Raw genomic sequence first — 72,089 nt, forward strand, 5'->3', positions numbered from 1 at the left:
TTTGTTGACTTATACTTGGCTCAGGCGTGAAAACCCTGCCTTGAGGTTCAGGGTAATTACTGCTGCATAGCAAAGACATGTGGGGCTGATTAGTTCCAGGCTGGATAGGGGGAGAGGACAGACGGTTCCCAGGTAGAAATGGAGCTGGGATGGATGTTTGCTGCTGGGAAGTGGGAGTTTAGGGGGAGGGCTAGTTGCACACAAGGATTTAGGTACCCAAAGCAGGACAAAGTTAAAACTGGGTACTGCAGGCCAAAACTGTAATGTAAATCAGCTGCTGCCTAACCCTGGGAGTACCTGGGTTTGGTATCTGTCTATCTTATTTGAACTCAGAGGTCTATAAATATTTGGAGCAGCATGTCTGTGCGCCCAGAACTGCCCCATCTGATTGGGATCCAGGGACTTGACCTGAAAGCACACTGAACATGGCTCCAAACCCCCTCTTGATGTGCACAGGTGACTACTTCAGTTAGCTGAGAAGGGACAAAGGCCTTCTGGTATTGGTTACATCCAAGGGAAGGCAGTGGGAAGGATACTTTCAGGCCTGCATCTCTGAACTTTGGTAACTAAACTCTGCCTGCCTCCTGCTTTGGTACCCGATCTTGTTTCTGGATCTGCTTTTCACTCTACAGATGAGGAACAGCTGTCTGCGCTGGGAGTGGGAGACTAAGGAGAGGCCAGTAGCTACAAAATGTTATTCCTGTCGAAAGGTAGGGAAACTTTTCAGTGATAACAAGGGTGCTGGTTAGGTTCTTTGGAGATGCTGTCTAGGCACTAGGCTGCAGCTCTAGCTGTGCATTGATAAAACACTAACAAAGTTGAAACTGAGTCTCACCCCAGAAGAGCTGGTTAACCAGCTGTTTTGTCATTGGCCTCTCTTTTTATTTTTCTTCTTTTCTGTTTCTAAGTCTTTGCTTTTACACTTTTCCATTACACAATTACATGTAGTTACTGCAGATGAATTAATTTCATGAGAATGGTGTTGGCTGCCCTTTACTGATGGGGGAGGAGGGCAGGAGGAATGATTTCTTTTAATTACCAATCTCATTAATTACCCTCCAAACCAAGCAGGTTTTGCTCAGAGCTGTTTCCACAAGCCAGAATGTCCTTCTGGAACTGGTTACACCTGAGAGAGTAATTGCTTCCTGACTACCTGCTTGCGTATTTCCAAAACCCAACAGCATCTCATCCAGCTTCATCACACACCTCCTTTCTCTGCAAAACTGGGCTTGCCCCACTTAAGAAAATTTCTTATTTAGCACCATCTTAAGATACTTGCCTGATAACAGCATAGGCATAACCTGTAGCTGGAATTGCTTCATCCTATCCTCTGCATCCCCAGTATGGTCAAGCTGTTTGGTGTTATATCTTGAAATAACTAGGCCTGGCAAAATCCATGCAGGCAGGCACAAAATGGACAGTGCTGTGCATGAGTACCTGCGCAGCAAGCAGTCACGCGTGAGCTGCTCCTGCTGAAACTGCAGAGTGCTGTGTCTAGGCCCCCAGGATATGCTGGTACTGTGCCAAAAGAGCAGGAGAGAAGAAAAAACCCAGCCCACCAGAACACAATTTTAAAACCACTTTCCTCTGGTGGTCCTCAAGCAAATGTGGTCCTGGCAAGGAAGGAAGACAAAAACGATCCCCTGCTTGTGGGTGCGCTGCATTGGCTCCGTTCTGCCGCTGTGGTGTTGCTGCTCCACAGGCACTTTGAGTGATGTGACAGCTTCCCTGACTGAAGTAATTCCAAGTACTGTAACATGAGGTGTCAAGGCAGACAGTAGAAAACATTTCAATCCTTTTCATTAGAACAAAGCGCTATTCTCTTGACGGCTTTCAAATGCATATTGTTTAGCTATTATGTGCTAACCTTGACTATTATATTCTAAGCACAATAGCAGTGGGAGCTTTCTGCTTTTTTTTGTTGGTTAGTGATCATGGTAAGAGGATTTCTTTTTTGCTGGGTCAGTAAAATATTCAGTTATAACAGCAAAAAAAAAAAAAAAAATAATGTTGCAGTAGCAGTGAGAGGGAAGTCTGAGGTCTCCTCATGTCTCTCAATTGTCAGGTGGCTCAGAGAGTTCCAAGTGTGGATTTTTAGCCCAGTGCAGCTTGTACTCCTCTTGACAGAAATCAAAGAATGAGAGTGCATCCTGCCTAGACTACTTACATGACTGGTGACAAGCTGATGCTAAAGTGACTGTAATATTAGCTACTGAAAGCCTCAGGCAACATACAGCAGGTAAACGGTTAATTAAAATGATTCTTCAAGGAGGCCTTTAAGGGAACGTGAAGACATTCCAAACCTCTGTGGGGAGTTATGGATGGAAATTGCTGGTCTATGTTTTCTCTCAGGGACATACGGAGGGCTAGTTACCTTAACTGTTTCTGACATTTCTTCCATCTGACCATGAGGTTCCTGAGATGGGAAGATTAAATTGCTCCTGTAAGAATGAGATATGACACAGGTGAAGACCCAAAGATAAAGATACAGAGATGTGTAAGGAACACATGAAATCCCACGATAAAGCCTGGGCTCTCTCCTAAGACCCAGCTGGGCAACATGTTGAAGAGGGCAGTAGTTCTCCCCGTTCTCTCAAAGGGTGAGCTCTGCTTTGCAGCCTCTCTTTGCCCAAAGGCCTGATTGTCTCTCTCTCTCTTTTTTTTTTTTTCTCACCACTCTCCTGAGCTAACCTTTTCCAGTTTCCACCAGTTTCATTCCTCATCCATTGCCCAGCAATCTCATTTTCTCTCATCCTTTGATCCACTTCCTAAACACTCTTCTAAAGTATGCAATTTCCATCACCATCCAAATCCTTCTTGCTGAACTCATCATCTCCTCTGATCTTTTCCTGCCTTCTCCCTTGCACAACCATTTTTTTCCTACCCCAAACTCCAGCTCTAAGATTACCCTTCTCCCTCTGCCATCCCTTCCCCTTCAGTGGGTTCAGCTCTTCCCTCTCTGCAGTTTGATTTTTTTTCTCCTTCCTCTGTGCCAATGCCTGACAGAGAAGGAGTCACTGATTATATGTCTTCATTGTAATTAAACTGGGCCAGAGCCCATGCTCTGGCACTAAGAGCAAGTGGCATAGCCTGGCTCACATCCACGCAGCTAAACTCTCTTCCTCCCATAACAGGATGGCTTTATCCTTTCCGCCTATTGGGAACAGCCCTTGGCAAGTGCTACTCCCTGAACCTTGCCCAGACATAGTTTTTGAGAGTACTCCCTAGGACAGGCCAAAACCGTGCCAGGGAGCATGCTAATAATTAAACACTATGGCCTGTGTTACAGGCCTTGGTGCTGTTCAGTTACTAGTAAAGATGCAGCTGAGAGAGCAGGAGAGGCAAAGCCCCTGCTTTCAGTTCAGTTATAGACGCCTACTGCACCCACAGGGGCCAGGTAAACCTGTCTCAAACCCAGTTTGGTCCATGCAAGGAAGGCAGACTCAGAAATCTTAAAGTGAGTCTCTGGGACTATTTTTCTTTCAAATTTAAACTTGGCTAAATACAGGCAAGGATTTTTTTTAATCTAGCGAGGGTGTGGGAAGCATGTCCTCGATTAAACTCCTGCCCTCCAGCTGCCACCCCCAAACATAAGCTTCCAAACAAGGATTTCTTCAGGATTTTTAAGTATGAGTAAAAAAACATTTTCCCCTACTTTTTCCCTGCTAGGTGAGGATCCCAAAGTTCAACACCCACATGTGAAATGTTAGCTCCTTTAGTTAACATTTAGCAAAATGTGCAGCAGCTGAACGCAGGATCTTAGTGTAGACAGTGTAAACCATTTAATGAATAAGTGATAACACCTCTTTCTACCATGTATACCATGGTATACCATGGTATACATGGGTATATATGCAGATTGGGAGGGGTTAGAGCTGGCCTAATTCCATTGACAAATCATATTTACCTGAGACCAAACTGATCTTGTATCAAGAGGAAAATCCTAATGTTTCAAGACTAGTTTGGGAGGGATGTTTTGAATCAAGTGGATGTGAGATAGTGCAAAGGGAGAGTTAGTGCTGGACTGCTGGCTGCGTGGCAGGATGTTGCACACCAGGGCCTGTGCTCTGCCCCGGAGGTAAAGGCGATGTGGTAGGAGGGAAATCCTCCATAACCAGTGACTCTGAGATACACCCATCATTTATTTATATAACCTGAAAGGATTTGAGATAATATGGTACATATGCATCCAGGTGTGCAGCACACCTGGTGCCTGTAGGTGTGCATACTTACAAATTATCAAAGTCTAACACCATTACATACTGAAATGATTAAAGTAGTAAGGTGGGTTATTGCCATTTGCACAGCTTTGGAAGTATTATATACAGGCAGTAGTAAAAACAATAAATAATGAACGTATTAGTTAAATCAAATGTTATTTCTGTAGTAACCATGCATATTTGCTGAAGATTTTGCTTGTCTTTTAAGTCTGAAATAACAGGCAAAAGTGTCCATAATTCACCAGCTTACTTTTTTCAAATATATGTATTTGCACTTCAGATCGCTGGTTCTGTGCAGTAACAATGAAGAAGTCATGAAAACAGCTTTTCAGTCAGTGTTACCTGGAATTTCTTTGGACAAAGATTTCAAATTTGGCCCTGCAGACAGTAATGTGTGTTGCAGCATTAATTATCTGATACTTCATGTAACCACTTCATTGTGTATAATGTGAGCAGGGATGACTGAAATATGGGGATGACCAAAGCCTTCAGCATGCCATTTTGTCCCCGGCTCCTCTTGTTTCCTTCTCCCAGGCTGCCACTCTGGGAGTTTATCCCTTCCTAATGCAATGATTGCTGTGTGGACAGAAGGAGTTGGGTTCCTCAGTCCCATGTCTGGTTGTGCGGCCCAAGGCAGAATGGATGTCTCCTGCAATATGCCCTTTTTGAGCCAGGCTGCACACCTTAGCCTGGAGCAGAGGTTATCCTCTGTCATACTGCCTTGTGCAAGGTTGCTTGCTTCTGCAGTCTCCTTTTTCTTCCCCAGTCAAAAACCTATTGTCTTTGTGTGAAACTAAAACAGATGTTCAAATTCCATGTGTATTAGCATGCAGTAAGCCCATCCAAGGCAATGGAAAAGCTCTGGTGGGCCTATCATAAGCATAAGTTAATACTGCCTGTGTGCAGTGTATGGGAACTGACAGGACTCACTTGCTGAGGAGATTGGCAGCAGAAGACCATTAATGTTCAGATAAAGAAAGAGTTATCTCCTGGTGTTGCTCAAATCAAACTGGCAGATTTCCCTTTGACTCCAGCAGAGATGGGAGTTGAGCTGAGATACTTGCCTTTTTATGGACAATTTTTTCTTTTCAACTTGGAGATAAAGATTTTTGGAGGAGGAAGCCAGTGATTGTCAACACAGAAAATGGCTCTGAAACCAGCAGTTGTGTTGGCAGATTTGAGTGCAGCGGGACCTGTACATAATAGCCTGAACAGAAAGAGGAAGAGGTTTCCAAGCTGGGATCCTATCTGGAGACGAATAGGGCAGAGCAGCCAAAGAGGGCAGCCAGGCCACCTGAGGACAGGTGTAAGCAGTGGGCCAGAGGCCTCAGCACGGTGTAAAGAGCACCCAAATCTGAGATCGTTGAGCTCTTCCTGATATGTCACTTAAATGGCTCAGCAGGCTCATAGAAATATGGTTATCAAAACAGTCAGCCTCACTGAAAGAGAGAGAAATCGGCAGCTGAAATAGAGACTCTATAATTAAAGACAGATTCAAATTGGCATCTAAAACTTGTTCAAATAAATCTAATGTCTGCCATTGGTTTGCTGCCCTTCACGCTTTCTCAAAGTCCCCCGTGTGAATACTGCAGCAATTTGCTTGTGAGAGACTCTATTTTCTCCAACTTGTGAACTGCTCTGGCTTTTGCAACTTCGCACTATTTTGGCAGGATCCCTCCCATTTTCTTTTTCCTCCTGCCCTGTGTGGGTGGAAGCTCTGTGGGGAGGACAGGAAGGTAAACAGAGCTGAGCAGAAGAGGTTCAGGGTGGCTTTCCACTAGGGAAATTGAGATCTTGCGCTTAAAGCCGAGTGTCCTCAGCTGGACCCAGTTTCAGCTCACTCTCCCCTCTCTACCACACTCAGGAAGGATTTAAATCTTTCCAGTACAAGCACAGGATAATAGTTGGAGGAGCTCTTGGCTTTCTATGGATTTTGGCTGAGACCTGACCTCTTCTTTTCACTCCACAAGGAAAGTACCCTGATAGCCTGATTTGCACACCTACCTTTTGGTTGGGCTTTAGGAATGTTTTCCTGACATAGAGCATTTCCATTAGTGCTGGCTGATCCCACTGTCTGGCAAAAGCATATGGCTACAGTGGTGATAAAAGGTGTTGTGAGAGGTGTCACTCTGTTCCCCCTCTTTCTTCTCCTCCCAATTCCTCCCATCTAGGCAATACTCTTCAGTGCTGGCTTGGGATCTCACATGGTTTTTCTGTGGACCAGAATTTCTTCTGAGTTTGTTCTTCCATTTTAGTGAGGTAAATGAGCTCATGGGGGGGATCTGATGAGTGTTGGAGTTAGCACAAGGCTGGGACCATGGTGGAGAAGGGGGAGGATTGTGTGTGTGGGTTCCCCCTTTTTGCTTACTGCTAAATCAGCTCACCATGTCAAAGGCAACTGTAGTCTCCCCTACACCTCTATTTAACTTTCAGATGGAGTGAGAGAAGAAACTGTAGCATTTTCTTGGGCTTTATTTTTTTTCCCCCAAGTATTTGTTCTCTTCTGAGGTGTTTGCTGAGAACTGAGTGTATGCATTTATAGATAACTATAGTGTAGAGCCTCAGTTGGAAAACCATTTATTATAGTGTTCTAATATTGTACTAAACTGTGCTAGTTTCCTTGTGCACACTTTGCTTATGTTAGTTCTGGGGAACCTGCTTTCTGCTGTGCCATGCTGGAAGGCTTGAATGGGTGCTTTTTGCTTGCGTGTCTAATTCTAAGTCTATTCAGAGCTGAGACAGATCCTATTTCCACAGGAGCACCAGGGAAACCCAGTATGCTGGGGTCTCCACGGCTGGCAGGAATGCTCATGATCTTAACATCCTGAAGTGTTCAGCCCTCTCTCCAAGCTGCATGCTATTCAAGGGCTTGTTGGACTAGGGTCCCTGTGGTCTCAGAAGTAAGTTGTGAACTGGTCTACTTAAGTGATGGGGCTGTTGTATAGTAAAGGGCTTAGCTGTAGTGGAGAACACTTTACCTCAGATATCCTCATCCAGTCAGCCCCATCCAATCAAGTGGAAATTCCCTTTGATTTTTAATTGTCTGCCTTCCAAATTCAGTATTTCTCTTTTACAAAGGGTATGAAGAAGGCAAAAGCCTAAAGAAACTTACTGAAGAGTTTTCTCTTGTCGAGACTTTAATTCTGTAGCAGAATACTACATGTGGGATTCTGAAAAGATACCCAAATTCTCTGAAAGGAGATCATCAGTCTTGCCTCTTTCACTCTAGATCCAGTATTCATGAAGGAATATGCAAAATCATGTCCCAGTATGCCAGAAGGATCTTCAAGCAATTAATAGTCATGGGAGCCAGTGTAGGGTGAAGGATGGGAGTGGTGGGAAAGAAGGGAATGCGCCCTGCTAACACATTCCTAGGGATACAGAAGGGAAGGAGCCAGTTCCACTGAGGCAGGAAAGTGGCTCATTATCAGGGAGCAGGGAGGGCTGGCTGCTCCTTAAGGAAGGTGAGCTAGGAGCTGAGGGTGACCCCACTGCAGGCAGTGTCCTCACCAACGGGGCACAGTCCCACAGGGTGGGCAGAGCTGGGTGCTGCTAACATGTTCATCAACAGTCCTGGACAAGGTAAGGCATGAATCAAGTCCAGGGTCCCACCAAAGAGTCCAGTCAGGAGCGAAGGAAACAGGAGTGGTGATGAGGTTACAGCTTGGGTCCAAAGTCTATCCAGGGGACAGGGCCAAAGACAGGCCTGGAGACCAGCTGCAGTGTACAGCCAGGTCCATCCAGGAGACAGCATAGGTCCAAGGACTGTTCAGAGGACAGGGTGGGAGACAGGTTCACTGGCAGCCTAGCGCAGGCAGGGACTGAAGGCCCAGGACTGAGCTGAAATGAGGCTCCAGTGCCCATGGGCATGTTGTCAGTGGGGGCCCAGGTGAGGCTGGTGAGGGCCATTAAGACCTATTAGGGCCCTCAGGGCCTTGACACTCTTTATGGATGACATTGTCTGCTATTCTCTCTTACAACATATGCATGTTATTGTTATATAGATAAGATTGTGAAAGCCTTCGTTTTTAACCAGCTTTGATTGTAGACACCAAAGAAACTGGACTTTCAGGAAAGACAGAGCAGGCATTAGGCTCTGATAACCAGGGCGGACTAAGACCTCTGTCTTCAGACATTGACCCCTGTGAATGGCCAACCTTGAAGAGGACATGTCCAGAGGGCAGCACTGTGTGGTGGGACGGGCTTGGTTCCTAGAGGTAATGAGCCTGTGTTCCCAAGGTGCTTCATAACAGCTAATTAGTCCCAGCCCTCACCTGAACTGATTAGCGCAACTGTCATTTTGGTGTTTCCAGTTTGGGAGATGGTGTGGCTGCAGATGGCCTGGGTGTATCAGGCTTGTTTTTTGGAAAGTTCAGGTACCAAAATCAGCCATCACATTTGACCCTTGGCAACTCAATCCTGGCAATTTCACATTGTTTTGCGTTGAAACACGTATCTGAGGCCAGCTGTTCTGGCAACAAGTAGTAGTATGCCTCTAACAGCCAAGAATTTGCACTCTGTTTCTTTTCTAATCAAGATGCCTTGTGATTCTTATCCTTCCAAGGTACTTCTGAGTCTTTGCTTTATAACCAAAATGCTTTGGATGATAGATGACAGGAGAATAATGTGAATTTAGGAGAATAGCATTAGTATCTTCCCTAAAATTCACTTATGATAAAAATAGCTTTTTTTTTTTTTTTTTTTTTTTTTTTTTTTTTTTTTTTTTTTAGTAAAATGTGCTGGATTGTCTTCTTTTCAAATGGAATTTCATAGGATTTTTGAATTTCTCTGACCTAATTTAAAATAATCCACAAACATGCTTAAAAGTAGTGGATTTTGGATTTCATTCTATGGAGTACCCAGGTCTTTGGGACAAAAAGAGATAAATTACTCTGAATGTCATTATTAGAACAAAATAGCTAACCAGGCAGAGATAGGATGTTTCAAGTATTATGCAATATTTATAAGATACAAGTGGATATTTTTATTGCCACGTGCATGTTCTTAAAAAACTCAGATTTATCCAACATAATAGATCATCATTCGTTGAACTGTCTCAAGGACTGAATTATGCATGTTATACTAATGTCATCTTTGTGATCTATTTTCTTATGTTTTTATGTCTGGTGTTCAGAGAAACAACATATGACATGTAGAATTTGAGGATATTATTGGATATAGCAAGCTCTGAAGAAGAATCAGCTATTGACAAAGCTCAACACATTACCGTTATCACAGGTAACATTCCTCATTTTGCAAAGCATTTAAAAGACTAGCTTTGTAAAAGCAAGTCATAGCTATTACTATTTATTCTTGTATTGTAGTCTCTGTTCCACACCAATGATCATGCTTTATTTATCAGTCAAATTTTGCATTATTAATGGAGAATAAAATTCAAGGCTTAATTTCAGAAGAACAAACCCTCTGCTCTTAGCACATTCATCAGGTAGTCCTTCTAATTGTCTTGTTCACCTTTCCCCTTTGCATGGTACATCATCTCTTTTAGTATGTCGAGGCTGGTGTTTTCCTCGGAAATGTTTTTGTTGTTGATGGTGGTTTTTTTCTTTTAATGGACAAAGTTACCTCAAAAGAGACTTAGTGTCATCTTTCCAGGGTGTGCAAGAGCAAGGAGAATGACTGCCTTCTGAAGTCAGCACCTGACAGGGATGGAGTTCCCCAGGTGAAAGGCTTGTAATGAAATTGCACTGCAAAGCAAAACTCACCTGAGAGTGGAAAGTAGGGCAGTTTTGTCAATACAAAGTTGGAATTCTCCACAGAGAGCCTCTGAGTTAATTAAAATGAAGCTTTGGGCTTTGCCTTCCGTCTCAGGGTCCTCTTGACCATCTCTTCCTTGCTTTCCATTCCTTGGCCTGTCAGGGCCCGCCCATGTGGACTTTCCTTGTCCTGCAGCTCCCTCAGCTTTCACCTATTTGCAGTCTGTATGTGTGGGGTGTGTGAGATGATGGCCTAGGTTTTGTGCTGTAACCATGTCAGTGCATGTGACTCCAGCTGGCAGTTCTCCCTTTCCTCATCTTCTCCTGTTGGCCTTCCACTTCTCATCCAGCAGCAGCATGTCTTGGTGACTCTCATTCCCCGCTGCCATGGGAGCAGGGCTGAGGGATTCAGTGCAGAGAGCCTTGATGGCTCTGCCTGAACGTGGGGCAGCGGGAGGAGCAGCCCTGTGCTGTGGTTTACACTAAATTAGCTTTCTTTCTCCCCCAGTCCTTGACCTTCCATTAGAGGGTAGCACAGAAAGTAGCACCTCTGGAGCTGAGGCAGGGAGCTCTGGCAGACATCTCTGGAAATGTCAGCCTAAAAACAGACTGGATTTTCAGAGTACGAGTGAAAAAACAGAAGTTTAATTTAGTGATCAGAATCTCTCCAGTGCTACGCAGATTCCCTGGCTGCTTTGGGAGTTTCAGGTTTGTGAAATCAGGGCATTTAACCAGATGCCAAGGACTGACTTTCAAAACAGGCTGGTGACTTCAGCTGCCTTAATGCTGCAGTGCCTGAAAATGCAGTAATGGGAATAAGAGAGATTATATATAGCAGTACATGGAAATTAAACAGCTTTGACATGTCTTTAGGCACCTGATGTGGGAGCAGCCAAAACGTCTAATTACCTGAAAGTTTGGCTCCACAAGTACATAGGGAAACTGAGCACTGGCCTTTCCTTTTAGAAGGAAGGAGTCTTAAATATGCAATGATTCAACTGTATTTATCTTAAAAAATGAGAACATTTTCATCTGCTTTTATTTTGCATACAGAGAAACTTTAAAGACTTCCTCAATATTTATTTTTATAACTGAATGTATAAAATACATATATATGATATTGAACAATGATGATGTATGTGTGTATACATATATATGTACACATATTTTGATGGATCCAAAACTACCTTTATACGTGCTAAACAAGCCCTACATTTCAGTCCTGAGCACAGGCACAGTCCTTGGAAAAAGCACCATTGTGCCAAGAAATCCCATTTCTGAACAAACAAGTCGGGGAACTTCACGTATTGGAAGGGCAGGAAAGGTTCCCTCCTGCTGCATTCACAGTGGCTAAACACATCTCTGGCCATGCTGGGAATATAACTATTGTCCTACTAACCTAACAGGGAACTGCAGAAATTGCTTGGTGTGTATTTGGATCAGTCTGCAGCGGTTTTCCTCTTCCAATTACCATATCACTTGCTGGCACACACATTTTCTTTGGCTGAAACCATCAGTGTCTTGGTGCCTGCATGAAAAAGCTGGTTAAACACTGGAACTTCTGCACGTGCTGCGTCTTGTGCACAGGATGAACCAAGGCAAATCCTAAATCATCTAGTTGCATTTGGAGTAGTGACAACTCCTCGACATGTGGAAAGGGGCCAGCTACCAGACCAGCTCAGTTTTCCCTATTTAATCTCTTAAGCATATTTTCAGGCTTAACTGCTTGAGTGGCAGGACCCCCATCAGCAATTTAAAAAAGCAATTATTTTGAATTTGTTCAGAAAATATTTCTATCTGCAATATTCTGCCCAGCTACTGCATATTAGAAGTGGTATGAATCACTCTGAAATATTAATTGATAAGATTTATGACCTTAAAAACATTAATAAGACCATGATGTAAGGCATGCACAGTTTCATTCTGGCCAGGGGGAAACAGTATTTTAATGAAAGAGTGCTAATTATCACGAAGATGGTGGAAAAATCTTTAGTGGAAAAGTTCTGAATATTATCAGTTGTGCATTATGCCCTTCATTTAGCACAAAAAAAGTACAAGATGAATTATAACTCTGTGCAAATCCCTATTGGAAGGGTCACACACTCTTTTTCATGTCACTATGCTCTTTTGAGCCACCATAGCAGTGGTATGAGTGACAGTTCTGTTTCCTCTAATCTTTCTGCTACTAACAGTTTATTTTTCATAAGAACAAACTATTCTGTCTGTAGTTACTGAATGACATTTAGGAAAATTTCCATCTGTATTTTATTGTGCATGCAGTGAGACTTCAAACATCCTCCAGTGGTTATCGTGGCGTCAGAGATCAGAAAGACCCACTGGCTCGCCTAATTCACTGCACCTACTTTTTTCTCCTGCTCAAGCTTGTCCTGTCTTCAGAAGTGTTTGCCTGAGTAACACATGCACTTCTTGATGTGTGCATAAGGCTCAGGTGAGGTTTTGGATGTTCTCTGAACCTTTCTTTCTAGATCAAAGCTCCTGGGTCCTCCTGCACCAGATCCTGCACCAGCTTCCTGCTGAAGCCAGTGTGACCAGGACTGTTAATGCCAGCCCATGGGTGCTCTGTGGGAGAGCAGAGTTAGGTGTGGGCTCCAGAGTTTTGCTGCATCAGGACCTTTCTTCGGAACAGAATCTGAACCTTCATGTTTTTACATTATCAGTCATTTGTGAATTCTTTATAATTTTTTTAATGACTTTTGCAGAGAGCAGTCAGATGCTATTAAAATTTTACTGAATTAAATTGGAGAAACTATTTTTGCTCTTAGTATTTTATTTCAGTCTGTAACTTGATTTTTAAGAAGCACTTTGTATTGCGTGGCCATTTGCATTTGCTTTATAAGCATAACATAAAGGTTTCCCTGGAGTCATGGAAAAATTACCTTCTATGTCCCCTATCTAATTAACACCATGTATGTTGCCTAACTCCTTATAATTCACTCTTGTGCACAGTATATAGGACATGATTGGAAAAATAATTTGAAGCAATGAGAAAAAAATGCCTTTGCCATATATATGATATAGCCAAATACACTTCCAATCGAATTAGATTAAAAAAGAAAGGACAGCAGCACTAGGATATCTGCTGTTTGAAAGAGACACTAAAGGCTTAATTAAAAAGCGTGCTTATGCTTTTATAGGGGACTGCATTTAAAGACTACAAGTGAAACCCTTCTTACTGAACAGCTCTGTGACCTGTCTGTGTTTGGGGCTAGAGCTGTCCAGTCCCCTGGTGAGAGCCCTGATCCTGTGTTTGATGGGTCACAGATGAGCTGCTAAGCCCCTGGTGCATTCTGGTGGTTCAGACAGTTCCAGGAGGGAAAGCAGCCAGTGCACAGTTAATTGCAGGACTGGGGTCTATCGTGAGGACACAGCCAGATGAGCCTCTGCAATTGAGTAAATCCAAGTATTGCCTCACAGCTGAGGGGGTTGTAAGTCTTTAAACCATTCTAACTAGATTGTAAGTGCTGTCTGACCAGGCTGTGGGATTTTTTTCATTCTTTTCTTTTTTTCTTTTTTCCCCTCCCTGTGGAGCCTGGAGGGCTAATATGATTTAGCGAGAGAGCATGTGTCAGTGGACTCAATTCTTACTTGTACATCAGCAATGGAGCAAAATTCCAAATGAAGAGGTTAACCCCTTACGCTCTGCAGATTCACTGAAGTTAATCAGATCACGTGTGTGTAAGCCAGGGCATTGCTGAAGGCAAGAGGCCTGATCTTGCACCCTGCATAAATCACACAGGGAGGTAGAGAGCTGGGGCACATGCAAAGAAATGTTCAGAAATGTCCAGTAGCAGCCAAAAGTAGCCTTAGCTCACACTGCAGAGTCGCTAGCCTTTCTACAACCTGTCACAGCAGAGCTCTGCCCTTACCTGCCACCCTTTGCTCCCTTCACGCGAGATGGACATCCCCTCCTTCACCTTCCCTCTGGAGCAGAAGGGTCAGCTCCTGTGGGAACCCATGAGCATCTCGCCATCACATACTGCTCACTGGTGTATGTCCTCTGGAGGGCTTGTCACTGCTGGTCATCTCTGGGTGTTTTAAGGTCATGTTGTGCTTCCTTACCACAGGAGAAGTAAAAACATAATATGTTATATAGAGAGTGATCTCTCCTATACTTGCACTTTAAAAACAAACATTCCCTTTTTATGCTTCTGAGAAGAAGTGGTGTCATTTCCTGAAGGAGAAGGAAAGGGGAAGAGGGCTGAGAAGAAAGGCCAGTGAGAAAACAAATGCTTTTGATTTAAAAAAATAAATAAATGTATGTATTTATTTTAACCAGAAAAATGAAAATTTCTATCCTTTTCAGAAACCACTGATTTTCTACTGGAAAGATGGAAGAAAAAAGCAAATGGAAGTTCCTTGCTTGCTGATTGTTTCAGAGAAAGTAAGTAAATATTATACAAAAATTCTTCCCTGTATTGTTCAGTACCAACCTGCTCTCTGTCCTTGCACAGAGGTTTGGGAACAGGGAGGGGGCCTTTCCACCCCCTGTCTCCTTCACCCCAGAGCAGGGAGCACAATTCACTTGTTTGCAGTTCAGTGATTTCTTTTCCCCTGAATCAAATGCACACGGGTCGTGGGTCCTTGTCTACTACTACCCCGCTGTGCCTGGCATGTGGGCCACCCAGTTGCGGTACTGCACCGCAGCCGGGCACTCTGCACCGCTCCTCCCAGTCTGGCTGGCACGGCGCATCGCAAATACCCCGGCTGCCTGCCCTGGTGTGTGACAGATTGCCACACTACGTCGCGCAGTGGAAAAGGTGAAAGCTGAGAGCTCTGTCAGTGGGTATTTCCCAATGTAACCTGTCTGCATGTCTTTATTCTCCCATTTCACTGCCGTGGAAACTGTAGTCTGTAGTCTACTGGTGTAACTTCACGCCCTTGCTGACTTCAGCTCAACGCATCAGATTTGTACCAATTGCTGATTTGGCCCTGGCCAGGGAAGGGCATGTCCATGCACACTGAAATGGCTGTAATTACTCCTGATTAAAGTGCATGAGAGCAGAGGCTGGCCTGCAGGACTTGAAAATCAAATCTGGGAAGAAACGCTAAGTCTGCTAGGCTTATAATTCCACTCGGAAAAGTGGACTTCAGAGGTGTCTGATAGATGCCTTTAAAACAGGGAAGGGAAGAAGAGACAGTATTTGACAAATTGGTTAGAGCTTCAAAAAGCAGGTGTAAAGAGTAAACTGGTGGCATAGTCATGATGGTCTGAGGGATGTAGCTCAGGCATTTGGGAGGAAGCATTTTGTATCAAAAAGACTAACTTGAGTTCAACAAAATGCAGCTAAAACAAGGATATCTGTTTAAACATAGCATGCCAAAATTAGCAAGGTTGTTCTCCCCTGGTGTAAAATACAGGCATCTTCTCTACAGTCCCAGATATTTTGCATGCACAGTCCAGGATGACCTCTTACTTAAGATCACGCTTAAAATAGTACTGTCCCCTGCCTCCCAGGGATTTTGAATTTCTTCCTTCAAGGGGAAAAACATCTTTCCTGAACCTCCATTTTTCTTTCCATTTTCTTTCCCTTCATATACAAAAGGCCCTGTCTCCCTTTTTCCTTTTGTATTTTCAGGTGCATAGGATTTAAGATCTCCCTGCTCCCTTTCCGTCTGACTCTCGCATTTCCTGCATGAGGCATCTGCCTTTGGCGGGTTTGTCACAGCACGATTCACTTGTGAGGTGCTGGATTCAGAAATGCTGCAGATACTTGACCCGCTGAAGAAGTCAAGTGAGTAGTATCAGATGTTTATTAATTAGGAAATGCATATCTCATACGCCGAAATGGAGTGGAGAGAGAAATTGATTCACTGGGCACTGAAACACAGGCATTGCTTGCTGAAGTACATTCATCTTTTAGTTTAAAAAAAAAAAGAAAAGGCTCAGTCTCAAGCACAATTCCTTCCTGCATTAGCCAAATTGCCTATTGCACTTGATACATCTCTTGTCAAATCAAATCTCTCCTGCGCTAAACTGCAACTGTCAGTTCTTGAATCGAATATATTGACTATTAAACTTGTCACCTGGGAAATTACATCAATATTGTATTTCAAATTTATAGCTGTTGTTTACCAATCTCTGAGCTAATAAATAAGATACAGAAAATACTACAATTTGGGATTACATGAAATGCACTGAACACCTTCCAAACTGAACTGAGATCCACTTCTTTGGTCACTGTAAATGGAGCTTTATTGTGTGCAAAGAAACTCTTCCTTTCAGCTTCTCTTTCAGGGACACTGGTAAATTATCTTCTACTGTGGTGCTAATACTGTTTAAATAAGCTTTCCTTATCAAGATGGTAATAATAGGCTGATGAACAGAACTCACTAGAAATTGAAATTTTGGATTGAAAACATGTATTATTATGAAATGCAACAAAAATTATGTTTCAAGATTTCCCACAGTGTGGGACTGGGAGGTAAATGAGAGGTGGACTAGTCAGTGTGAAAACTGAAAGAAATTTATATTTTCATCTTTCAAAGACCTTTTCTGGGTCCCATGCAGGCTGTGACTGTATTTATATTCTGGCTAAAAGCATCCCAAAGGCCTGGTTTCCTAATCTTCTATCTTAGGTATGTTTCTTGGCTGCGTGGCTGGATTTTCCTTTCATGGAAAAAAGCATCTTAACAGGGTGGTTGATGTGTGCCCAAGTCTCTCTTCAGGACAGGTTGAGGAGTTGGAAATTTGCACAGGCGTCCCTGAAGAGAAGTGTTGCCACATCACTTGCCCTATAAATAGCTTAAATTCCTTGGACTGCTGTCAGCTGAGGAGATTCAGAGATAGTTCAGGGATTTCCAGGCTCCCAGTGCCTTGCAGCCTAGTCAGCTAGAGAAGAGACTGAGAAAGCCTGGAAGGTAAATTGCCAAGCAGGAAAAATGGGCAGAATGCTGTAATACTGGAAACGTTTTAGGGCTGGCTTCTCCCTGACTGTGCATACTCTACAGCATGGTTGCGTGGTACTCCACGATAACAAGTTCACACTGGTTTCGTTCTCCCTTTTCAAGGTCATGGACAGCTGACCAGGACAGTGGTGATTTAGGACTTCTCATTTTAAAATATATTACCTTGAAAGATTCCCTGAAGAGTTTAGAAAATAATCTAATTCATTTCTAATGTATTGAGGCATTCTGACAATGCTTCAGCTCCTGCAGGGCTGTGAGGAGTATAAAGCAGCCCTATGGAGCTGCTATATTCAAAGGCAGGGGAGGAAGAGGGAGGTCTCTAGGGCTCTGTTACCATTTCTGTTTTGCACAGCTGTAAAGCTGGTCATGTGCATGGGGTGGCTCTTTGGCCTGTTTCACAGAGCAATCAGGCTGGCTAACCTAAATCCTGTGAACACTGTAAAAGTAAAAAGCAAGGCAATGAGCAGATCTATTCACCAGCCCCCTGGCTTCTAGCACCCTGAGTTTTGGTGGGGAAGTTTTGATTTCTGACAATAACTTCTATTTTTTTGAGGGGCCTCTGTTTTTATATGGATGATTTAAAAAACAAATGCCTAAACTCAGGAAACCAGGATTTTGGAATACTGGAGAGCCAGTTGCAAATACTATATTTGGGATCTTTCTAATACAGATCCATGGACAGCTGCTCAGCTGTGTGCAGTCAGCAAGGGCCCTTGCTGCAGTCAGGAGCTGGGCTCAAGCACGCAGTTGGGCAGGGGCTCAGTGGAGTGGGGTTTAATTCCTCGAGCTGACATGGCTTTCCTGTGTGATTCTTGGCGGGTCACCAGATCTCCCTGGGCCTCATTCCCTGTCTGCAAAATCACACCTCTCTGACCTACTGCCTCTTGAGAGAGCTGGGAAGAGGCCATCCATTACTATGTGTTTATAAATTGGGGGCTCTCCTTTTGGACAAGACCCCCAGACAGTCTCATAACACCAATCGCGAGATAAAGCAGGCGGATTATCTTAAATAGTCTGGCAGATGTTGGAAAGACTCCAGCCACGAAGCGGTTGGGAGGTATAATGCAAGCTGCTTATTCAACGCTGAAAAGACTCACTGTCCTTTTGTAGCTCACCCCTTGTGAACAATCCGTGATTTATTTATTGAGGCGCAGTTTCTGAGTCACCTTCTTCTCCACATTATGAAAACACTGAGAAAGTGAGTCATTTTGAGGAACGCAGCCCACAGCTCTCGATTCTCACCCTGTTTCCTGGAACAGGAGGGGAAGAGAGAGCCCAGCAGGTGGGCTTGGAAGAGAGAGAGAGCAAGAGATTCAGTTTTCTTCTCTCCAAGACTTTTTATCCAACCTTGGGAAAGCCACATAGCCTCTTTAGGATTTAGTCCATAAATTGGGGAAAATGAATGGCCCAGCCTTGCTCAGAAGGGTGTTTGTTATAGGATAAGGCCATAGAGATGTGAGACTGTCAGCTTCTCTGATAACAGGATCCTTTCAGGAGCCTTGGACAGGGAGAGCATGAAAAGTGCAGATGCAGTAACTAACTCCAGATATGTAAAAAGTGGCTGCAAAGGCAGACGGAGTAATCTGCTTTCCATGTCTGCAGTGGATAGGAAATAAAGGAACGTACTTGAATTATAGCAAGGGAGGACATAGGTTAAGTATTAGGAAAAACCTGCTAGAAGTAAAGTGTAAAATGCTGGAGTGGATTCTCTAGGGGGAGGGTGGACTCTCCAGCCCTGGGATTTTAACTCTGGTTAGATGCACATCTGTTTGGGATGGTTCAGGTGGAGCTGCTTCAGGCTGCTTTTTTCTGGCTCTGTGCAGAAAGGAGTTGACTGCACTCCCTGACCAAGCTGGCCTTTAGCAGGTCCCTCTGCTACTGACGGTCTCAGCATATCAGAATGCAAAGAAGAAAAATATTGAATTTGCCTAATTATTTGATTCATTCAGTTCTGTCCTACAGTTCTTTGATATCTTTCCTTCTACCAGTGTCACTGACAAGAAAGCCTGATAGCCTCACCCATGTCTGTAAAATCTGCCTCTGCCTCCATCCATTCATCAAAAGCCTCCTTTGATGCTGATGTTTTTCCTTGCTGCCTTCTGGTCCATCTCCAGTTGTAGGATTACCTCCACCCTTCAGACGTCACGTAGCTGTTCTCGGCTGCACACATTTGCTAATCAAGGTATTTGATAATGCTTGGCCTTTAGTCTTCTCTTGTAGCTGTTGGATTGTTCATTGAAGTATTCTGGCTTTCCAGCTGCTGCTGCTCAGCTGCCTAGAGTCTGGAAGAGGCATTAGCAAGGCTGGGATCCTGGAGTTTTTCTGAAGCTTTAATCTAGGAGATGGGAGCTCTCTGTTAATGAATGAACAGAGAACACAGCACGGAGATGAAAGTCCACCTCTGTGGCTTTCTTTCACTCTTCTCTTGGTTTGAGCCAGAACAAGTGCCTCCTCTGTGTCCGCCCTGGCAGAGCTGTCCCCGCCTATCTCCCCCCCTTGCCCTTCCCAGCAGAGTGTCCATGTAGGCAGTTCCTCTTTTCCCTTCTCTTACTCCTACTCTGTGTGATTTTAGGCTTGGGGTTTTGCTCTGGCCAGGCACTGAACCTCCCACTGCCATGGCCATCACTCCCTGTCCAGCCCTCTGTGGCAGACCCATCCATCCCCTCCCTGTTAGCCCCAGTAATGGGGGTCTGCATCTCCCAATGGACCTGAGAGACACCAAGGGAGCAGTGTGCACAGCAACCCTGCTTCTGTGAGGTCTTCTCTGGGGACTTTGGCTCTCCTGTCCTTGCCTGAAACTGTGAGGCGATACCTCTAATCTGCCTTTTGCCTTATGAAGTTCTATAAACCTCTAACTTCCCTGTGAGGAGAGTGAGGGCTGTATACCCATCTTTTCTTCCTGACTGACTTTACAGGAGGGCCACTGGAGCATTAGAAGTTAGGGTATCAGTGAGCTAAAACCACTCTGAAGCTACCAATCTTTCAAGAGGAAAAGAGGTAAAGTCTCTGCACCTAGAGCACTGCTTATGCTAGAAAACATTCATCCACAGTGCCCTCTTGCTCTTAGGAACACAGCTCAACAAATGGGTTCTGGTCAGCACCACCAGTGTTACCATGTTGCTTGAGTCCCCAGGAGATGAAGGTGCCATCTACGTTGTGTCTATGCCACTGATACAAGTTGGAGCATCAGTCTAAGTCTGCTTCTCTTTAGGGTTTGGATCTGAAGAGAAGTGGTAAATTTGAGTACAAAATATTTGCTCTCTCTGGTGCACAGTCAGCCATCGCTGTACAGGAAAAGGCTTGTGGAAGACTATGTGGTATGATAGTTCCTGCACACTGGGCAAGATCTCTTAGGAGAGCAAATAAACCTCAAGGATGTATAAAGAATGGGGTAGAAAACAGCCCTTGGGATACAACCTTGAGAGTGTTTCACCATTTCACACATCAGCGGTACTGAAATTTCTACTTCAGCAAGGGCATGTAGGAAAGTATCTTTCAGGAGGAGGGGAGAAGAACATCTCTTTTTCAGTCTGAGTAAGATGGTGTGAGGGATGTTCACTGCCCTCTGTCACCGCGTCAGCTACGTACAGAGCTGGTGGGTGGAAAAACCTCTTGGATGATGACAGGGATAAAATGGTATAAGCTGGCCCATAGGCAAAGTTGGTCTCAACATTAGCAGGTAGTGGTTTCCAGCCATCAGAGCTGTCAGCTTCTGAAACAATGAGAGGCTGCAAACTAGTTTTAAGATGGAGCTTGATGGATTTTGAATAACCTCTTACCAGACCTACATTTCTAAAAAGATACTGGAGGAAAAGAAGAACGAGAGAGTGGATAACAGAAATGCTGAGACACAGCAAGTTGCCTTTGAAAAGAAACTGAGAATTGGTAGAAGTGTGGGAAGACAGAAATGGGAGGCAGCCTGATAAAAGTTAAAAAAAAAAAAAGTAAATACAGCAAAAAAAAATCCCTCCTCCCCTTTATCAAATGGCACAGAGAATGTAAATTGGGCTTTGCTACTCCTGCTTCTTGGCAGACAAGAACATCCAGCAACACTGAAAGGCAATACATGGCAAGCGTCTCTGTTCAGACCCTTGGCGATGCAGTGCACAAGTAACCTGTGGGAAATTGCTGCCATCAGGCATCACCGAGTCAGAGAGTCTGGCAGGAAGGATTAGAACTGGATAGGGCCAGTGAGAGCATCTGTGGTTATATATGAACAGATAAAAATAAGCATCATAAACTCACAGGCTTCCAGGCACAGACAACCTCAAACTCCTCAGGGCTAAGAAACTTCCCTTATAAATAGGTTATTCCATAACTCTCTGTGGCATTAGCTACTGTCAGAGACAGGATACTGGACTAGATGGGCCCCTGGCAATTCCTCTGGAGAAACTATATTTCCAAAATAAAGACCCTAAAAAAATCCCTGTAACAAAGAAGAAATTATTGAGTTGTTTATTAAATAAATTAATTTGAATAGGGAGAACAGCAGCTCCTTTGTTTCTCACTCGGTTTGAACAGTGGGTCTCGGAAGGGAAAATGAAACCACTGCTCTGAGTAGCAGAATAGCATCCTCAGCGCTTGCTTCTTCCAGAATAAAAGGCCTATATTTAGAGGATTCCAAGTTTTAGAGATATACAAAGCTGGCAACTGTTTTGGGCAAATTTCCAGCCCCATCTGATTTTCCGCGTAAGTTAGGCATTTCAGTAACATAAGAAGTATCAAGAGAATCTAAAATAGTGTTTTGCTATCTTTACAGCCCAGCATGTCTTATTTAATACAGTTTTGAGAAGAAGCATTTGATAGAATTTGATGCAATTAATACTAAACTGCATCTGATTTTAGAATGGGTGTGTTTTCATGCATATACTCATGTACATATGGACATACACATTCTGAATGTGTATGTGTATGTATGTATGGGTACATACAGAGGGAGATTTCCAGGCTTTTCTATTAGGTTCAACTGTGCATTTACTCATTGTCTCTTGACATCTGTCTGTCTGTCTACCTATTTATCAAGGGACTGCAGGAGTGTATTAGAGTAGAAGTTAGGCTTTAAATTTGGACTCAATTTAGTGCCTTTGATTTGATAGCTCTAATAACTCTATTTTAAAGGAGAAATACAGATGTGTGAGACAATATGATAAAGATGGCAAATGCTATGCCACAGTGAATCACTGCAACAGTCAAAGAGTCAATAATTTGCAGATACCTCAGGCTGGTCTGACAACTATGCTAGGTACAAATTGCATCTTGCTTTAAGAGAGGCAAGTGTGTTTTATAGCTACCTTCCAGAGTATTATAGTGGAAATAACAGCAATTGCTGTTATAGCGTTCCATCGCCCATTGTAATCCTCTCTCCTTCCCTCCTTTTTTGATTGATCACACATTTTGCATAGGCCCTTTGGGATGGTGATTCCTATGCTTGTTCTCAATCCAAAAGTCAGTCTTTTCACAGAAGAAAATTACAGGTGAAGTTTTTGAGTTCTCTGTTGGCCTCGTGTTGTCCGAAGTCTGTCCTTGTCTGTCTTCTCCAGTTCTTTTTAGGGGTACCTTAATTATGAAGTGATCTTCCAGGTGAGGATTGAAGTTAGATTCATATTTCAGTCTTCGTGTGGCTTGTGTTTCATAGAAGCTAGACACAACTGAAGGCTTCAAATCAGCAATAGAAAACTTTAAGCAAAGAAACTTAAGTGGAATTTAGACGGTATGAATCTGGGCTGCAGTATTTTCAATCTGTAATACACACAAGTCAGTGTACCTGAGATACTCCAGCATATTAATAAGGACATGTGGATTTAAGATTAGAAAAAGAGAATCCAAATATGCCCATAATCACAAACCTATTAGTGCAGCTCAAAATGTATCAAGGTGCTTCATGTAAAATTCATTGGCTTGCTCGGTAGATTGCAAATTTTTTTGGTCATGTTGGAGTTCTCCTGTTTGCACACTTCTGTCCTGTGTCCACCCCACGTACATACTGATGCATGTGTGAGCTGCCTTTACTGCAAACTCCCTGCAAGATGTAGGCAGAGAAAGATAAGGGTAAGTCAGGCAATTTATCGTCATGAGTGCCTGAAGGTCATTCATTCCGGAGTGACCGGACTTCCTCTCAGGGTCCTTGCCTAATGTGTTGGCTCAGAGTGCGTGCATGCACAATATATTTTGGGACAGGTCCCTCTAAACAGCAACTCCAGGAGCTGCTTGGAGAGGAGCTGGCCTATCAGATCTGGGAAAATTCAGAAAATCCAGCAATGCTGACAAGTCCAGGACATCACAAAGTCAAAAGAGAGAGACCAGTGATGCATTTGAGAGATGGATTTTTTCCTGTGTGACTCATGAAAACCAGGGCATTTAGGATCTACTTCGAAGGGGCTTTGAAAAAGAAACTCCCTGAAAAGCAAGTCTATTACCAGTGGCATATATGTAATGCAGCTATTATTTTTAATGCATATGTGACAAAGATTTTACCCTTTCATTAGTTAGGAACTATTACGGGGTCATCATTAGCTAAATATTATCTCCATTTTATCATCCTCTAGGATATACGGGTTGACATTTCTAAACCATTCATTAATTTTAGTGCAGTGTATGAGCAGTGTAGGAAAAACAGAAATATTTTTTTCTCCAAGCATTAGTAAAAAGACCGATTTCAAAATATTTTTAAATATTTTAGTATTTTAAATATTTAAATATTAAATTAAAATATTTTAAAATTTTAAATAGGTTTGTAAAATATCGTATGTAAAAAACTAGTGAGCTGCTAGAAGTAGCAACTTGGATCTAATCTGTATTGCTAATACGTGATTTGAGCAAAAGTATAAATGAAAGCTTCTCTTTTAGATAAATCCGAGATTAGGATGTGACCTCCAGCACTATTCAGTGGCAAGTAGTTTGACAGACTCAGATTGCCTAAGCCAGGCAATTGCCTGTACATTAACTCCTATCTACAGGGGACAGATAGAAGCCAAGATAACTCCATCTTCTAGAAATCCCTTCCTTGTGAATTCCTTGTCCTATTCATCCTTGTTAACGTTTGTCTCATCCTGCACATCTTTCTGGAATCCACCTTTTAGACTTGTGAAAAAATCTCCTAATACAGGCATCTGCAACTTGTAACTGTTTTAGCATCTTTCACTCTGCTTCATTTTCCTAATTCCTCCTTCATTATCTTTTATTTTTGTTCCTTGTGTTTTTCTTAGGAAGGAATATATTCTGAGTCTAATGACATAAAACTTTTTAAATAATATGAGCATTTATTTAAAGGTTGGTTCTGTTCTCTGAAGTGATTCTGTGAAAACAGTGTTCTTGGCTGTCCTGTTTGCTGCTGAAAAATATCTTAAGCAGATCTTACTGGCCACTGAATGAAGCTTTTTTCCTAATCCCTGAAATACCAGCCTCACAGATAAATCTGGGCTCAGAAAACTGATCTGTGTTCTTTCTTTCTCCTGCTATTAATTAAGAAATCTGCCATTGTGAAAATACTATTGATGAGACATGAGTTGAAGCAGAATGGTGCTTCCTCTCTCATAGCAGAGCTAGGTGGAGTAAACATTTACTAGGGACCGTAAGCTGAACAGACGCCATGCAGAACATGTGCTAGGTCCCGATTCTGGGCTTATGGCTGCTACAACTTGACTGTTATTAAACTCAGAAGGAGGATCCCATCATGTGCTCCACATAGTGTTACCGTTGGTGGAAGTCAGTATAAATAAAACAAAAATTAAGCTTAGGAAACAGCTCGGTCAGGTCAGAAAGTGTCATTTTTCGTAGGCAGTTTTTTAATTTGGTTTAACATAACACCTCAGAGACCTGAAAAAACTATGTTCCTTTTGAGATCCTGCCTAGCTCTGTCTGGCTTATGACAGGTGGGATTTTGGGGGAGGCAGGAACCCCAGAGTAAATAACGTGTGGTAAAACACATACTGCTCCGGCTTCTCTGCTGAAAGGGCTTTCTGTGTTTTTGCAAGGCCGAACACTAATAACATCCAAAGAAACCACAGAGTAGCATGGAAAAAGGGGTCAGAGTAATTGCACAGGATGCTGTCTGGGTGAAAGTTATATCTTCAAAGTGCATGCCTGCCTGTTCAGTGTGACTGTGCGGACAGACCCATTTGTGCACGTGTACCGATTTCTGTACGCAGGCACCTCCTGAAGAGGACTGCCAGGAATGATTCTTCTCCTTCACTAGTTTTGCCCATCTGGTCTCAGATCCTTGCACATAAAACTGATGCTGAGGCATATTGCAGCTCTCAGCCCAGCAAGTGTGTGCCTCGGCACGGCTTTGCACTTCTGGTGGTTCAGTGGTGTGTATTGCTCGCTGTGTTATGCTCAAATGGCTGTGATTTGATCTCTGATAGCCCTGCTCGGACTTGAAATGGCATCCACGGTTTAACGAAAGCACTTTCTGTGTAATAAAGCAACAGGCCAGGGAGTTGTTTCACAGCAGAATTTCCCACAGGAAGGGAGGTATCCGCGCTGACCTTGTGCTGATGAAATCCTTGGCTGATCCCGACAAGGTTCAGCTCTTGAACTATTAGCAGCAAAGTCGACATCCTCCGGACTCTGTGGAGCATGACTGGGAACAGCACGAGCTGTGGAGCTCAGGAGAAGGAAACGCAACTAAATAAATACCCCCTTTTCTTGCACACAAAGAGAGAATTGATACCCCAGTCAAAAAGCCAAATGCTGTTACAGCAATTCTTGGTTATAGGCATGTGTTTATTGGCTTTAATATAGTGTCAGAGAGGACGCCTATGCAGATTTGTGGAACAGATATTAAAACATCCTTAAAGTGATTTGTTATGTATGGTTGATGTAGCATGAGGAGTCCAGTGTCTTAAATAACAAATGGGAGCAAAAATGCAAAATGTCTTGCTTTGAGGTTTTATATCACAGCTGATAACTTTACTGCCTATAAAGGATGGTATAATCACTGAGTGGATCTGAGAGATAAGGCACCATAATCTGTGCCCTTAAGGGAGGTGGGCTGTTTCATATGGATACATTTAACCCTTTGGTTTGATGAGGACTCAAACCTTCATCTATCTTGGTCTAAGATCTCCAAAGGAAACTGCAGGGTCTGGTTGGTAAATGTGCAGTTGCACAGATGTAGCCTGAATTTGATCAGAGCATGTGAGCTTGTGATCTCTCAATGAGAGCGGTAGCATCAGCCTTTCTCCAAGCTGATTATGGGAATAGTCTTCCCATGATGAAGCAAGAAGCACAAGCCCTTGTGACTGCTACACGAGCATGCTTGAATTCGCTCAGAATAAAAAAGAAAAGGAGTGATAGAAAACATCTCCTGCATTGCTGTACTGACCTAGCTGCTCTTCTCGATCATATTTGATGGGCCAATCATTATGGTGCTGCTACAAAGATTAGTCGAAATGGCAAGTGTGGAAAATAATTTCTGTAGACAATTCAGCTAAGCTAATTTAACAGTTGAATTCTTACCTCTTGCATTTTCTGACTGCTGGAGTATCAGCCATATTTCTCATGTTATTGTTTCTAGTAGCTTGTGACTCAATGTGTATTTGACGAACAGGGCCAAATTGGGCCCTGTGAGCAGGAGTCCTGCCCAGCCTGAATGCTGGAGAAGTCAATGCTTCCGGAGCACAGCTCCTTCTTGTGAAATTGGCTGGACTTACCTGGGAAGCCTGTAATCTCCTGGGGCGTTGAGTACACTACCTGTAGGCTACACATAGTGCCTGGACATCTAGCATGGGTGAAATCTTTCCTGTCTGGTTAAAGTCAACCTAAGTTTGCACAGCTGCTGAAAGGCTAATCCCACCCCATCCCTTCACACTCATCCGCCCTTCAGCCATGTGTTCACACCACCTAACTAGCTAGCCCTACCACAACAATAATGTGTTTGGTTTCAGATGGCTCAGGTCCGTGAGCCAGCTCACCATCTGCTGAGTGCAAGGGAGGAGGCAGGAATGTGCAGCTGGAGTTGGAGGGGAAGGCAGAACCGCCCTCATGGCAGCTGTGCAGATTAGATCATTTTAAGGCCATCCATGAGCATCCTAAATGAATGCTGTGAACCGGGGTGTACTGAAGGTGGTCAGTATCTCCCGGCGCAAGTTCAGTGCTCTGTGACACGGGGCTAAGGGCTTCTGCTTGTTCTTGAGCCAGCAAATGCTGACTAGTACATTCCCTGTTTAAAAACAGCATTTTGCTGCACAAGCCATCATTTCAGCTTTAGAGTCATGGTAATTTCTCCACGGCAAGCAAAGGAACTAGCCCTCAGTGAGGGATGTGGTCACGCCATGCTTCGAACATAAGCTGATTTTGCTCTGGAAGTGAGATCCTGCATTCCCCGGCACCCACACACTGAGCCTCTTCTCCTCCAAGCACATATACAGCCAGTTTTCTGTTTTGAATCTGCTGTATTGAGAACAGCAGTAGTCTAGTCATTTTTTTTCCCCTAGATTTGTTCTCTGTGGGGAATCAGTCATTTCCACCTTCTTCAGAGACAAAAACCTTTCTTTCCTTTAATCCTTTTGCACTGCAGAAGTGACAAAGCAGTGGAAGATGGGAGTGAAATTGTGTTCCAGCTTTTGTGTAATTATTAAGTCCTAGTTCCAGAAGCTTTACCCCAAAATGTACAGGCAATGCACAAATGGCGTTTCACTACAAATTATCCATCCCACCTGGGTCGCGACAAGAGGTCGTGATGTACATGCTGAAAAAAGAGATGATTTGATTTTGAGCCAGCCTGGAGTTTCAGAGTTGGCAAATGAAATCTCGTTTCACCACAGGTGGGAGAACGTTACACGGAAAGAGAGGAGACCCAGTGCACACCAAATGTGAATGTTCATTTCACAGTCACTTACAGAATTACAGATGTCCTCTAAAATTACAGCAAAAATATTTGTTTGCATTACCCAAGCAGACATCATTTTCAGAGTAGAGGCCTCTTATACAGTAGTGGGCACAGGCTAAAAAGGTGACTGCTTCAGGAAGTTGCTGTTGTGTGAAGCAAAGCGACAGTAATGAAAATTGCTTTGCCTTTAATTAGAGCAGTCACTATTGGCAACCACTCCAGTCTTATCTAAGGAATTTTCAGCCAGTAACTACATCTTGGTGAAAAGCAGATCTTCGCTTTCAGTAGCTCTCCTTTTGAGCTATTTTGAGTGTAATTGCTTTGCTCCCAATTGCGAGAGGTGGGGGAGATCCAGCCAAACCACTGCTCAAGCCCCAGCTGACTGGAAGGCTTTTCGGTAAACTATTTCCACCATGATTTGTGCTGCATCAAGCTGAGATGTTTTACTGTGATGGACTGGTTTTGGCAGGCATTGACTGGAAAGGCCAGAGCATGGTGAAAAGAGAAGGCATGGCTTTGGTGCTTACGGTAGCTGTTGGGACAAAGAGACCCTAGGTATCTGATCCTTCGCAGGGAGTGCAGAATAGAGGTACCTATGATAATTCAGCTCTGTAGTAGCCATCCTGTTCAGGCTAATTTACCAGCTCTGTTATAGGTAGGCAGTGTCTGGGAACATATGGAACATATGGTAGATATGAACAGTAGTGTGGCATATATATACCTTACGGTAAAAAAATCGTGCTTTGTCTCAGGCATAACAAGTGACGACCTTGGGTTTCCCACATCGTAGGCCCATACAGTATCTGCGCACAAAACTAAAAGCAAAAGCTGTTCTCTGCAAGAAGTTAAATGCTTAAAGACATCCCCTGGTCAGCAATCATCCTAAATCAATATTGGATGAGAGAAGTAATTCATTGAAAACATCATTCATTAATTACAGTGTGGTCTGGACCACAACAGCATTGTCTCTGAACACACTGGTTTATTTATATTTGGTTATTTAAGGATATGGGAAACGGCTAGTGACAATTGTCAAGGATAGATCATAAGGAAGGCTGCTTGCTGGTGTAAATGCATTAATTATTGAGACAAATTTAGCTGTCTGGAACACTGCATAGAACAGCAAATGGTCTGCAACTTTTATGGAATTAATCCCATTTGCATTTGCAGATTTCAGCTTTCTGAACACCAGCTCCTTGGAGCTGGCATGAAGGCCCTAAGAAGACCTGACTGCTTTCAGGTTCCTGCTTAGCCAGATAGCAGTCAGAGAATTAATTTCTCCTGCAAAAAGTAAAGTTCAATTGGGTGGCACTGTTACAATTGCATTTCCTATCTGTTACTCTTCTGTGAAGATGTATTACATATACTCGTGGAACCAGAACAATCAAGTTTGTGCTAACCCAGGCTGCATGACCAGCTTCCCAAGAACTTGAAATCATTGTGTGATGTCTAATAAAAAGAAGTTGGGCATAATTTTTACCACTGCAAAGTGGCTGCAGCTCCCACGGTCTCTCACCCTTCACCTTTGTCAGAGTCAAAGGAGAGCATTGCATGCCATTCTGGGAAGTTTTCTGACTCTGTGGTGAAGTTTTCTGGCTTTGTGGTATTGGAGATGAAGCCTACCATGATTCTTTTATATAAAACTCTGCATTGCATTTGGTGATGTCCCTCCTTGTAAAATAGTGACCAGGAAGTGGAAACAAAAGGAGGGTTAACGTATGGTCTGACTCTAACCTGGAAGAAGCAGCCAAATTGCTGATGTGAAAGCCCCATCTTTTTGAATTGCTGCAAAGATGACATTGGACCCTTTTGTGATAATGCTGTATTTGCACTTACCCTCATAGAGATGTAGGAAATTAGACATCCCACTAACTTCCTCTCAGAATTACTTCCAAAAATAGCAGTCCTGGGAGGGGCAGTACCTTTTGGATACTGTTTGGGAATGCGATCTCTATCTTGGACTCCTCAGTGTGATGCCAAGAATGCCCCATTACTCACCTGGCACAGAAATCAAGCACAGGGATTAACTCTACCATTACTGCCAGTCTATTTAAGGTTTCCTGTGCTGTCCAAATCCTTTAACTAATGTGGCTTCAGCTGGTTAAGGAAGAGAAACATGGATATTTAGGCTCAATTCAGCAAAGTACTTTAGTGTTCGTCTAACAGCAAGCAAACAGGCAAGTTGCATTTCAAGGGTAATATCTAAACACCCTCCTGAACAGGAGATGGATAGCTCTGTACCGGTCTAAACAGCTCTTTTCTTCATAAATAGTTTTTAAATCAAACCCTTACTAAGTTAGTCACTTAGCGAGAATTTCTGAGATACCAGCTACAGAGATACCTGCATAACCCACTGGGAAATATGCCAGCTGGCAGAGGACATACAAAAGGCTGCCTCAGTTGGTGTAGAGTAGCTCTTTAGTAGAAACAAGCAGCTAATGCTTTGGCTCAGAAAGTTCTCAATAAAATCAAAATTGCTTGGGGAGGCAGGGGAGTCTGCCATTGGGAGTCCTTAAGAGTGATCTGCAGGAATGGTGTAGGTTGAGCTGATTCTGTCTCAGAGCAGGATGATGGACCGGATGACTGTCAGAGGTCCCTTCCAAGGGATTTCACTCTCCCAGAAGAGCTATTATCCCATGAATAAGAGGTCAGATGGTTTACACCTCAGTGTGCGTGTGTGTGCCCTGTAATGGAAGAGTAAAGGGCAACAGTTAAATCAGTTTTTATTGATAAATCACCAACTATCACTTAATATTTTAATCTGTAGGTATGGATTTCACAGTAAGGTGGAAACCACTGCAAATATATCACTTTTTCAAGCGTGCAATGGACAATTTTCATTCTTGTTTGTTTGTGACCTGAAGAATGTGGTATTTAGGGTCAGATTGTAAGAAGCAGCTTCTTATAATCATAGATTTTTTGATACACACAGATCTGACAGAGGAGCTTCTATTTCTTTGTTGGATTGACAGTGTACTCCCTCACACTGACTGGTATTTTCAGATTGATTGCTAGGAGCAGGTTATTCATTAAGGGGAGAAGAAAGAGAGAGAAGAGCCTGGGGAGACTGATACCACATATCACTTCACTGATACACAAGGTTGCAGTGCTAGGATAGACTGACCCATCAACTCAAGAATTTCTTTTTTCAGAATTAAATGCACTGAAGTAGATGTTTTTAACAATCAATCAGGGGTGATGTAACTTGAAAAGTAACTCTTTCCTTCTTTCTTGAAAAATTTGTGAATGACATGCATGTGATGCATGCTGACCAAGTGTAGTCATGCTTCTTATGGACAGGCAAATGACTGAGAAAACCCATCCTGCTACATAATTATTACTCAGCCTGCATTTACATGGGAAATAGGTCTGAGGATAATGACTACAGCTTTGCTTCATGGAGGGAATTTGAATGTCAGCTGCCAGTTGCAAAAGAAGCAAAACCCCCTGAAACATTCCTCACTTTGTCTTTCGAAGTCATTGCACAATCAGAGTGAGATTTGTCTGTACGAGAAGCAATGAGCTTAATCCTAACCTGGGGGAGAGACAGTGTAGACACAGAAGGTGGCTTATCATCTACCATTGTCCTGGGTGGGTACCTGTCTTCAGGTAGGCTGCGGTCAGAAGACATCCTGGATATGAGTCTATATCAGTTTGCATGTGGGTCTGGGCCAATGTTCACCTAGCATCCAAACTGAACTCTCACTCAGGGAAGAGCTGCAGGTGAACTCTGGAGTACAGCCAGAGATGAACTTGGAGCTTGTTTCGTCCATTAGAGTGGAGCAGGGAAACACATGCTGGAGATGCTCCCAGTCTGCTACAGGCCTTGCCATGATGTCACGAGGGTTATGAAGGGCAGGAAATTTGTCTCTGAGGATGGAAATGGATGCTTCATCCCAGCCTGCTTGCAGAACTATGTGAGCAGGCATTGGAGGCATCTCACTAACAGACACATGAGAAACAGCCACAGAGGATGAAGTTTATCCCTCTTGCATGCTTGCCCTCTCCCTGGTGATTTTTGGGACAACTCCTAAGGAAAGGAAAGGTGAGGTCTTTAAATAAGTCAGGGAAATGCTGTGGATTGAATGGATCCAGTGGATGAGCACAGAACATCACTGTCTGTGACTGATGAGCTTCCTTTTTTTCTTGGAATAGCATCTGAGAGCTGAATAAAGTGATTTCCACCTCCTCTCAATTCTGGTGGGCTGACCTCAGAAGGGAGTCATAGAGAAACCAGCTGGGAGTAACTAGTTCTTTAAAATGGATCAAAATCATAACTGGGAAACTTCCTGAAAGGGTTACTGGGGAGGGGCCTGGGAAACACCCAGGACATTCAGAACCACCTAGCCAGTGAACTTGGAAAAGAAACAGCAAAGCAAAGCATTCTCTCCTCCACTAATCAAAAGAAATAAAGAACTGAAATACCCCCTGGAACTTATGGAAAATCAGGTCAGGAACAGAAATATTCATGCATTTGCTCTACTGGAGGGTAAGGAATTTCCAGACCCAATTTCTTTTGTGGAAAGCTGGCTCCCTAAGGCTCTGAACGAGATGCAGAGAATGTCCCACTGCATGTGGTGTGCTGGTTCAGGATCCCTGCCAGGGCAATCAGTCCCAATAACAAGCAAAGCAAAACTGAGCTGCCAAATTTCAAATGTTCCTGGGAAAGGGAGGCTCACGCCTGTAGAGAGAGAGCAATGAGGAAGTATCGGTTCATTTACTTCCAGATCGGTGTGACTGTCCTCACTTGTTTCGCCATTGCTTCAGATAACATGGGTTCAAGAGTGGTTTCTCATTGTTTTAGGAGATATACTAAAATGGAGCCCAAGGAATGTAAACCTAAAATTTAAGACACGAGACAGCAGATTGATACACAGTGGTAGAGAAAACTCATGGAAACATCAGATGGTTTTGGCCATGATGGGAGGCAATGCCTCAGTTCTTGTACAGTCTAGAAGCAGATATGAGACCCTTCTATGGAGGACAGCCTTTACGTCTGTGTAATACATTTCTTTTCCTTGATCCTAGATGCTCCTTCTTTCCTACTATTTACTTCTGAGGTCTTCCTTCTGACAGTTACCCTTTTCCTGCCAGTCTTCTGGCTGATGTAATGTAATGCTTGTCTTGGTTCAAGTGGGAGGTTGTGCTAGAGACCTCTGCAGTCCCTTCCAAGGAGCACTGTTGTGATTCGGAAAGGGTGCTGGGCTCTGCTGGGCTCCAGAGTAGCCCTCCAAATGTGCAGTCTTGTGGTGGTTTCAGTTATTTGCTGCAATGACAACTGTTGGTGGCTGTCAGCTCCTCACTGTGTTTAGCGGCTGTGCAATGTATTAGAATAGGCACCCAAACAGCCTAACCCGTCCGTAATCTGCCCTCTGCCTCCTCTTTTGAAACATGTTTTTGGGTGATATTGGCTCTTTCTCACTATTTCAGTCTTGCTCCTTTTCCAGTCCTTGGAAAGTGCTCTACGTCTGTGCACTGTGTCAGCCTGCAAGGTGAGTCTAGGATGATTTACAAAGTTATATAAGATACCCCAAAATATTTTAATGGCACTCCATCTGTATTTTAATCCTCCTATGTAGAAAAAAAAAATGAAAAAAAAAAAAAGAAAAGAGTATAGTTGGCTTTCTGTTACTTGTAGACTTTGTGCTAAAGAGGCTCTGCATCTGGGACATCTGAGCTACTAGGGCAACCGTAGTGGTATCTCTATTTTGACTGCATGTGCATACTCCGGTCCCTGTTAAACCTGACTGAGAATTTGCTATATCGGCCAAACATCTCTTGATTTTGTAGCATCAACAAATGTATTCTAGTTCCTCCTTCAATATAAGACTTTTTGTCTTGATCACTTCCTCCTGCTGTGATGAATCACTCCGTGAAGTTGCCAACCTCTCTCCAGTGCATACAGGGATGCTTAGGCCATCTCAGAGGTTGTAAACTGGGAGGGGAGAATTTATGAACCCATGAGCTGGAATTGGTAATGACACCAGTGCCCCTGGAAAGCAAGAAGGGGGAGCAGCAAGCACTGAGCAGCACGGCTGTCACCAGCACCTGGCAAACGTCACCGGGGGACAGCGCGCTTGTCTGCGGCGTGGAAGCTCACGTACTGCATGTGCCACGGAAGCAGGTTGTGGCAGGACCAGGGAGAGGCCTCAGCAGCCCTATCGTGCCCAAGACAGACCGAGCTGTGACTCAGACAGCAAACAGATCTGAACGCTGAAGCCCAGGCTGGCCTTGCTGCAGCAATCCTGAAACACCTGTTTGCATCCCAAGGGGATTTAGCAGGAAGGGAATAACCAGACAAGGCAGGAGAATGGCAGATAATGTTTGATATAAATATGCTGCCAGAATAACATCCCTCAGTACTAACATTCCCATAAGAGGGAAACAATAAACAAGCCAAATTATCACAAGATAGCCAGAAAATGGTGGCAGTAGTAATAATAATTCTTTCAACTAATCTTTTATTTTCTTTTGCAAAAGTGGCTGCTTTGGCCTGACAGGAGCATGCAGCAGGGAACGATGCTGTGTTACCTAAGTTAACAGCAGCTCTCGTATTTCCCTGATTCTCCTTCCCCTCCGGTGTCCCATTAGCAATTTGTGAGGCCAGCACCGGACACACAAGCAGGAGGCTGTGCAGGAATCCCATATTGATCTCATGGCCCAACTAATTATTTTGTAAGTGAATCCAGCCACTGGGAATTGAGGGTACTTCTGTGAAACGCGATTTCTGCCTACTTTGTTGTACAGGACATGCTGTATAAACTTAGTATGATCCTCTGGTAGAAACTGTGTTAAAGATGTATATCAATGGGTGAAGACACGCAGAAAATGCCCCGTGGTCCAGCCTATGTTGACGTTCTCATAAAGAGGCAAAGAATCCCTTCCCTCCAAAAAACTACTGCTTAAAAAATACAGTTCTTCAGGATGACATTATATTATCTAAGTTCCCATTACTGCACTTTTGCAGTAATTGCTACACAATGTTAAAAGAAAAAACAGCCTTAATCTTTCACCATTTCTTGCATTAGAAATTTAGCATAATTTCTTATTACTTTGTGCAAAAATTCTGCAAAAATTGCCTAGCCTCCAGTCACTGTGCAGGTAAATGTTAGAGGGTCCACCTGAGAGTACTGAATGTTTTCATAGGGATAAATATAGGTGGAAGAATTGTTTGTAATGAATATCATTCAACATACCACATCTTCCATTTGTGAATTGTCCGTGAAGAGATTGTAATTTTCTTGAGCTGTTTGCTGAATCACTTCTGGAAATCATTCTTCATTGGCAGCTTCTTGAAGAGTGATTTCCTGGGAGCATTTCATATTCAAAGTTTGCAACTTGAGCTATTTTTATTAGGTGTGTCAGTTCCCTGGTAGAATCTGTTCCCTGGTTAGATGAGTGTAACTTCTGAAGTTGGAGTTTCTATTCTGAGTAATCCCAGTTACGAATCTGAATTTTGATGCTTTGCAAAGTGTCCTGAAATATTTGTTTAAGATCTGTTTGAAAAAGATTTGCTATTTTGGCAAATGTTGGTAAAACATGGAAAACAAACAACAAGTTTGAAGAAAATTCATTAAAGCTTTCAAAAGAATATCATGGCTGCTCTAAGTTCCTGTAATCAGCCCCAGTGCTTTCACTATAATAGCTAGTTTGTGATCTCTGACTTGTCATCTTGGGTCTAATGGTTTTTGGAAAACTGCATTATTGAAAAGGTAGGGATGAAATTAAACCTATCAGAGGTCAGGCATAAGCAGAAAATTCTCTCTCTGGTGGTGATCTGGTGCTTCATATGACTTATGCAGAATTACTTAGTGCTTGACCCTGATCTTGCTCAAACACAGCCGTTCCGCTGACTTGGACAGAGCCTTTCCAGGGGTCTTTTATCTCTGCTAGCAGCAAATTCATTTCTAAACTTACCTCAGCTGAAACAGTTGGCAGGCTAGAGATTAGCTTGAAATCAGGTCACCTGGGAAGAACAGCCTAAATTCTCCAGGAGAGACGGTTCAAATCCAAAGCTCCAATGAAGGCCCTAGTGGTAGACAAAACAGAGGAGAAAGATTTATGTTTCTGTTGGAAGTATTTTCCAAAATTGTTCCAAAATGGTTTATATTGCCAAGGATTGTTTTCGTTCAGCCTGGGCTTGGCTTTTCCTCTTCATGTCCTCACGATGATGGCTCATGCTGAAGGTGAGGGAGGGTGGAGAGTGTGAGAATTAGTTGGAGGATTGTTTTTTCCTTGCAGCTACTTGGTACTGCTCCAAGTTTTGCAGTGCTTTGGAGGAGAGTTGTCCCTGAAGAGTCAGGAAGTGAAGCTAAGGGTCAAGAACAGTGTTCATACAGAAAAAGGGGTCCACTCCTGCCTCTCTCTTAACACCAGATGCAAATGGTTGGTGAGGTCCTGCGTACACATCTTTTACAGAAGGAAGAAGAAAGCTGAAAATGAGACTCACAGGTTTGTTGAACTGGAAGGAAAACAAAACCTTTTAACCCTTTCATCTGTGCTCTTCCAGTCATGGAAAGAGAATGTGAGTCAGGGACAGATGTCAGCCCTGAGAAGGCCTAGTCCCTGGGTAACAAAAGAAGTATTGACAAGGCCTCAATAATCCCAGAAAAATTTGTTCAAATAAAAGTTAGCACAACAGAAAGGTGTGAAAATTTGAGGATTTGCAGCATTTCTCATTCAGTCAGGAATTAATGTTTCCTGAGAGCTCTCCCAGTGAGCCAACAGGAGATAAGGTACCATGAGCAGATCTCTTCTACCTTGCGACCAACAGAAACGAGCCAGGCACCTTCTCAGAAGAAAGGAGCTGAGGGTACTGAGCATTTATTGAAAATCCCCAGTATTAGATGCTCAGGATTCATCCCGGAGCTCCTACTAGTGGATGCACTGTTGGTCTTCCTCAAACTAAAGATCTATAGTAAAAAAGGCAGACAAATGAACTACTTTAGCCCAGTAATGATTTCATAAATGCACGTGTCTGAGTAATGATTCCCTGTATTATGCCTTCCTCCCACTTGTATTAAGCCATCACGCCTGGGTAATCTAACACTTTGCATTAAGCCCTCCTAGTTTACCCGTTCTGCACTGAGAAATTCTGCTAGTGTTCAGCAAATTGCTGACCCTTATCAAGTCCTTACAAGTACAAAATCATTCACTTTATTTATGTGAGTCATCCTACAGGCTAGATTTATATGGAAGACAAAGTATATGCACCTGTCTTTATGTGGTGGTAATTTTGTTGTGTTATGTCAGGGGGAGTCTGCTTAAGGACGGTGACTTTCATGGGCAATTTGAATGGGGTTTGTCTATAGAACAGCACAGCTGGCCAGCAAGCAGCGGTGAAAAGGAACAAGAGTGGATCTGAAAGTAGCTTTGGTGACTCTTTTGTTCCTAATAACCGATATTAAAAAAAATAAAAACTCCATTTTGAATAGGAGGGAAAAAACAGTCATTGGCTGCATTAGGATTAACAAGGTAGTTTACCTTAATATTCAGAGGGGAGGAAGTATTTTTGTGGAAATTATCCTAGGAAAGATGATTGGTTTTGCTTTCAGTTGTTTTTTCTGCCTTCCTGTTGTTCCTTTTTTTCAGTTCTGTTGAACAGGCCCAGAAAGCAGTGCAAATCATATTACTTGTTAATGTGCCAGAGTGGTGAGTGTAGAATTTTTAGTGGTCTGCAAAGAGAGCAAGCACAAATACTGTTATTTGCTAATCAGTTCTGTGTGCATAACTTTCAAAGACTGTTTTAAATATTTATTCTTTTTCTCCAGGAATTCCTGTTTGTCATGTTTAATTCCTTCCTGAGCCTGGACTTGGGGGGCATATAGAAGATAACTCTCACTTGGAATGATTCAGGATTTTCAACTTGCCATTACACTGCGACTACATCAGTGTTTCTGAAATCTGGGAAGAAAATCTCAAGTTCACCAAAATGGTAAAGGGAAAAAAACTGTTTTGTTTCTGTCAGCAGCTTCATAAAAATCACTGTTTAGCATTAGTAAGAAGAAACAGGTCTCCATGGCAAGTTAGAACAGTGCTGTCTGCAAGAGAGTGGAACAGTCACAGAATAAGCCCTGGCTTGTCACAAACTTTTGGTGAACCAATAAATGGCCAGTCTTAACTCATCGTATTGCAGCTGTTATGCAAATATACCAATAAGCAGACAGCCAGGCTTGTTTGTGTCTTAGTCACCTTGTGCGTCTGTCCAGTAGATAGGAAATGGCTTAATGAAATTAGCTACAGACAGACTTTGACTCCTTTATTTTTTCTTCTTAATATGACATTAACTGCTTGTGATAATGTCAAGTTCCTTTTGGTTTTTAGATGGTGTAAAGGACCTTTAAATGAGTGATTCTGTATAGATGAAGAGAAGACAGCCTGTGCCTCAAGTCCTGATGAGATTTTTGGGTCTGGCTGGACCCCGTGAGAATTCCCTAGACAGAGTGCAATTGCATGGTGACATTTCTGTATGGGGTGAATCACGAGAAAAACATTCAAATGCCAAAATGATTTTTTTTGTTTTTGATTGAAAGCCCTTTTCTCAGTTTGATAATGTTGGGGATGGAAACTGGTTATTCTTCTATGTGCAAACAGCTTTGGCTGTATAGCGTGATATTTGTGTGCCCTCAATGTCTCACAGGATTTAGCTGTGTGGTGAAGTTTTCATTTATCATTTGGTAAGGCCTTGTTTTAAAGTGTCCATCATCCAATCAGGGAAGATGAGCCTAGTGACTGAAGCCACTAATTACAAAATCTGTATACTGAATACCTAAGGATACAGCTTGCAACCAGCCAGCTGAGGGGAAAATACGTGATACCAGTCACTAATCATAGCCTGCTTAAGAATGACATTTCCAGGAATCAGGATCAATTAGCCAATGATTCACTAGCCCTAGAAAGAGCTAAATTCATAGCATGCATTATTTGTAGTGAGTGTTTTGATCAGTTCAATAAGTATGAAGAGCTGCTTCTTATTGGCTGCAAGAGAAGGAAGAAATCAAAGTGATTCAGTTTTTCACATAACTCCTTTTTCAGTTAAATACTGACATCAAAAGTTTGTCAGACTGAGATGGGGCCTTTCTCCCCCCAGATTAAAGAGTTCAGCTTAGATCATTTCTAGCCATGTGTGATGTACAGTGAAATGCTAGCCCCACTGAAATTGGTGACAAAATTCCCATTCATTTAACCTCATGTCAGAGGATTGATTTTTATTGACACGCTGGGGAGCAATCAATTATTTACCCATCAGCCTGAGAGAGCATTTCAAAAGGATTTATTTAAGGTGCTGTTCTTTAAGAATCAGTTATCCTGAGGCATGTGATACCTTATACAGTTCACTGTGCTTAAATACCTTCTACTCAATTAGCTCATGTTTTTATTCAAGAGAGGAGATGGATAAATCTCTTCAGCTGGCAATGCTTTCAGAGTGTGTCAAGCCAAAGGGAACCTAATTAGAGGGAAGAGAGAGAAATGTGGAAATTACTGTTTGCAGAGGGCACTGTAGAGAGGAAACTTTGTTGTGAGAAGCTCTCTCACATTAAACATGCTGAGGCTGTACTCCTCCAACCATAGGATTAATGATGCCAAGCAGACATTATACCTGTGTCTCAAGGGTCACAAGCAAACTTCTTCCTTTATCATCTGTTTCTCGTTTTACCGGCCACTAAGGTATTTACTTAGGAATTAGTATATATCTAGGCTTAAGTAGATTAAACTAAAAGCATGCCACTGTTTGCTGTATACATCTGCTCTTGTTAGTAGAACTTGTTGCTGCTGGCATGGAGCAGCTTAATTAAAGTGATGGCGTAGTTTTTCTGTGGAATCAGTTCCTGGTCTCAGTGGGACTCCTCAGACAGCTGTGCACAACTGGCCCCCTTCCTGGTGGCTGCAGAAGAGCAGCCAGGACTCACTGGACTCTGTCACCTCGCCAGTCAGGTGGTCTCTTCTGAAAGGTGAAGGAGAGTGCAATACTTCCACTTATGTTAGACCTGCCTGGATTTTTTTGTTGTTTTTTGGGTTTTTTTTTAAGTTTTCTATTTAGACTAGCACCATTCATCACATTAATGACTGTTAACACTGTGAATTCACTAGTGACTTAGGTGTGGGGTACCTTTGTTGGTGAGTAAGCAAAAGCAGGCAGAAGCCCTGGGATAATGATACAGGTACAACTCAGTAAGCAATGGAGTTGCATCTAATAAATACTGAAGGAAAGTCTGGAGGCATCATCTTTCCTGTCGCCTATGTGGGTGTTACAGAGCAGTGTTCCAGTGCCCCAAAGTCCTGAGATGGGTTTCAGAAAATCCTGTGACTGTCTTGGAAGTCATGAAAAACTAAATTAATAGGGTCATTTGCCACTTCTGTTCCCTGAGTCTTGAGATGATCCTTGGCAACTGTATTCAGGGGTTCTCCTGCAATCACACAGGTTAAAAAGCTAATCTGGATCAGGAAATCACTTTGGCTTGTGAAAGACATTGAGGTTTTCAAAATATGTGATCAGTGCAAATTCATACTCGAAAATAAGTCAAAACCTGGTGGCCCAGGCACTATGGGATTTTGAGCAGGGAGCAGAATTTGAGACTTGCCCATCCTAAGTATATTCCTTAGCCATGGGGCATGGAGTTAGTCTTTTCCAAGGGCAATCCATCCCAACAGCTAAATATAGGCACCTGAATTACAGGTGTAGTTGCCCAGAGCCCCTTGGGATAGTCAGCAGAGGGAAGAAAGGCTTCTTCAGGGACTGACAGGAAGAGACACCTTGGGAATCAACCCAACGTCTCCTTTTCTTCAATTTTACTGAATAATATAAATATTCTATCCTAGAGAGAGAGTGACTCACTTTTTAATGGCTTGGGAGCCAGTGGGCGATCTGAGTCTGACTGACAACACAATTTCTGAACCTTTCTCTCAGCTCCAGCTTGGACCAGTCACTTGATGAAATGACACTGTTTCAAAGGGAAAGCGAAGCAGCTGTCATTTTTTAAGCACTTTTGGTCTCTCTTCCCTGGGAGGAAAACAAAATCAACCACATAGCAACTGGAGTAGTGTGGTTAAAGCATTTAATAACACAAAGCTTGTGGTGAAATTTGAGACCCTGGCTTTCCTTTCTTTCTGAGGCAGAAAGCACAAATAAGTGGCTATTTTCTGAGGTCCTTCCAGAAAAGTGCCTTCCTGAGAGGGAGCCGCTGGGCTGGGCTGGGTGGACGCCCGGCATGGACCATGCCCCAAGTGCACAGAGGCCCAGCGGCATGTGCTCTGCAAACCTGTGGTGACACAGTTCTTGTCCCAAAGTATTTACAGCACACATCTGAGATGGGGGAACTCTCCCTTTTGTGGTGACTAAACAGTTTTTGAAGCACTTTTGGCTAGTTGTCATCAAAGTATAGTACAGGTTGGCCCAGAAGGAGTGGAAAAAGGCACTGGTGACTGTGGGCTACATGAAACAGAGCAGGGGGCTGTAAGTGCCTCTAAATGATCAAGAAAGGGAAAACAGGGGTGTGACAGACTTAAAGGACCCCTGTTTGGAGTCGCAAGGTAGCACGACAGCAGCCTTGGAGGAAAAAACAATATCCCTTGACTGCCTGGCTCACGGGTCTAGAAGCCACCAGGCTGAGCTACCTCCCACTACCTTGTTTGAATGAACTGTATATTTTACCTATTTTTTGTATCTCAGAAGCTTCCCCACTATTTCCTCCTTGGCTAGCAATATAGATAAACTGTGAAGTGGAGCTGGAGAGCAGAGTCTGCAAGGAGGATGTGTTTGTTTGGATGAATACACCTTCCGCGTATAAATGCAATAAAGGATAAAACTCTACATAAATTCACTTGCTGACTGTTTTGCTCCGGTGTCACGGGCCAAGAACAATCACCCAAACTCATCCGTGTGTGAAAATTGTAATACTGGAAAAGGCTCTTGTGTTTGCTATCCATGGCATTTCTTTAAAATGACTTTCCTCTGTAAGTGGATACAGAAATAACTCTTCAGATTATGGATTGGAGCAAGGAGTTGTATTTGTTTAGTAGTGTAGCTGCATTGATTGGCATCCCCCAGCTCAGGAGAAATGTTTTTAACCAGCCAGAACAACAAATACCGTTGCAAAACCTACATGGGCTACACTGAGAGCATTCAAATGTAAAAACAGCTAGGTGTTTCAGGAGCCAAAACGTGATTATTTTTAAATGGCTGTGGTTAGGAATGGTTGTTATTATTTATTGTTTGAACATAGCAGCACCTACTGGCTCCAGCCAGAAATAAGGACTTCACCACAGTAGGTGTAAAATAGAGTAAAAAGAGGGTTTCTTCTCCCTGAGTGGCCTGAGTCTACATAGGAGGCAAGAGGCAGGTTCAGAGGAAGGAGGCCGAGGAGAACATGCACGGCACCGTGGGAGCAAGGGAGCTGCCGGTGCAGAGCACGGTAATGGGGTGGGCAGAGTCGGCTGGAGAGCAGCCATTGCATTTTCTCATGGAAATGAACTGGATTTTTTTTTAAATTCTGTTTTGTTAGTGGGAAGTGCTTTCCAAAAAACTCACCTTGCAAAAAACAGAAGCTAAGCTGTTTGTCTGGGCAGTTACCTGGCTGGGAAGGTTGTGCCAATTTTGCTTCCTGCCTGTAGGACGCAGACACCCTGGCCACGATCTCTCCCACCCAGCCCCGCTGGCAAAAGGCCAGAAGCAAAAGCAGGTACCGGTGTTCCCCCTCTCTTCTGTCTGCCTGGCCACGCTCCCCAAGAGCCAGGACTCTACCTTGCCTTCCCAGAAACCAGGATTTGCAGAGAAATTTGGGCATTGTAGAGGTGAGGAGGCAGGTGCACAGCCTCCCCATTTTTTTCTGAACTTGGCTGAAAATACTTTCGTTTTCTGGAAAGCTGTTGGCCATTCATCTTCTCCCCCTTAGAAAATAACATTGAACTTGCCACAAGAGTTTCACTTTTCTTTTTTTTTTCTCTCTCCAACAGAGAATGGAAATTCTCTGCAACACTGATTCTTTTCCCCATATAGTTTGTTTGTTTTTTGCCAAAAGAGCATTTTTTTTGTTTGGAGAATCATTCTGATGGAAATCTTTGTGGCCATAGTGGTAAAAATGCAAAGTCAAGAAAATGATTTTTGCAGCAATGCCTTAAATAGATAAGAGAAGGTCAAGAAGAGCTTTGTCTAGGCCAAGAATCAGGGAAAACAAGAAATAGTTAAAATTTCTATTCAGTTCCATTTTAAGATCTCTCTTTTAGAGCTGTCTCTATATAATGGCTCAGAAATGTCCAGGGAAGTTCTGTCATTTCTGGTTTCCATCTCAGACTGAAACTGAAACAAGCAAACAATCTTACAAGAAGCCTTGTTCTTTTGAAGAGATTTCCAATTTCCTATGTTTTCATCCTCGTGAGGTTTAGATAAAATATCCAGATTTTTCCTTTTTTAAACTGAAGCCAGACTCAAAACCTGCTGAGGCCTTCCCATCACTAATTAGAGCATGTAGGCAAAATTATTTGCTATGAAGGTGAAGTGTAGTGTTAAATTAAAATCAGATGCATCACGAACAACTCTCTTTTTAGCCCATTGCTGGCAGGATGCAAGCTGTGTGGTGTGGGGCTTGCCTGCCATCCAGGGAGTGATGGCTGTGTGTGCTGTGCTCCTTCCCTACTACTCTGGCCCTTTTCAGGCAGCAGTCAAGGTTTCTTGGCTGTAGCTGGAGCCACAATACTTTGCCTAGTTGGACTTCCACTTCTTCCATTAATCAAATGTATTTTCCTCACAGTAGCTGTAAGCAAAGCCCAGTGTCAGAGAGAGCTGGTACAGATGCTCCAGAGATGAAACACCAGGGACCTCGCTTGGCAGCCAGCCCAGTATTTTATTAAACACCACATTAGAGCGTTCATTGACTGCATGTATGGTTCACTTGAGGGAAAGCCAAGCACCACTCTTGTATCTCCACCCTGAAGCCAGCCACTTATGAATCAAGGTGGGCACCTTGTTGTCTACGACTTGCCTGCAAGCTGTATGGAGATAGAACTAGGAATATTGTTGAACCCTTTCTAAAACACTGAACAGCAGGTTTCCATGCCAAGAGCTGGTCTGGTTGGTCCCTGGATGGTGAGAGCTCTCAGGGTGGGCTGGTGCCCCTCTCCATTGGGTAGGCCCATTGTGAAAGCTGGTGGCTTCAGCTCTGGAGGGTCGGTGGGAGGTGATTTGTCTCTTGAGCTTCCCACTATAGCTGTTCCCATTATGAAGTGTCACATGTCACACAAAACAATGTGTTTTGCTTTTGCATCTGTGCTCTACTCAGATAGCCAGTGCTTTGGGGGCAGAAGAAGGTAGCAGTCCAGTCTATTTTTTTCATCTCAGGAACATTACAATAGCTCTTTCGATTTAATGAGACAAACTGGGTGCACTGGTTCCCCCTAGTTTGAGAGTTATACTCTTATCTGAAAACACAGCAGTCTGATTTTAATCTAATTTCTTTGTCACTAAATTAAACTTGGTTTGTACCATTTAAGGTTGGCTCTCTTGGTGATTTTTAAAACAGAACTTTGCAAAAAGTCGTACTTCTTGTTTACTTCTTAATGGCAGCAAAGCTTCCTGAGTAACAAAATCTGGTGGCTAAGAGTTGATGTTAAGCTATTTCAAATTAAAAAGAAGTAAGAGTACCTAAGCACAGGAAAAACTTACCAATTGTAGAGGACTTTCCATTCCTCACCATTTTAAAACTGTTATTGGATGGGGTCAGATGGGGTTCCTGAATGGTTTGGTCTGGAGTGAATAAAAATGAAATTCTTGAAAGACTTAAAGACTTGTACTTTTAAAACCTGTGAATGCTACATGGGAAAGCTATCTTGCTTTTCTTTGTATTGCCAACGTCACTAGCCTCTGAAAATGGCAAAAGAAATCTGATGCTCTGTGCTCAGTCTGAAAATGTCATAAGAGAAGTATACCCAAATCACTTTGTGATTATTATTTTTAGAGTGGCAATTTTAAAAAGAAAACAAACTGTGAGCTAAATTTACTTGATATTGGCAAACATTTTGATCCCAGTGACATGAATTATTACGAGCTTGGAATTATATCAGTTACTCTCCATTACTGCCCAAGGGCTTGCTGCTATTGTGATTAATAAGCCAAATCCTAGGGTGTCCTTTGCATTTGTGGGGAAGGTCATGTGCAGTTTAGAAGTGGAGGATCTGCGGAGAAAGCAGTGCAAGCACAGTAGCAGCACTGTATGTAAATCAGGGTCATATCATTCACGCACTGCTCTAGTTGAGCAGAAGATGGGCACTGCCTGATGTGATCCAGGCTCAGAGGCCTCTGGAAAACGAGCGCTTACTCAATGCTACCTGCACTGCAGAAGTGCAACTAGCTGCTGCAGCTTACCAAGGAATATAGGACTATTTGGGTCTATCTAACACGAGCAGACACAGAGAGAAGTCACGTGACTTGATAGATTTTGAAATTTTTGTGATGCTTTTCCATGGAGTGGAGAAATTATCACATATGTGGACAAGCTGTTCTAATGCATAATTACTCTCCACATTACAAGCATGCCCCATATGTCTAACTCTATCTTTAGTTTCAGCGCGTATCTTCAGTCATGGAATTGGGGTACACTGTGTGCATTTGATTGTAGAGATCTCATCAGGAGGAGGTCAAGCCATCTCTTAATGTGACTTTGTTATCTTGAGCTTCCTCTTGCCAACTTTGTCATTTTTTTACTGAATCCCCCCTTTAATTTTTCAAAATCCTTTTTGCATTGTGGGTGTAGAACTGCATGCAGGAAACTGGACTATCTGGAGATGGAAGCTGATGTCAACAGAGTTAACTTTCTCAAATTTGTTCATCTCTTAAAAAAGACAGCGTCAAGTCTCTTTCTGACCAGATTTATTTTCCATAAAATCGTCTTGATTGCATTAATTATGCTACTATCTGTTAATTATTTCCTGATTTTCTCCCATATCAGATTTTGCGTGCAGTCAATTTCCGATGAACCAACTGATAGTTATGCAAGTTGTATCAGTGGCCTCTTTCTGTACTGGCACAATACCATCTCCCAGGCTTCTGGGACTCCCCTAATCTTCCAAGGGTGGTTATGAATCAAGATCAGTGGCTCAAAAAGCTGCTCCACAAATTCTCTTAGAAAAGCTGTGATCTGCATTGTCTCAGCCTGCAGACAAGCTTGGGAAAATTATGTCTTCACATGCAAACCCCTTTGCATGGGACTTTCTGCACTTAGCTTTGGTTATCTAAAAGCCAACATCTAGCCTCAGCTTGTCAGGCTGGCTTTCTCTGATGTCCGTGCAGAGCAGGAAACACTGCCAGAGGGTGATTCCTTCCATCCAAGGGAGCCCAGACCTTTGCAGATGCCTATCTCTCTCTATTGACGAAAGAAAGAGCAAGTCCAGTTGGCTCAGAGTACGTGGCTGCTGGTTAGTTTGTGCTAGAGGTAGGATGTGTCTTGACCTTGTGCCCCAAATCCCACAGGCTGCACCCTGAAGAATTCCCTGGATTTCTGTTTCCAGCCCTGTGACTAAGACAGCCACCAGATCTCACTCTTGGAGATTTCTTTCTCACATATGTTCTCACATAACTCTCCATGTCTTGCCAGCTATCTCTAGCAGTAATCACTGATATTAACACCTTCCAGGACTGATTTCAGTTCTCCTAAAGCTAGATTTTGCTCTTTTGCCATTTTTTTCTTTATTTCTTTTATAAACTCACTTTGCTTAAAACAAGGCGCTCTCAGCCTGTAGAGGCTTTTGTGTACTTTTCTGTCTGGGAGCAGACACACAAACACATAGATAGACACATATATGTCTGAATGTGTTGGAGATGTTATTCTAAGCAATAATAGAAATCAGTGATTCCTGGCACATTCTCCACCAGCAGAGTATCATTCCCCTGTAAATAAATACATTAAGCAGGCGGCACTGTGGTTGTACGCAGGCTCCCTTGCACATCTCAGCCTGTCATTGCAAGTCCTGAAGGAAGTTCTCCAGAGAAAAAGGCCTTTTGTCTCCTCCAGGGCTGTGTAGTTTGCATAATCTGGTTAAATAAAACTAATACACATGTGGACAAAGAATTGGGGGGGGGGGGGGGAAATGGTAGTATAAGTAAGGCTGAGTGTTCTGCCTAATCTGACAACAATATAATATATCGTTTATTTGTGTACACTGGAACAACTCCTTGGGACTGCGGTCTGTTCCTGTTTCCCAACAACACTGTCATTAAAACAATGGGCACTGTAATTACTGTGATAAAAAGCCATTATTGCTTCAGTTCTTCATCTGGCCCATGTGCAGAAGGAAGAGGTTTCCTTTATAATCTCCCTGCACAAGGAGCGCAGGGACCAGAAGGCTCCTTCTCCCACTGTCTCTGCACGTACAAAAGATTTCTCCACACCGGAGACGGCAGTGTGAGAGCCTTTGTCTTAAATGAAAGGGCATAATACAGGCCTTCTGCCAGCGCTGGCTCCGCATGAAAGCAGAGCCTTTATGTCCCAGCTAACTGTTGAACTGCGTACAATACTGTAAAATCTGCACTCTCCTATTACCTCAGCTGCCTTTGCATTGCTGGAGTGCTGCTGAGCCTTAAAAAGAGGCAGGCTCCGTGCACAAGGTTGCAGCTTCACAAAGTTGGTGTCGGTGGCAGAGTGTAAAATCTGCTGGCCCAGCACAACCAGCCTGGTGATAATGAGGCGGGTGGGTCGGGCAAGAGAGATGATTAATACCTCGAAAACAGTTGCTCAAGCTTTTTCTGCAGCTGGGCCATTTCGTTCTAGCAAACTGCATTTTAGCTTCTGTTCAACTCAGTTTTTCGTTTAGAACCTGCTGGTTTTTGCAGATCGCTTGTTTGCTGTGAGCTTGCTGCCCGGCTCTTGTAACATCACTGCAGGAGACAGCCCAGAGGCGGGCCTTTTTGGACCGGCCTTCGTGCCAAACTGAAGTGTTTTAAATGAGCCCAATAGCTTGTAGAAAAATCTGCAAACACAGCCTGTAGAGCCAAAATGCTGGCTAGTCTCAGGCAGTGCCTCTCCACTGCCTTCAGCAGTGCCGCATCGATCTTCGTCCCCAAGAAGCTGGCGGTCCGTCCTTAGCATGCTTCCAAGTGCTTAAGCAGTCACTTAAATACTTCAGGTTGCTTAAAAGGGGACAGAGTCTGGCTGCTGCAATTTTCGCTTCCATAAAGTGTCTGCCTTTGGGCTCTTACAGTGTGAAGTACTGACTTCATTAGGGACAGAGGAAACTGCTCCCCCGGATGCATTGGTCACTGAGAAGAAGGCACGCCGGCAGCAAACATTGCCCAGCTGTCCGAAGCGAGTGACTGCTGGACGGTGGGGGGACAGGAGCTTCCCTATCCAATGAGAATTGCAAAAGACTGCCCATAAGTAGCTGAGATGATCATTGCTATTGCCAACACCCTCTTTTAGAAACCGTTCAACCCGTTGCAAGCATAACTGATGTAAATTGAGTATGTCAGGCGGAGCAGAAACACCTACCCCCTCCCCGGAGCTCCTCTCCCCTCATTTGACAAGGTACAAACAGAAAGCCCGCTCACATGTGAGCAGAGAGCACCAAACATTGCATCGAAAAGCAGAAGCCGTCCTGTTCCAATCTGCTGCTTGTCAGGATTTGACAGCGTTGTGAAATATAAATGATCTCTGAGATAGCAACGCCTGCCTCAGTCGCCGGTAAACAACTCCCTTCATTAAAGAGATGCTTTAGAAATGACAGCACCAAATTATATTAATATTTTTGTGAAGTGCTCTCCAGCCAGAGATACCAAAGCAAGGTTTGCCATTGAGTTGCCAAAAACATTTCTTTGCAAGCAGAGGGCCTCCCAGTTGAAAAGCAGAAGCAGACTCCAACTGGGACAAAAGTGGACCTATTTGGGCATAAGGGAAAGGACTGTGAGGAGGCAGACAGAATTTTTATGATGCTCCCTTTTCCTGCAGAGTATCGACTGTAACCTTTTCTGACCCACAGATTTTTTTTGGTTCTGAGTTTGTTCAATGCCTAATTCAATATCCTCAGCCATGACAGTAACTCGTAGGCCCTGTCCTGCAGTGCAATCTTGCTAATGATTATAAATGGCTGGATCTGAAACCTGCTTGATCCGAAACTACCTTCTACTGTCCAGCACCCTCTGCAACCTTCTCGTTAAGAAAGCAGATTCAGAAACACCCCTGGGGAAGGAGTCCTGAGTCATCCTGCCTCTCTCTTCAGCATTCGGATTCTTTTTGGAGACTTTTCAGTTAGGTTTTTGCCCTGATTTCGTTTATCTTTGAGATCTGCTGAGATTAGAGTCCAAGGCGGAATGGCTGCAATGAAATCATTAGCGATTCTGCCTGCATCCTGCACTGAGTCACGGGGAAATTAATAGGGTAATATTGGCTGTATGTATTTCTCAAGCGAGAGATTGCTGGATCAGACTATGTCAGAAATACCACTTGTGAGACTAGGCTGCAGGCAGCAATAGAAAGCATTTCATAAGACTTCCAAACTTCGGGGGGGGGGGGGGGGACACGAAAATATTTGATCCTCTTCTTGTCAGAGTGCTTTATCTGAGCTTCTTTTATACTCACATTTGCCATTGAAGGTTCAGTCCCTGAGAAGCTGCCTGCTCCTTCCCTTCAGAAAAGATCTGGGCTGCTCTGTGCAGAGCCCTGACTGCTCCTCGCGCTGCACCCGACCGGCACTGCAGTGAGGCGCTTCCCCGGCACCATCTGCAAGGGGAAGCCAAAGCAGAAAACTCTTTGGCATTTTTGATGTGAAAGTGTGAGAGTTATTTTTGCTGCTAAGAGTTTCCAACAGCCCTGGTTGTCATATTTTCATTGCATTGTTCAGCTACTTATTTGGGAGAGGGTTTTTTTTTTTTTTTTTTTTTCATTCCCTGAAGATTTTTTCAGCACATCCCTTCACCAGCTGGTTAAGTTCTTCCAGCAGGTAATAATCCCTCCTCTTCCTCTTCCTTTTCCTTTTTCCACTCAGAATCTCATATAAAAGACAATTACATAGCTGGCTGCAGCCATCTCTATGTAGTTAAAAATATGGTAATAAAATCTACCTCTGTATCTGAAAACACACACAGGCCAGGACACTCTTCTTTTTTGACCCTTTCAAATTAGATGTGTGAGTTCAAACAAGAACTTCAAATTATTTTTCTGTCATTCAAGCACAAAATCACGTGGGTTTCCCTCTCTGTTTCATCTAATTTTCTACCCAGCAAAGAAAATAAGCTTGAGTATTTTTACAGTGCTGCCCCAAATATCACTATATTTACAAGCACAGTGTATGGATGCTAAGTCCAGGAGTAATCATAGTGTTTTGTAGCAAAAGAGGATGCGGTTTTGTTATGGTGTCCACCAAAACCTGGTATATGATGCAATTACCCCTACAGTACTTTCCTTTTGGAAATGTTTGGTTGCTCTCACGCCCAGAATTTTTGATGAGCTAACGATAAACTACCCCCATTGTTTGTATAAAGGGTAGCTGTTATTTCCTTAGGTAATTTTCAATTTATGGAGAGTTTGGTCTCCACAAACCTGCCAGAGAGCTGGGAGCCTTTCTTTTGCAAAGGTGTAGTGTTAAACAAGACTCTCAGCCCCCGACAGAGAGCTTCGATTTGCTCCATCTAACCATACCTCGGGGCCATTAGTGTTTCTCCCATCGGATGGAGACAACGCACTGTCCTTGCTGGTGGAGTGTTGCAACTTCAGTAAGCCCCAATGTCCAAATCACTTGGTTTGCATTGGGGGGAGGTTTGAATATGGAGGAAATGTGTATTTAAGGACATAACCGCTCACAGATTGTGTCAGCAGTGTCACAGAGCACCCGAGAGGCAAACGGGTGCTCTGCAACACAGCTCCTCTGCCAGAAATGCAAGTTTGGGAGGGATGCCATCACCTAACCTACCCTGGCTAGGCTATGCCGAGTTCACTGCAGGCTGGAGAAGAGGGTGCCCACATCTGCAGTATCTCCCACAAGCTCTTAGCGCATCCCCTTTGGGTTTGAGTTTCTTGCAGAGCAAACAATCTCTGAGTGCTTGGAAAACACTGAGACTGTATTAGACATCACGACAAATAAGTAACCAGTATTAGCTACATATGACATGAATATTTCATTGTATTCCTTGTGCACAGAATTACTTGCTTAGGTTTGTGTCCCAGATCCCACCCTTGCTTTCAGGCTTAGTGGGTTGTAATTAGGAACATACATTCAGTATAACTATTCTCATCTTTTTGCAGCTGGCAGGGTTTTTAATAAGCTTTTTTTACTTACTTGGTTTGAAATCAGACATGGAGCCCTGATACATCTGATCTGACAAGGAAGCCACAGCTGTCAAGATTTGTACTAAGGTGTGAATGAAAAGCTTATGCTGACAAAGGAGCCTGGCCTCGCAGATCTGATCTCCTTGGGCAGGTTCAGCTTCAGCCTGCTGCCAGCAGCCAGGCGTTACACAAGAGCACAGCTCCCTGCCAGGTTCCCTTTCTGAACACCGTGGTGGTGTTCTTTTCTTTAGTCTGTCTTTAAAATAAGGGGAACCATCCTTCAGAGGCCAAATGTGAGATAGTGACTTAGAAAATACAGCCTGCCTGAGCTGAGGAAGCTTTCTCCTTGCAAATGCAGGACTGGTAGGTCTTGGATAACATTAATTTAAGTTCCTGGGTAAGGAGCCTGACATCGTTCGTTGCAAAATCCATTGAAAGTTTTGCTAAGCTGAAGTAAAGGGTATAATTTATAATGTCTTTCCTGCAATAGCTTCATTAAATTACTTCATGTTGATCAGTTCATACCAGCAATTGGGATTTGACTCAGTATGAAGAGGAAGATACTTACCGTGTTTAGAAAAAGACTGTAGCAGAGCACCTGGCAAGTTGTGGATTTCAAAGTAATATAGTTTAACGGTGATGCATCTCCTGCTTGACTTCAGGGAGCAGATAGAAGATGAAGGTGCTTTAGATCTGAACAAAATCTTAAAATCTAGGTTTGGATTCTGCATCATTGATCTTCTGATGGAGAAATGGAAAGAAGTCAGCCCCTGTTGCTCAGAGAGCCTTTGCGTTTGTCCTGTGTCTGTGGATAAAATCCATAGCTAGAGTCTCAGTGTCAGTGGTTGTAAGGGAGACAGACTGAAATTCCAGCTTGCAGCTCCCAAAAGTAGCATGGCAGCAGAATGTGATTTTTCTTCCCACCGTCCTGCAGGGCACAGCTCTCATCTCCAGCACGTTGGGACACCGTGGCAATGCAGACACACAACATCTCTGTGGGTGGCTTATGCTGGGGTGGGAGTAGGAGGATCACTCACTAACGCTTCACGCTGCTTGCAGCCCGTGCGGCTCAGAGCTGGAACGGGCCTGAGGGTGCGGGAATGTGGGAAAACCGTCCAAGCCCTTGGCTGAAGCCCTGCTTGCTGTTAACTGGTTAAAAACCTCCCTGCAGCTGCCTGTACTGTTATCTATAGCAAACAGAACCAATGCCATAATACTTGTGTATATTTTTTAAATATCTAAATACTGTTTACACACATCACAGAAAATAATGATGTGTGTAAGGTTAACGCTGCTACAGACTTCTAATACACCATCAACTGAGTGTATAAAAATACACCCACACTCTATAGTTGCTCCTTTAAAATAACATTATTTTTTTCTACAAAGCTCAATTAAACCAACAAGAATTCCACCAAGAATACAAAGTACTCTGTCCTCAGACAGCTAATATATCTTTCTTAGTCTTTTGAGAGCCCTAAAAGCAAAATTTAGTAGTTTGTTTTCAGCACCACTCTCTTATAAGGGAGAATGGGAATAATTTATTTTTGATTCATACCAAAAGTGGCTAAGCAGGGGATCACCAGCTGGTATTTTGATGACTATCTTTGTTAAAGATATTATGGACTTTAATTAAGTGAACCCTCTCACATGTCTGTAGACTGCGTCGTTTGGCAGTGGAATCTCTTGCCTGTGGATGGGGTTGGATCAGGCACGTAGCAAAGACAATTATGTGTGCAATAAGTCTCTTATAGTAAATGCCAGATAAGGTTTCAAATCATATAACATGTTCAAAGGAAAGCTTTAAGATGAAGCCATGCTTTGCTTTTTTTCTTTTTCTTTTGACTTAGTATTTTTTACAGAAATATATAGCATCATTCAACTAACTTGTGAGGACCCTGGCATGCTGTGTTTGGGGCTGTCTGTGGCCAGTGAAACGGCTCTTGGGAAGCTGTTCTTCATGGCTGACTTCGCGTGATGCTGCAGACAGTGCGGCAGCCAGCTCGGTCCTCAGCTCACGCTGGGACCGTGGAGCGAGGGGGAAGGTGGCGAAGGCCCTGCGGTGGGAGACAGGGCCCTGTATGGGCCCTTGTGTGTGTCTGTGTCTGTGTGTGTGTGTGTGTGTGTGTGTGTGTGCAATGAGGGGCAAGTGGCTTTAGACAGAAAAGAAATAAAATAACAGCTCTGAAGGAAAGGAAATGGCAGAAAAATCTTCTTTTTTTCCCTTCCTTCCTTGCTTCCTCCCTGCCTGCCTGCCTTCCTTCCCTCCCTCTGTCCTTCCTTCCTTTCTACCCTTCCTCCCTCCTTTCCTCCCTTCCCAAATGGGCCTCTTTAATATAAATACTCCCAAATAAAATCAATCTCCGTGCCTCACAGACTTCTTGTCCAAAGTGTCACTGCTAGCTGGGATTTTGATTCATAGTGAAATGAAGATCCTGTGATCTTGCTTTCATTTTTTTTAGTCTGGACAACCTTGAAATAATGTTCAATTGCATTAAAACGGCACATTTGGACTATCATCATAAATAAGATGCGCTGTACATGTCAAAACAAGTTCTTATGTAACAAAGATCTCTGTGGTTTCATTTGCTAGTAACACCCTTTGTAAGTCATAACAAGGAATGAAGCAATCTCTGTGATATGGAAATTTCTTCTCAAGTGCATAAATTATGTCTTAATGCTTCAATTGCTTGAAAAGTGGGACAGTCCCACAGGTCACCATTTCCATTCCAGTGATAAGATTTGCAAATATTAACAATGATTTCTACTTTATGGGGAGGATTAACTTTACAGACATGAGGAGTCCACTTTAGGTGAATGGAGAGGGGAAAAAACCTTACGTGCAATAAATTAGGAAAATCAAGTCATGAAGAAGTTTTTACTTGGTCATAGTGGTTTTATAAACTCTCTCAAATCCAAGAGGCTGAAGTATGCTTGCAGCACCCGAACCAGACCTTGGTGCCTTCATGTTCAGCTGGAGCCGCATGGGGAAGAGGTTCACGGACTCGCATGGAGAAGAAGTTTGTAGGATGCTAAACTGGGACCTGCCCTCTTGTCTGCTTGTGCCGCAGGCTTGCTCTGACCCAAGCTTGGGACGTCCTTTCCTCTGAGCTACCTTTCGGGACTTGGACCTTATGCAGGCCCTGGGTCTTTTCACCATCAATTTCCCTTGGAATTGTGGTGGTTCAGCATCTTTCACTGCTGAGATGACTGCAGTTCCATGGGAAGATTTCTGAAATTCCAAAAATATGTGCAGATTTGCTTCACTGTACTTATTTCTCCTTGTTTGAGCACTAAAAATGCATTCAGGCAGCCTCTTAAAGTCATACAAATAGCAGTCATTGAAATGGAAAGCAGCAAAATGATGAATATTGTATGATGCAATGTTAAATTGCAAATAAATAAAACATCTGGGGCCAGATGTTGCTTTCGGATTCCTGTGTGGAACTGCCGTTCCTTTCAGCAGGAGTTGTGTGTGCACTTCTGAAAGCAGAGTTTGGCCCTTGATGTAGAAAAGCAGGGTTTTTCATTTAATATTAATGCATGATGATTTCTCCATTAAAAAATAAGGTAACTTGGAAGATGAACAAATTAACATATTTTATAAAAACAGTTGAGGGTGTTTCAGCAACAGACTTTCATAATGCTGATATTTTAAAGGTTAAAAGGTTTGAAAGCAACAGTGAAAGAAACTGAAAAAAACTTTTACAGTGTACCTATGGTGAGAAAAGGAGAAGGCAATACAAGAAACCTACCTGAAGTCAGCCCAAGTGACTTGCCAAGTACTGAACTCCCATTTTCCCTTTCTGTCAGCCTGTTGAGTCTCTTCACCAATGCTAAATTTAATGTGCTTGGGGTGGTTACAGACCTCTGGCCACTTGGGGGAAAGTTCCTCATTGCTTTTCAGTCATAGAGGTACGTATTGCCTGCTCGTGGAAAGCTTTGCAGGATTTGACCTTCTGTACGCTCTGAAAGGTCCTTTTCCCCCAAGGCTGGTTTCTCGGCAGGTTCAGGTGCTGTGTGCTCACGTGTCTGCGGTTGCAGGGGCTGCTTTGTGACTGCTCCGCCACTTGGCTGCCAGTCCCAGCTCCCCTCTCCTGTAGCTGCCCGGGTTCGTTTGCCACGGGCTTTTCCTGAGCTGGCAGAACGCCTCTGAGAGCAGTGGCTGTTTATTTTGAAATGTCCGCGAAGGGGTTAACCTTTCAGGATACACATCCCATTTTCCAGAGGGGGCCGGGGGAACGGCAGCAGTGCGGTCTTGCTCGAGCACAAGGCGCTCAGCAGCATGCAGCACACCCAGGCTTAGCGCTGGTGGCCAGCTTTTCGGATGACCTTTTCTGCAAAGCCTTTTAGCCAGACCAGACTCCTCTGAGAAAGGAATTAAAGAGCCAGGCAGTGATTCGCTGCTTTCTGCCCATCTTTTTGAACTGTGTTTCACTTAATTGCTGGATTAATTAATCTGGTGAGGGTAGGGGTCCAGCCCCGAGTCCCGGGGGGGAACGTGGCAGGAGTCAGAGATGAGCACAGCAGTCTGGAGTGGATCTCTGGGGATCTCACTGGAGGGCAAATCACTGGCAGGGGTGACCTGGGCTTGCTCTGGGTGCTGTGTCTCTTCCTCGAGGCTCATGCACACCTCTCGGCCGCATGGCGCAGCCCTCAGCCCAGCTGCACAGCTCATGATCCCTTTCCTCTCTCTTCTCCCAGTCTAGTGCTGCTGTGGATGATCCTTGTCAATCCAAAAAGCCCTTAAACCTGTGACAGCAACCTGGTACCCAGGCTCACATCCAGCTGGGGACTAGCAGCTTCAGGCAACCTGTGAGCTCCCACTTCCAAAATGAAGGCTCAAGTATGCTAAATTGCATTGTAAAAGCAATAGTAGGTGTCTTCCTCTGGGCACGTATCAGTGGGCCATGCCTTCAAAGAGGCAGTGAAGGGAAGAGGCATAAAAAGCATCCACCTTTGCTGAAGGATATTTATTGAACCAGAACCGAAGCAGTCAGTGACCAAGGGGAGGTTACTGAGAATTTCATTTATTGGTGACAGAGAGGGAAACTCACTTTTTGCAGTGTCCTTAAAGTTTTACAGTCCTGCCTTCCTACTACTCATTACTCTTCACCTCTCTTCCTTGAGTCCTACCAGGCTGTGGAAATTCAGTCTTCTGTTCAATGTCATCTATGTACAAAGTCTTCTAAAAAAGCCAAATCTTGGCCCGCAGGTCTTAACTCCTCATTGAACCTACCTATGGATGGCAATTTCCCGGGGTCAGGGCAATAAGCTTTCCCTTCCAAACAACAGAAGGGATGAATCTACAACCTAGAAACTCCCTTCTGCAGTGCAGCAGGAGCAGCACAGGGCCAGCATTTACCATTTGCTAGTCTGCATTTCCTTGCAATGAAGGAAGAACCATGAGAAAAAGACCGTTGAACAGTGTTTTGGTCAATGCTGTGTGAAATGACATCAGAACCAACCTAGCCAGATGGGGCTGAACACAGTGTCTGTGAAAATGTTCATAGGAATATAGAGCACCTTCAGACAGACGCTTTCCATTAGACTAAACACAGATATTCCTTTAAAAAGTGAGCAAGGAAATAGAGCTGCAGACTGAAGTCAACAGTTAAACACAGCTGTTCTTTTGCCTTGCTTTGGAAATTTCCTCTCTCCTCACACACCCAGTTATTTTTCTTCTCAAGGTGTAGACTGAATCAGATGGAAGGAAAAATGGCTGGCAAATTCTATTTATATCTTCTTTTGCATCTCAGATTTCATAGGCCAAGCTTTCAGTTTCCCTTCATCCAAATTTTATATACACAAAATCTGACTATTAAAACTGAAGAGGAAAAATTGGGCATGCCACCCTTCAGGTGTAAAAAATTGTGCCTGAGCTTTTACAGGCCCCTTTAAAAATGGTGTCTCCAAATAACACCTGCAGTATACATTTTATATGTCAGTGCTTCAAATTATGATGTTTCTTTTGGCAATTGCTGAATGCTATCCTGGTTTTTATATCAGACCAGAGTGTCTTTGGCACTGTGGAGCCCTTAATAAGGACCATCTCATGCTCAGTACGGTCCCCAGGTCTGCAAGGATGGCTCTGGGATTTAGAAATTATTTTTCTGACTTTAGTGGAAAATGATGTTCCCGCGTCACAGGACTTTTCTGAGAATTCAATATTTTCTCCTCTTAGACGGAAATAAAACATGGGCTGGTTTTGTGATAGATCGGTGTGCCAGAATCTAATTTGGGTCTTTATCAGTTGGCTTGGACTGTGCTGTCATTCAGTCTTTACAGCTGTCGGTGACATCCCCTCCTTCGTACAGAATTAGCAAATGAAGTGAAAATCGAGAACAAACGGTGCCAGAATTGCGCGGACTCTTTGGTGGGCTCAGCACCTTTGAAGAGGAAGAGGCGGCAGCAGTGGGTGCCTGTCCCTGGGCCTGGCTCTGTTTTTGGGTCTCTGTGCAGGCGCAGCATCTCTCTTGCAGCTGAGAGGCATTTCCCCACTGTTTTCTCAGAACCAATGATACCTGCCAAAAGGCTTTTTTTCCTCGAATCAGCATTTACTGACTGGAAAGAAGAAATCCCAACCCTTTCTACTCAAAATAAATAAATTACTTGCACAGACAGCACCTGGCAGAGAGACTTTCACATTTGCTTCAGCGTGGGTCTAAGAAATATATGGTAAGTGGTTGGCCTAATGGAAGAAGATCTCCTAATATTTCAGCATGGAAAAGAGGTAATATTCTTTTAAACAATTGCATGTTTAAAAATACATCTTTCAGTCCTCTGCAGCAGCCTCATGCTAACAGCATAGAGCTTTTCCAGGGCCGTAATTGTTTCTCATCAAAAGAGAAGGTTGCATTGTCAGAGATTTCAGCTATTTCCCCTGGCTAATCTAGAAAGAGAATCCCAAACTCACTGAAGTGCCCTGGGCAGACATTTTATAGCAGTACTATAGCAGGACATTTTATTGCTGGAAGCAAGTCTATAATAGCCTTTTAAGCATCATTCAGTCTGAATTATCTGCCTAAGACACGTATATAAATCATGTTATATTACACAATATTTTTTTTGTTGCCCCCTTTCTTGAATTTTACTCCTCCAGTGCAGGTTCTAGAAAAGAAGCAAATTATATTTCCTTTAGTTACTCATCACAGCTAGTGGGATGATTGAGTTATGCCAGGAATTTTTAGCTCAGTTTGTCATATTCACAGGAGTGAAATTCTATCTACTGAAGTGGGAGAGGTGTTACAGATAGAGGAGGCAATAAGTTACTTATTATTACTCATTTTTACCCTTCTGCTTGATTTTCTGTCATTTCACTAGTGGTGTATGCTCTACACTGTTGTAGCACCTGAATGGCCCATTAATTGATCTCATCCTCACAACTTCCCTCCTGAGGGAGGCTCACATCTTAAGGATGAGCCATTAGCAAAAACACCATAATTCATTGCAGGCCTGATTTCCACGTATTTCATACAGGCACAGTTCTCTAAAGGCAGTTTAACCCCGCTATGCGTGCTGGAACACCTCCTGTGAGTGTGTAATGCAAGTATTTCCATAGCAGACATGGGATAAAATATGGAAATGTGGAAAATATGCATAGAGCAGGGGACAGAAATGAGATCCACCTGTCTGGCTGAATGCTGTAAATATCAGGCCACAGAACTGATCTTCTTTCCTGCCTGTCCCCCCTTTGGTCAGGGAAGTCTCTTGTTGCCTTTTGCATGGGGGCAATGCTTCAAGAAGAAGATAGGCCCTCACCTGAGCTTCTCTGACGCTTTGGGCACTCATCTCAGACAGCAAGAGAAGGAAATTTGAGCCTTCTGGCTGGAGAAGGCATGCAGTAAGAGTCTCCTGCTCTCTCAGCTAGTGCTCTTGCCAACACGTCTTGGTCTCCCCAGCCATGCTGAGAAAGCAGCGACCGTGACTTCGTTTTGTGAGTGTTTGGATGTGCTCCAGAAAAACCTTTGTGGAGGAGCCGCTCAGGGGACTGGAGTGGAGGAGTACTGAGACCAGGGTCTGCTACAGACTGGGCAGTCCTAGGCATGCTGAAGGCAGCCAGGGGAGTCTCAGGTTGAACATGGACATGTCCAGTGTGTCTAGGCACCTCCAGGATTAGGCAGGAATCAAATCCAACTCAGTCCTTTACTGTGTCTTACCCTTAGTCCCTTTCAGTGAGTGGGAGGCAAGTTATCTACTTTTTTTTTTTTATCTCTGTGTGTCTGGCAGATTCTTAGGATCTAGGATTAAAATGGTCACAATTGCTGGAGCTCCAAGCGCTGCCTACACTGCACCTAATCAGGGTGATTTTCTCTCTCTTTTATTTTTTTATTTTTTTATTTTTTTCTAATCCTCCTTTGAGTAGCTCTCCATTTATTTATGTACACCTGTCTTCTTCATCCTTGCTTCAGGCCTCCCCGAGCTTTGGCTGTTGGCGCTTGGAATCCCAGTCCCGATTGTGAGCAACAACCATGAAATTTCATGCCTGGCCTTGTACTTGCACAGTGAATTTTGAATCAAATCCTCTCAAATCACAATGTTGTCCTCCACCAGATAGGAAAAGGGTAGGTCTCTTCAGGCTGCAGCTGCTTTTTGACATCCAACGGTTCTCCTCTAAAAAACCAGACCCTTGATGGCAAAGACAAATCCTGATGTCCCTCATTATTTCACTGGCTCATCTGTAATGGAGAACGTCACAGGAAGCCATGCGCACAACGCTGTCAAAAATATAGGTCGGAGATGACTGTTTCTAGTGTTTGCCTAGGGAAGAGGCAGCGGAAGTCACTGGGAAATGGCACATTCAGGTATTTCAGGTTTAGGTATTGCAAATAACACTTACAGGAATTGCAAATAAAAATTAGTTTCCTGGTAGGCCCAGTCAGCTGGGCCTTGCACCCAATATTTCTGCTAACACAAGGCACTGCAGCTGGGTATGGCCGCCTTCTACAGGAGAGGTGAATGGTGCCTCGCCAGAGCTGCGTGGGAAGTCAGTGCTACTCCATCCTTTAATTCAAGTCAGCTCTATGCTTCCTCCTTTTTAGGAGCTTTAAGCTAACCTGCTCCTGGCTCTGCCCTTTTCAAGGTCCTGTAGACTTCTCCAGCCTTGTCATCATATCCATACCATGACAGAAATGCTAGTTTAGGTGAGATACTGCACTTTTATCACCATGTTGGCCACCTACCAAAGTTAAGTTGATGCCCAGATCTTAGCTATTGTGTGAAGATTGGAAGCTAGTACAAGGCCAGATGCCTGAATTAGAGCAGATTAGAGAAAGAAGCTCCCTAATGTGTGTGAGAAAAGCAGCAGCCATTGAAAAGCAGGCTCCAGCTTAGCATGTGCTAACTCATGGTAGAGACATTGTGAGAAGGAGAAGCTGTTGTGATGATTGGAAGGCAGAGGACACAAATCCATAAGAAACTGGGTTTCATTAGTTCTACTTCTCCCCAGAACAACTTATCAGTGTTATCTTTTGGTGGTGGTGTCTATAGGACTTGGTCTTAATACATGTGACTGTGGGTGTTAAACAGCCTTGGGGGTGTCTAGCAGTTGAGAGGACACCATCCAGCAACCCTCGGGTACCGCAGACTCCAGCATGTTGGCTCCTTAAGGACGGCAAAGTGCCCAGTAGATGTTAGAAACTGAACAAGTCGACTGGCTCCCCCTGTCCCTGTGCTGCTGCTGAGCTGACAGCCAGATAAAAGAAGCAGCAGCCATCTGGAAACCTGCTTGAATTAGGTCTACCAAAGCAGAGCAAGAGATGTCTTCTACCTCCTCTGTGGGAAGGGATGAAGCTGGGGATATCTTCTTCCCACAGTCATGCTGGGCCTGTTCACTGTGTTAGGTGGATGTTTCTGTCTGAGCTGCAGACCATCCATGCAGTCAGAGGTCCCCAGCTGTGCTCTGATGCTCCTCTGGCTGTGCCCATAGCCCTCAGAGATCAGGATGTGAAAGGAGAGTCAGCCCAGCTTGCAAGATGCAAAGGTTTGAGGTTAGGTGATCGGGACATGCTGCAACCTTCACCACAAGAAGTGCAGGCTGCCCGTGTGCAGTGTGCTGGCAAAGGAGTGACTCACAGCCACATGCACACGCGGTGTAGACAAGTCATGTGAATCTATTCCTAGCTGACAGCGAAGTATGAAAAGTGAAATTCTGGCAACGAGTAGCTAAGATGCAGTGATGTTTACAGCCCCTTTCCCTCTGAAACCAGTGCCTGCCTGGGGGTCCATGGTCCTCCCAGTCTGTTGAAAGCCAAAGCTTCTTTTTTTAGTAGTGGGGTGGACTAGGAGAGAAGCACAAGTCCACTGCCTGCCTGCTCAGCATAGCCATATACCTGACAGGGTGCCACCTGGGACACAACAGCAGGCCACGTGGGTCTGAGTCCTACACTGAGGCCCAGGGGAGCATGAACATGTCCATATGGGCCTGTGACCAAGAACCCTGGCTACCGAGTTTAAGTGTGCTAATTACTGAATTAATCTTCTTCCCTGAAGTCGATGTCCCTAAAGAGTGTTTAGGTGACATCTGTGGAGTCTGAAGTTCGCTAGAGATGTCCAGCAGCATTGACACTGGAGGTCACGCTCTTCAACGATCCACCGCCTTCCCTTAGATCTGAAGAGCAGGGGCTCCTGCTAGGAATAGACAATTTTATTTCCATAAGTGCTGGGGCCTGTTTTCTGAGGCCGCCAACAAACATACCAGGCGAACTGTGGTAGTGTCTGTGTGATGCTGACACATGCCCACGGGGAGCACGGCTGCCACCACCAGCTTGTTTCACAGAGGCCATCGACAGCTGTCAGATGATAACAACTTTGGATAATTAGTATCCTGGAGGGCTTGAACTGAGGACTCAGAAATGAAAGGCTGTATTAGCGAACAGGCAGTCTGTCCTCACCCCTCGAGACTGGTAGTATATGTTGAACTCAACAATAATATAAAAAAGTTTAATACTAAGAAAAGCAATATAGCAGGCTAAATTATATTTGCGGCATCTTGGGCTTACATTTCATTACAAATACATTCTTACTCAGGGTACAGTCTTTTTAAATTGTTAAGACAAATCCTGAAGTCCTTTCTCAATTTTCACTCATACCTCAGATGCGTTCTCATTAACTTCAGTGGATGTCTCTTTGTCTGACTGAAAACTGAAAGGAGGCCTTGGGATTTGAACTACTGGGAATTTTGCTTGAGTAAGCAATAAGAAATGTGACCATGATAATAACCTTTTCCTTTTTCTTTCTTTTTTTCCTGTTGCTTTTCTGACAGCTCTGAAAGAGTGGGAGGAAAGCAGTTTGGAATCACCATATTTTTGGTTTGTTTTTGAGGATTTGTGAAGTGTTTTTATTTCTGATTTTCTAAGCAGAAGATCATTTCAACAGAAAAGCCAGTTTAATTTGGATTAAAAAGGCCCAAAAAGTTTTAACTGAAAATTTTGTCCTGTTCCAATATAAAACTCTGGCTAAATCATTCCCTGGAGACTGTGCTCAAACAAGGACATGTTTACAAGTCTGCCACTGATCATACAAGATATTCCTGGATTATGGGATATGCTGACTTTACAGCCACAGAGAATGTCATGTCCGAAGGATTGTGTTTTTTATCTGAAACATGGACTACTTAGATAATAGCAATGGCACTCTTATCCTGACCGCACCACAAAAGCTCTCGTTTTCAAGGAGAAAGTGAGACCAAGGGCAAACCTGTATTTCAGCGCTTCTGGACACTGCTGAGATGCTGATGCTGCCCCATTTTTATTAACAGGGAAGTGCAATATTGCATGGGAAAACTTCATGCTCAGAAAAGTTTATTTTAATCTCTTTTAAATTTGGTTTAGAAATCACTAAAAAGTTGCTAACGCTTTGAACAAAAGTCTAGGGGTTATACAGGCTTAACAAAAACAATCAGAAATCGCACATGCCTCGGAGGGGTTATGTTAACCCAGGTAAGTCTGCATTGCCTGTGGGGTGTAACCTCAAATAGAAAGGTGACAACACACAGCTGCAGGACACCAGCAGCTTAAACCAGCACAGACACCTCCGCAATTAGCATCTGAACGTGCTGAATCTTACCTCCAGTTACCTGTGGCTTTAACCTCAAACATTATCCTAACGTGCAGTAGGACAGAGGATCCCAAGTGTGCATGGCTCAGCTGGCTGGCACATCTCAGCGCAAGCACATGCCGTGTGTGAGCCCTTGCGTTCAGCCAGGGTGACCCTTTATTCTGAAGAAATCTGGGTGCACGGTTGCACCGGAGCTCTCCACCTCCGCAGTCTGCCAGGTGGCTTCAGCAGATGCCACTGCAGAAATGACCGGGGATCCTTGGACTACGCACATTGCAGTCTCCTCAAAATAAGCCCTCTCTCGCACACCACGATAGAATAAGGGACGCTGACCCTTGCTCAGCCTCACTTAATGACCCCAAACTGAGTTATTAATTCATGCCATGCCTAGAGATCTCATGTGGAGACTTGTTTTACCACAGGACACCAGGGAATGAAAACAGCAATAAAGGACCAGCTTTTAACCCATCCATTTACAAAGGCCCATGATATTATTGCTTCCATGATCAATTTAAATGAAGAGGTTGGAAGTTTTCTAGCAATCTTCCTGTATTTCATGCCTCAGTACATATTTTTTCAGAGCATTTACAACTTGTTGTTGGTTTGAAGGGGATAGAGTATTCCCAACTGCAAAGTCATGCTTTTATTTAAGGCTTTAATTGTGTTAAAGAAGGGCCTTGTTGAAATCTAGCCCTTTTGGCTTCAGTGATGCAGTTTATTACCCAGTAAACTCTTTTAAGCTTTGGGACAGGTTAATGCTTCTCGGCATCAGTATAATTTTTCTTAGGCTGTGTTACTGTGTTTATATGAGGATCTTCATTTTGCTTTGGCAGCAGAATTTCTTTTCTGCTTCTGCAAATTACCAAAAAAAAAAAAAAACTCTCCTAAGCTAGATTGCTTTGCAGCTGTGAAAACCTATAATAACTTCAGTCGGATTACAACTACATCAAAGGTATTATATATCCCTGAGTAACATATTTACTGGGCTTTTCAACAGCTGTATAATTAGCTCTGGATCACTACTCTTTTTCCTCCACATCACTAAATATCTGAATCTCAAAATTCACAGAAATTCAAAGGGAAGGAGTTTTCCCCTTCACAGAAGGTGCGGCCCACCAGAGGTTTTTTTTTTTTTTTTTTTTTTTTTTGCAGTTAAAAAGAAAAGAAAAGGAAAGAAAAGGCCTTAACTTGCCTCTCTGTGTCTCCTAGTAACCAGGCTCAAGGTATCTGCCGGCCGCCAGCACGCTGTGTCGCTGTGATTGATGAGGGGGGGGATGCAGGATGGGGCCGGGGCCGTGCCGCGATGGGGCCGGCGCGCGGGGGCTTTGGGGCAGCAGCTGTCCCCGGGAGCTGTCACGGTCTCCTCGCACAAAAGGAGGGTGGCAGAAGGTGAGGGCCAAGCTCGTGCCTCTGCAAGAGGGACTAAAGCCTCCATATGTGCCGGGCCCCAACAGATGCTCCCGTGGGGCGACCGCCTTGGCTGCCTGCTCCACTCGCCATGCTCGCACCCGGCATGCGCTCGTGTTTGGTGGAGGTGTTGGACCGGCCAGCACCTTACGTCAGAAAACCCCTCCTGCTATGCTCCTGCACACTTCTGCTGTCATTCCTTTGGAGGCTTTCATTACGCAATTACCCTTATCCTCAGAGCAGGGAGGGAAAGGCAACTTTACAGTTCTCTCTAATTCTAGCTGGCTTCCCTTGTTGTGTTGTTTTTTTTCTTCCCTCTATGGTGAGTGTCAGGAGTAGGTAGCACTTCAGCGTCTACACAGCTGGAAGGCTTTCCCCCCCCAAGAATATATCACGACTTGCTGATTTTTGTTCTGCTGATTCCTTAGTCTCATAACCAGGATGTCAAAGGAAGGTGTGGGAAAAGCTTTCATGTTGCCTCTGAAGAAATGCTGATTTCCTGTTTTAATTTGTTCTCAGCTGATGGGACTTTGAACTCAGTTTTCTCTTTGGAAAGTTTTCCTGCGATGAGCTACTAGCCTGTATTTTTCTGTTCCTCAGAAGGTTTCATTATGGCCCTGTGATGTGCTGTCTGCACGGCTCTGATGTGTAGTAAAGACCCAGCTGGCTGAGCGCTTTCAGGACAAACAGATAAGACAATTTACTACCTGATTTTATGGGAGCCATTTACACTTTGCAGAATTTTTTAAGCAGCCAGTCCGTAAGAAGCATATTCTTAGTGTGGTCCCTTGGAGAATTGCACACACATTTCCTGTCAGCAGCCGGAGAATAGTGTCTAACACCTGCTATGAGAAGCCTGAAATACACTCTAAAATGACTTGATCGCTTTGCATTTCCCTTGAGATGAGATGAGACATTATGGTGCGGTTTTCTTTTCTGCAAGGAGACCCACCGCAGATGCTTCTCCAGCGAAGCTCTCGGGCAGCGTGATCCAGTCCCAGCTCGCTCTGGAGTGCCCACGCTTAGGTTCACTGGGATCACAGCTTAAAGCAAAGCTCAGATGGACCCTCAAGATCGGTAGTTGGGGGACAGCAGGCACTGACCATGGGCAAGTGTGGACAGGATGATGCCCCTAGTATGGTTTAAAGAGTCGGTTTGGAGCAGGGATAAATGTAGGCAGAAAAACCTCTCCAATGGTCTGTGCTGCAAGCACATCCCTGTGATTTTGCAGTGTCTGGTCTTTCCTTCACACCGTCCTGGGCAGCGCTCTGAAAGCCAGCAGTGAGAGCGCTGTATGTTTTGCAAGAGAAATGAAAACATCTGCCCAGTTCCCTGGTTGCATCTGGTTTGTCAGATCATCCTACTTCTCCCATCCGGGTTTGCTGCAGTGACATAACGATGGCATTTTCCTGCTCCCGGCCAGGTAAGACCCAGACACACCTGGCCTTTGATGCTCCACCTAAAGGGCTGTTACTATTGCCAGTGATTAATCAGCTGTTACGCAGTGAGTATTTGGCTACCTCCAAATTGGAGGTAATTGTAAGCAGAGCACCTTCTATACAGCATTTCCAAAATGCTTAAATCCCAGCCTCTTTGATACACACACAGTATGTGGAAGGGAGGCATATTGAGGGTGACAGGCACTTACATGGGGAACCCTTTCATGCCAACATCTCGAATGGGAGCACTTTGCCAGCAGTTATTTTGCCCTTTTCTCTGCCCACCCCACCATAAACCTACCCCATGGGCTGGTTTGTAGTTTTTTTAAAGAAGCTATGACTCCAGCTGCACTTGGTGGGAGCCGGGAGCTTTCGGACCCATCAAAAATCAAGTGCAATGCAATATCAAACTGATACGAAAAGGAAGCAGAAGTGATTTCCTATCCCAGAGTGTTTCTGTTTTCAGAGACTTGAATATACACTCCATAAAGGAGAGAGGGAACCTATTAGGTATGTAAATATTAATATTTATGAAATAAATACTGAAGTTTCAACTCTTCTACGGTCGTGGATGTCTCGGAGCTTTTTCCATGAAGAATGGTGTTTTGTTGCTAACAGGTAAAATGGTGGAAAATTCAGGACAGGCAGAAACGTGTTTTGCATTTCAGTTTTGTATTTAATGGGGAAAAAGCCCTGGAATTTGAGTAGCAATTTTTTGTAAATTTCAATGAATATTTTCAAAGCTTTCTCAAATAATGTGGTTTTCTTTGAACTTCAATTGCTGGAAGATAATCAGGAATTTTGCACAAAGATAACTAGCCTTTCTCCTCACCACCGCTCCTCCACTTGCTACATGGTTCAGCCTTTATTTCTCTTCCCTATTTTATGTTCCTTGTGCTTTTATGTAGACCCTTCACTCCCTGCAAGGCAGCTGGACCTGGGTGCCACAGTCAGGCTGCTGGTGGGGAGCCTGGGGGAGGTGCAAATCAGACTTACTTTAGCCCCATGTGTGTATTTTGCTCTTGCAAAAAAAAAAAACACAGCAAAGGCAGGTGTGTGGATATGTAACGTTGGGGCAGAACTGTACCGGTGGGTGCATGAGCAAGGCTCAGAGATGGCCCTGGCCCATCCACTTCTTAATGGTATGGAAAGTGCTATTTCACTTCGTGTGTCTTATTACAGAAATCATTTCGTTTTTTTGTCTTAAATGTCATTACACTGCATGTACACAAATTCTCATTCATAACTGTCTGGAAAGTAGTAATTCTTTATGGGACAGCTTCAGAGGTTTTCTAATTACTCTTTGGTCTGCAGAGTTGTAAAAACTGATCCTTGCAAATGCTTTCTGCAAAATGGAACTGAGCCAAAACGTCCATTTTTACTTAGGGCTACCTCCGTCTAGTAACAACAGGAAAATCCATCCTAGATCCTGTCAAAATGTTCATGAGAAGGCTCTGTCAAGCATATTTGATCAAGACAAAACAACATATTTCAATTTTAACGTCCCTTCCTGGTCAAATCTAGTCCATTTCATCGTCCCTGTGCTAAATTTTCTAGTCTCCTATAAAGAAAACAGCACTCTCCATAAAAATATGTGGAAAAAGCCAGCCTGGAAATCAATCCAGGTTGGCCACGGAGAATTACCCTCGCTGTCAGATTTCTCTGACCACACAGCACCACTGTATTTATTCCTCTCATTCCCACATTTCAGGGCTGAGAAGAAGGGACAAGGCTGATGTAGTTCAATGTCTCCTGATTTCTGAATTACAGCCACAAGCAACTGGATATGAATCCTTGCTGTCCCTAGGCCAGTCCCTTTGTTGGCACAGGGTGGAAGGTTTCCAAGGGGGTGTGAAGTCAGAAGCTGTCCCAGCAGGAGCATAGCAAACTTGGACCAGGGCATCCAGTCCTCCTCCTGGTGTTGGTAATGCTGTTAACTTTTAAAGCTCTACAGCTCTGAGTTGACTAGTGAATTCTGAAATTTTGGGAGGACACATCCGTTCTAAAGGAAGGGCCTGATTTTAAGTATTTAAATTAATGGTCAGTTCCTCCGTTGTGGTTCGGCAGGCAGGGGAGCGGGACAGGGCCATCCGTTCCTACGTGTGAAATTCAGGCCGCACTGCAAAGAGGCCCATGCGGAGCTGGGGTCCATCGCGCACATCTGGGGTGAATGGGCTGGCCTCCTGCCTCCTGGCCACCGCTGCCCCATCTCCCCGCATGTGGTTTGGGGTGCACGTGCCCATGTTAGACCGTTTCCTCTCTGCGCCCAAAGCAGCACGTGGCATTCCCACACTCGCTTCCCGCAGCAGATGTGCGGCAGCTGTGTAGGGTGATGCACCTGGAAGCCCCCAGTTATTTACAGACTAATTAGCTTTTCATGGAATTATATCGTACCTCCCAGGTAGGGCTTCCATCTCATCATCGGTGTGAAAGTATAGATGCCCATATTCAACGGTCAGAAAAGAAGGAGAGAGATGCTAATTACATGTCTGCAACATGCTTGGGAGGAAAGGCATTGAGCTTCGGTTTGGTGCCCCAACATAAAAATAAATTATAATATCATGCAGCCAATAAGAATAACAAAGAAAAGGGAGGAAATAAAAATGGATAAAATACAATACGTGGTGGCTTGTAATGGATCTGGCAATTCTAGTGGCTACTTCAGTAGCATAAACACATATTCCAGGATGCACTATGTTTTATATTGCACATGTTAAATATTTAGTAACTACATTGCTATAAACATTGTTTTGATCTCAAAGTGCACTATATTTTAAAGCCTGTTATACTCCAGGAAGAATTATATTCTCCAGCCTCCTTAATAAAAGCCACAATCTATGATGCTCTTGATGTGCACAGGCCCAGACTACACAGTATGATGACATTCTTCAAGAGGCCTTTAATGAATTAATGCCTCTCCAAATGGTTTTAAGCTTACAAAAAGAAGATGTGTGCATGATCCTAAATCATTTGGAGCCATTTTATTCAGTGCCTATTGATTTTAGTGCCAGTAAACCTCATTGCTGCTTGCCTCTGATGAGTATTACATTATATCCTCCATAGCACACAGTGGGATTTAACGGCGCCAAAAATGTAATTTCAGCACAAAATCCAGAAGTTATTATGACATCAACTCTTCTTTTTTTTCAAGCTTAAGGTACCTGAGGACCAAACTTCTGAAGAAATTAGAGCCGTTTCTCTGAAATTAATCCAGAGCACTTGCTTTTCCATCTTCAGACTAATTGTTGGGGCTGGAATGGGGTTTGAAATAGGAAATGGTGAAGATGGTGGGTATTTTCTCCCACTGCCTTTGCACTAAGTGGTTATTTGAATGTCAGTAACGGCAGACAAGGATCGCTCTCCCTGTGTTACATGTGGTACGTATGTGTAGAAAGAAGCTCTCCCTCTTTCTCCCAGTGCTTCCAGTCTACATGGGCAAGATGGTCCGAACACCAGTGTCTGAAATGACCATGCAGCCGTGCACAGAAATGCAAATCTTCACTCACAACCTTAACAGAGAGAGAGCATCCTACATGGCGATGGCAGTCAGAGGAGGGATGATATCTGCTCCAGGTTGTGTGTGTGTGTTTCTGCTTTCCCAACCATGGCACACTTACTGATTCAGCACTTTGAAACACTCTTCCTTGCACATGGTCTTCTAGGGAATACGGGCAGTAGCATCCCTGGACTAACACTGGAGCTGCGAATCTATTGCCAGTTGCAGACACAGACCTACAATGCTCTGAGCTCCTAGTACTAGGAATGTATAATAAAACTAGTCATGCCCAAATGCCAGAGAAGAGAAACCTTGGATGGTTTCATTTTATTCCATTTCATTTTGTTTTATGTTCTTCCTTTCTTCTTTTCTTTCTTTCCTTCTTTGCCTGGGGCTCACAGAAGTAATGCTCCACAGCCCACACAGATATTATTAAGCATTATGCTATTCTAAAGCCTCACCAATGTCTCCAAATGAAAGAAGCACATTCCTTTCCCAGTTCTCAGGGGGTTCCTGGTCAAGATGAGACTATACTGCATTTCCTGATGTAATGCTGTGTCTTGTTTGGTTGCGCCCAGCAGCCCAGGCCAGCCTGGCTCTGTAATCCTGATGCAGCTGGTTACACATTAGAAGCACGCTGCTGTCATCTGGGCTGCTAAACTGGGTACCATGGGGCTGAGGGGCCTTCGGCTCCAAAGGGCTACAGGTCTCCCATTGTGTCAGCCCTCATGGGAACAGCTTTGCCCATTTGCAGCAGGCAAGAAGAGAGAAAAACAAGGGATCTTGGAGAGAGTAATTCTGCACCATGGGAAAGCCCATGCCCATCTGGTGCAAGGCACCATGGAGGTAATGGGTCTGTGCCAAAATGGGTAGGAATATCATCTATCTGCTCTACCTCATCTCCTTATGTAGGGTCCGACCACAGGAGGAGAGCTGGGATGACTTCACCAGCAAGGACCTCTCCAGGGACAAGCTGACCTCCTTGGGGGAGTCACATCCACGCTCAGTGTCTCATCATGCCGGCGCGGAGGGGCTTTGCCCGCAGCCTGCCTAGCGAGGCTCCCGCCTTCCGGTGAAGTACTGCTGCAAAGCCGAGAGAGATGGGTGTAAGAGCCTTTCAGCAAGCAATTAAAAGCAGAATGTTTTCTGTAATATATAAACAAGGCCATTAAGTCTGACTTTAATGGGACTGAGATTCTGTGATAAATAATTTAAAAGAAAGCTTAAAGTGAATTTCAAAGATTTTTTTCCCTTTTAAAATGTATTTACAATACTTTAGTACTTTATATAGCTTGAATGTTTAATCAATTGTCTTCTAGAGGGAGTTCAGTTCCTGAAGCTTTGTGATATATACGTGCTAAACAAGCCACTTGGATGTCAAAGACGCAAGGAGCAGCAGCTCTTGGTTCGAGATAGATTTGACACAGTCTGTAGTGGCTTGTGACTGCGAAAAGCTCGCTTTCGAATTTGTGGCTGTTCTCTCCAGATTAAAAGGAACTTGAACCAGCTTGAATTTCCCCTGCTTTAGCATACAGGGCACCACGATAGCAGGCCTGGGTGCTGTTGCTTGTCTGCTCCTGGGTCCGGACAGCAGCCAGCAGGCCTGACGCGCTGCAAGGGTGGCTTTTGCTACCAGCGCCGAGGTAAACTCCCTACCCTGCTCCAAACAGGCCAGAGGGACAGTGTAAAACAAGCGAACATGTGAAAGGAGCAGCTGATGTTTATTGTGCACTAAACGTATTTGTCAGGTGTCTTGCTGTAGATATTCTGCCCGCTGTTGTATGTGATTAAGGACGTCAGGGGTGATATTCTATTCCCTCCTCAATGAGCAAGCATTTATCCAGTTTCCATTAACACGAGGCCTGATGAGATAGGAATGTCCCTCAGTGCCTTTCAACACGCGCATTTAAAATGTCTAGTAAATTAGCTAAGACTTTCCTTGCTTTGGCTGTCCCCTCGACTCTGCAGATCCCCTCCCTGAGGTTAAACTGGCACTGCCTTGGGGACATCGCTGGTGTTTTACTGCAGCCCCACGCTGCTGTTTAAAAACCCCAAACTCTCTTCTTGGCCCTTCTTACTCCTCCCTGAACTACGCTCAGACCAGAAGGATGCTGACCTTCATCTCGTAGAGGAAAAGCAGGCTCTTTCCAACCCTCAGAGGATGAATGTGGCTTTAACTCCCAGAAGCTTTTTTTAAAGGAGATGGTTTGTGGAGGCTTGCAAACACGTTTTAAGGTGCAGGAGTGCTTGGGGACTTGGGGTGTGTGGAGGCTTTGCGGTTGTGCAGATTTACACCGTATGCTGGAAGCAGCAGCGGGCTCTGCTTCCCCTGGCAGCCAGAGGTGATGTCACTGCCTTGACCTGGCACCATGCCCGAGCTGTATAACCTGCTGCCCCGTAGGGCTCATTAAGTCAAGCTCAGCACTGTGCACATCAGAGCCTGGGCAAATCAATCTCATGTCTGTCTGCACAACGCCATGCAGATAGTCCCTGATTTCTACAATTGCAAAGGATTGGAGGCAATGACCTCTCACAGGTTTCATCTCCAGCCTAAATAGGACTCCCTGGGAAACTTTTCTTCTTTTTTTTCAAGGCATTTCCCCTTGTCTTCCTTTAAAAGGCTCTGTTTCTGTTCCCCAGTGCTGCTGCTGGCTGGGGAGGCTGCTTGCTGCCTGCATTCTCGGGGGTGTCAGCAGCAGTGACAGCCCACGGCGCGGTGGGGATCCAGCTGGCATCAGAAGAGTTAATGAGG

General features: G+C 43.9%; 1 long non-coding RNA gene across 3 annotated transcripts; it reads left to right on the forward strand.

Annotated features, from left to right (window-relative positions):
- Positions 1-7,015: 7,015 nt before the first annotated feature.
- LOC112991273 (uncharacterized) lies at positions 7,016-44,176 on the forward strand. Of its 3 annotated transcripts, XR_010389295.1 has the most exons (5): positions 7,016-7,120; positions 9,355-9,458; positions 14,259-14,336; positions 15,532-15,687; positions 37,463-44,176. It is a non-coding gene; the product is annotated as an uncharacterized LOC112991273 (long non-coding RNA). The 3 variants fall into 3 exon arrangements; XR_010389294.1 differs by lacking the exons at positions 7,016-7,120; positions 9,355-9,458 and adding an exon at positions 14,114-14,165; XR_003261256.2 differs by lacking the exons at positions 7,016-7,120; positions 9,355-9,458 and adding an exon at positions 14,119-14,169.
- Positions 44,177-72,089: the final 27,913 nt, after the last annotated feature.

This window comes from Dromaius novaehollandiae, chromosome 5 (assembly GCF_036370855.1).
Source record: "Dromaius novaehollandiae isolate bDroNov1 chromosome 5, bDroNov1.hap1, whole genome shotgun sequence".
Lineage (NCBI taxonomy): Eukaryota > Metazoa > Chordata > Aves > Casuariiformes > Dromaiidae > Dromaius > Dromaius novaehollandiae.